At 44.2% G+C, this 72,089-nt stretch overlaps 1 protein-coding gene across 1 annotated transcript; it reads right to left on the reverse strand.

The window, feature by feature from the left end:
* Positions 1-9,783: 9,783 nt before the first annotated feature.
* On the reverse strand, positions 9,784-38,847 carry PTCHD3 (patched domain containing 3). Its single transcript, XM_077271826.1, has 4 exons — positions 38,074-38,847; positions 36,105-36,226; positions 35,327-35,472; positions 9,784-12,886 (listed from the first exon to the last, which is right to left on the reverse strand). The coding sequence occupies exons 1-4, from the start codon at positions 38,815-38,817 to the stop codon at positions 11,250-11,252; spliced, it is 2,649 nt and encodes an 882-aa protein (XP_077127941.1). The 5' UTR covers positions 38,818-38,847; the 3' UTR covers positions 9,784-11,249.
* Positions 38,848-72,089: the final 33,242 nt, after the last annotated feature.

Here is a 72,089-nt window from a genome sequence, read left to right on the forward strand (position 1 = left end):
ATTGACTGCTCTGAGGTCCTGTACAAGTCTGTACTTCGGAGGGTCTCCAGGGGCTGTCTTTTTCTTTACCGGAAACAGGGGTGTGTTACAGGGTGAAACACATCTGATTAATACTCCAGAACGTAGGAGGGAGGTAATCTGAACTCCAAGGCTCTGCTCTTGGGCAGCCTTAAGTGGATACTGAGGTAGTTTGGGGTACGGATGCCCAGGTTTGAGGTGGACTTTTACTGGAGGCACTTTGAGCAGACCCACATCTTCAGGTCCAGTTGACCACAGAGCGGTAGGTAAATTGGGCAAATCCGGGGAAGGTGTTGTTTGCAGAGTCATCATCATCAGAGGGAAGGCTTTAAGAACACAACGATCTTCAGTGCCTTGTTGTGAGACAGGATCTTGTAATTGCAATTCCATCCCTTGATCACCGAAGGTGATGGTAGCGCGAAATCTTTGAAGGAGGTCAGCTCCTAGAAGGTTGACGGGGCAGGTTTCAGACACCAGAAATTTGGCAAAGACACCAGAGAAAGGGCCAGCTGAGACAGGAACAGTGAGTGGTGATGAGGTTTGTTGACCTTCAACTCCAATACACGTGAGGAAATCTGAAGACAGGGAAATTGTAGGAGGCAGCTGAGATGAAGAGATAACAGAGGTGGCCGCCCCAGTGTCCACTAAGAACTTGAGAGGTTGGCTGTCCACTTCCAGAGTCACCGTACCGCAAGATGAAGAAGTACAAGTGGTAGGGAAGGTGGGGACCGGTTGGCCTGAACTTCATGAGTGTGGAGGAGGGGGTCGCCAAGGGTGCTCCTTGTGGGGGCAATCTCTTCTCATGTGGGCAGGGTTGCCACACTCCCAACACAGAGGTCTCCCTTGGTCATCACGAAATGGTCTATCCCTGTAGTTTCGGCCTTGGGGCCCCCTCGGCCTTAAAGATGGTGGTCCATACCGATCCTGAGCCTGGTACACCATAACAAGTACTTCTGAGGCTTCTGCCATATACATGGCTGGTTTCTTCTTGTCTTTGTCCTTCTGTGCTTCTTTTTCTGCTTCTTTTTCTGCTTCTTTTTCTTCCCTTTGAAGCATTTTCTGATAACTCTTCACAACAGTAAGGGCCTGTTTTAGGGGACCATCGGGTAATTCGGGATGAAGCTTCATGACCTTATCCTTCAGTGGATCTTCCAGACCATCAATAAAAGCACGGACCAACAAGGCTGCCTGCGTCTTCACATGAGTTGAATAACCCAAATCTTCAAACTGCATAGTTAGTCTGGCAGCATATTTCTCCACAGCTTCTCCAGATTCTTGTCGTATATCCTGTATTGATCCTGCTTCGTCACAGAGACGATCCTGGGCCCACTTTGTGAGTTGAGCAATAAACTCCTTTCCAGACTTGAACTTGTTGAGAGGTCCTGCTTTAGTGGGGTCCAGTTCCTTCATGATGGTGGGGAGGAAGTATTCGGAGGCTCTGATTGAGGTAATACCTGATAGATCAGACCATGTAGCCCCATAGATGCTCCTAATCTGTTCCAGTCTCCTCACATACTGCATGGGAAATTTGTCTGGGTCACATAACTTGCTGACAATAGCATCAATCTGTACCGGAGTGAAGGGTTTGTACTTCAGCTTCAGTTCTTCTTCTTCCCCGTCATGTGTCACTACCTCGCCCTCCGGGGCAGTTGGGGGTGCTGTGGGTATTGTCCCATCCAGGGGCTTTATACCCGTGTGCATCAATGGCACCATGTATTCAGCTACCAAGGGCATGATGCCCTCCAATCCGGATTCATGGTAACAGACGATCCTAACTTCTTGTAAATCTAGATTTGGGGTTGATTGGAGGCAATTCTTGATGACTTCAACGTGTTCCTTCATACAGGGGCCCAGTGGGTATCCAAAGAGTCCTGAAGATATCAATGGTACAGCCAAAGTTCTACGAGGAAGTGTATCTCTCCCTAGCCGTCCTGCAAGGATGACCATTGTCTGTAAGGCGGTCTGCAACATTGTACGGCAATGCTCGGGTGTCCTGTAGTCATATATAGGGCCTGCAGTGTGTAGCACTATATCACAAGGCAAATTCCCTCCCTGCGTGGACATAGCATCTCCTGGTTGTAAGGGGCCATAATTGGCAAGGTAGGCCTGACACTCTTGGGCTATGACTAAGCCCCCCTTTTTAACTATCTGTTGGGCCAAACCACCTCTATGTGACAGGGTATAATTAGCTGGGTTCACTATAGCTCCTACCTGGTGGGTAACTATGTCCCCATACCCCACTGAGAAAAGAACCTGGGAGCCCTGAGGTGTGATGTAATAGCGTGAATGACAGGGGAACCAGATTTCAGGGTCATGGGGTAGGTTAGAGGGTTTGTCGAGAGGGGTAGGTAGTGGGCTCCTTCCGGGCCGGGGGGATTCAAACGGACCTAATAGCAATGGCGGGGCAGGGGGAATTGTAACAGCCTGATTGTCTGAATCTTCTGATCCCTCATCATCTCCGATAGCTTGGCGCCTCATACACATTACAGACCGGAAGGCAGTACTGCCGGTCAGGGTGTCAAGGGTGAAGGGACCTTGACCAGGCGTATTTACAAATATCACAGTGGGTTGCACCGGGAGACTAGGCCCAGAGGCCGAAACGGAAACGGGAACATTAGAGGTGGGAACAGCATCGGTCGGTGCCGGAGGTTTCTCAGGAAGTGGTGGTCCCTGATAGTACTCGCCGGAAAGTGTTACCAGCGGACATAGTGGCTGGGGAGGAATTCCGGGTGCACAAGATGGCTGCCGGTGGAGGCGTGGCATGCCCCACTTCCGGGGGGAGTTCCGGGTGCACCAAGATGGCCGCCGGAGGAAGTGTGGCGTGCCCCACTTCCGTCCATGGTCTGGGCGGAACCCCGAGGACGGCCCGCCCCACACACACGGCAGGTTTCCACCCAGGTTGGATTCTGCATGCCACAAACAGGACACACCCACGCTTCTGGAGAGCTCATCCCGTCGCCATTATAGGGCGGTGGCTGGGACTGCGTTTTCATCATCAGTGGCACAGCGGCCATTTTACAATCTGTAAGATCACAGTTCAAAGGCATTTTATAACCAAACACGGGTTCTGCATTCTCTGATCCTCCCTCTCCATCGACCTCTTTCCATCCTTCATTCTTCAAGCCTCGCGCAACTCGCAGATGAGCTTGTGCTTGTTCTAACAATCCTTTATCTTTCAACATGCCTCGTTTGTTTTCTATGAAATTGTGCCACATAGACGGCTGCAATCTCCCTGACGAGGGCAATCCTACATGCTTATACAATCTCTCAACATTCTTGACTGCCTTCTTTCCCTCCCGTGACTCTACTATTGCCTTGACTTCCACAGCATCCTCATCTAACTTGTGGGGCACTGACTTCTTCTGCTTTAAGAGACGCAACATGACTCTTACAGAATACTATGGTTTTCTGCACTAAACCACTGGCAGCAATGTCAACACTTTGTTCTAATAAACACGGAGCCTCTCACTCAACGTATAAGGAAAAGAGCCTAGCGCTCAATATCTCCTGTCCCTAAACTGAACAATAGTGATTAACAGACTATCCTGCCACGATATTCCAAACCGTTGGGAGGCGGTCTCCTAGTGAGAGCCCTCCACAAAAATTCTGGTGGTCCCGTACGGAGCGTCTTAATTACCTGTTTCTGGTGGTCCCGTTCCGGGACGTCTTAATTACCTATTTCTGGTGGTCCCGTACGGGGCGTCTTAATTACCTATTTGTACTCAAAATTCTGGTGGTCCCCCACTTGGGACGTCTTAATTACCGGTTAGTACAATATCACAGAGGCTGCGTCTCCTATCCCTTTCTCTAAGCTGCCCCACAATCTACAACTAGCTCAATCTTTCACTCCACTTCACTACTAGACAATAGTCACGGGTAGGGTGGTTGAATGGAGTACAATGACCAGTGGAGGAGGTGTGGTGTACACGAGGATGCGCAAGATGCGACGTCTCTCAGTTGCTTGTTCAGAGCGTGGCACAGGATCGCATTCGATCTCACCACTCGACCGGTCACTCCCCAGACCCAAGGAGACCACAGACAAACCAATAACAGCTGAGACACTAGCAAGTGTGACACATACAGTGTATATGATCGCCACTTACCGTGTTCGGAGGGTGATCAGTCCTCGAGGTCAGCCACTACGGGTATCATCCACAGACATCCAGGCATGGGTCCAGAGGGTCTCGGATCGCTGTTTACGCCCCACGTAGGGCGCCAAATTGTCGGGGTCGTTACGACAATAAATCCTCATTCACCAGTCATTCCAAATTAAAGTGTGTGTGTGCAGAGCATCCGGTACTGAGTAAAAATGATTCAGACACGCAGCTGATTCAGTCTTAGCTGATGTCTCTGCAGTACAGCAACTACTTTATTTTCTAAATACACGGTACTATTGTTTAGGAAAGAGGAATGCATTAGGCGGGGTTTAAGCAGTATACATCTAGTGTCCAGTCTCTCTCTCTGATTCGTCAGAACGTCTCCTGGTGGTTACTTCTTTCTTCACATTCCTGAGTTATCTTTTCAGGAGAAATGATACTTAACTCTTTAGACACTGAACTAAAGTGAAAGTGAACACTGGCAGCCATCTTTAGATACAATTACATTTGCATTAGCTAGCAGATAGGAAAAACTTATTGTTTCACAGTATAAGAGTATAAAAGTACAAAAGGTATATAAGAAAATATATTTTCACCTTGACACAATCATTCAAGTGCAAGTGCAAGTGGTGACTGAAAATGATTAAATCAAATATTAGCGATAAATCACATTAAATAAACAAACTAAATCAAGCAAGGCAGAAGTGCAAATGTGGAACGGAGGGGGAAAGGATAAGGCTGGGCGCTAGAGTGAAATGGTCCTAATAATTGCAATAAATGATATCAGAAAATGAACAGGCTACATGTAGCCAGATACAATAGATATCACAATTAAATAAAGGAGTCAATAGCTATAGTTAGGAAATGTCACGTCAATTATCTGCCAGAGGTGAAAGATTAGGCCTATTAATATGGGCAGAGAAGAGGGCAGATGAGTAATAAATACCTGGTTGTATGGAGAACGCCATGCAGGGCACACCCCGACATGCGTTTCGGAACTTGTTCTTCGTCAGGGGGTGTTAGCTGTTAGCGATCGGTGGCTTATAAAGGGTGAGTACAGGCTGCCGATAGAAGAGGATCCGGTGGTAAGTGGAACATACGCGTCTGAAAAGGCTGGAAGTCACTGGCACCTGTGCCATGTGACCGATTACGCCGAGTCACATCATCAGAGCCATAGAGACACAGGAAGCAGGGAACAGCCGATGTACAGACTGCGCATGCGCACAGCTCGGATCCAGTTCTATGGGTCTACATCATGATGTGACAGGACGAACATGGTAAAGGAAAATGTGAGGGGTAAGCGATGCACTAAATGAAACAAGTAAGGACTAATAATGAAGATGGAATCTATTAAATGTGACCAAATTATGCAATAATAAACATATGCTGGATAATGAATTAAAAAAGAAAAATTATATAGTCAGGGGGAAAAAAAAGCTTGCGAAGGGCCAGAATGGAAGGGAACTGCTCAGATCACGTTGAATGGGTTTAAATAAATATAACAGAAGAAAACATGTAAGAAGTGAGCAAAATTAATTATAAATAATGTGCTAAATAGGATAAGGGTGGAGGAAAATGGGGGGGGAGTGGGAAAGGAAAATGGGAGGGGTGGAACAAGGAAAAGGAAGAAAAGGAAAGGGAAAAGAAAAAAATAAGTTTTAAGTTTTCCTTAAAAGAACATGCAGTAAGAAAAAAAATCATAAAAAGATTATTTTTTAATAATACATCGTTATGTTTATTAGATTAGTTAAAATAAAAATAAAAATCACATTTTATTGAGTACTAATTTTCTTAGGTGTTCAAATAAAATCCCCACAAATTCTTGTTTTAAATATTGAGTTGTTTGTTAAAATCAGTTATGATAAGTAAAATTTTTGCATAACATGAGATGAACATTCAAAAACAATACCTGAGGTACAGTAAACAAGACAACAAACCTATAAAACCTACAAGAGAAAAAATGAGCATAAACCATGCAAAGACAACAAACCTGTAAAGTAACATTTTTACCATGGTCATTGGTTACTAACACCACATATCTCACACTTGCTTTCTACTCTCAGAAAATGCTCAAAAATTGGACAGAGAAAAAAAGTAAAATATAAATAATAATATTTATTTGGGGTTGTAGGTACATACAATAAAACATATTAACCAGATATTTTCTACACATTTCACTCAAAATCATCTCATATATTAATTACAGAATATATCGAAAAGGTTTGCCTTACAGGTCCCAAGAGTCATAAGTGTTTAGAAGGATCTTATATATAGTTGACCCCATTGTTCTTGATTTTATCTGATTATATCACATATTTACTTAGGTCAAATCTATCACCTACCTTTGGTATCAGATTTAACTTGTTGTCAAATTAAGAGTATACCTTTATATTTTTAGCATTTTGTCAACATAAGTTAAACAGCCACTCATGTGTTTTTTATTGCAGTGCTGGAGTAGTGCTACTAGTTTATATTCCCTGCCCCTATTCTTATACTTACCAGCCAAAGTCTTCAGCTCTTTCAGACTCCATTCCTGCTGGTCTTCACCAGTTTGTGACCTGCCGGATCATTGCAGCGAGCCAAAAGTCGCAACTCAATGTAAGTCTATAAGAGCCTTGTTCTGAAAGCCTTGATCTGGCTTTCATAGACTTGCATTCAGATCATGCATCTGTTAAGTTTGACTTCCGGTCAGTTAGAAGTTGAGGTCGCAAGAGAGCGTCGCGAGACTGGAACGGAGCTGGGAAGAGCTGAAGACGGCAGCTGGTAAGTACAAGATTAGTTTCAGGGAATGTAGATTACTAGCATTACTAGCACCACTCCAGTGCTAAAATAAAAAAAGCTGGAGTGGTGCTTTATTGTTTTTTTTAACAGGGGGACATATGTTTTTGTAAAAAAGGTCACTAACTTGTTAAATCAAATAATATTCAATAAACTGACCTATCTTCAAAAGAGAACATACTGTTAGGTTTCCAGATTCCAAATGACTATTTTGATTTTTAAAATTACATTCAAGATTTTTACATATTTTAGCAACTCACCCCCAGTAAAGTGAATGATTAGATGAAGTGGAGTATTTATTCATATACAAATATAGACCACTTAATTAGTTACAATTAATTTTATGTATTTTTGCAAAATATAAATAAAATACCGCATTTTCCGGCGTATAAGATGACTTTTTAACCCCTGAAAATGTTATCAAAAGTCGGGGGTCGTCTTATACGCCGGGTGTAGACTTATATGGTGGGTTTGGAGCTCTGCGGTGGCCGCATATGGTGCGGGGAGGGGTCCCGATGACGACATGCCTCTCCGGGAAGGTGCAAGTGAATGAAGCCCGCCGTCGTATCCCATTACCTCCTTCTTTCACCCATCTGGCCCACCCTTTTCTGCCACTCAAATCCCATGGGGATGGAAGTGAAGCTGCTCCTTCTCTTTTACCCGTCTGGCCCACCCTTCTCTGCTTTTCAAATCTCGCGGCAATGGAAGTGAAGCCGTGCAGGCGCGCATGCGCCACTGGACTTCAATCCTCGTGAGATTTGAGAGTCAGAGACGGGTGGTCCAGATGGGTAAAAGAGAAGGAGCGGCTTCATTTCCACCCTCCGGAGACTTGAGAGACAGAGAATGGTGGGCCCGATGGGTGAAAAGAAAAGGAGGTAATAGAGTACGAGGGCGGGCTTGATTCACTTACACCTTCCCGGTGAGGCACCTCCTCATCGGGACCGCTCCCCGCACCATATGCGGCGACCGCAGAGCTTCCCACACGCCGTATAAGACAACACACGAAATGTAAGATGACCCCCGACTTATACAGCGAGTATATCCCATACTCAATATTTTAAATGGAAAAGTTGGGGGTCGTCTTATACGCCCAGTCGTCTTATACGCTGAAAAATATGGTAATATAATAAAGTTACATTACAGGATATTATTAGAAATATATTTTGTGCCATGCAACACATGAATATTAGATTGGTCAAGAATGTCGAACATAACTTGTGTATTTGTCCTCTGATTATTTCTAGAAATACATATTTTCTTTCTCAGTGCTTGAGGTGTCACAAGGGTCTTATTGGTGTGATGTACAAGACAGCATTATGTGCTCTGATCCAAACATATCTCCCTACTCCGCCTATTTTTTACAGCATGAAGTCCCACAAATATACATTGAGGTCGAAATAATGCAGTTCCTCCTCCCTCATACCCACTGTATTGTATTTACTGTTTTACATTAGACTATAGGCAGGAAAATAAAGGACTCCATGCTGTTAGTAGGTGGAAAGATGCCTCTTGTTCATATTAGGATTAAATCTATATGTTGCTTTTACATGTGCTTCTAATTTACTAAAAATAAGAGGAAAGATACTTTACATTACATAGATCTTTAGAAAATATACAAATCATTTAGGTATTCCAAGCTTTATACAATTTTCTATATTGCCATTTTTTGAAAATGCAAATATACATATTTAGTATATATATATAACAGAGCATGGCGGTTTTAAGCAGAAACCTCCAATCAATGTACTTTTTGTGTTGAGTAAATTGAATTCCTACTTTTGAACATGACTAGTGTACCATACTTGGGAAGGACAGGGTTAAATCCAGCTCTGCAGTGTCATGATTAGATACACCTGTAGAGTTTTGCTAAGAAGCAGGAAGTAGCTTCATGGAGTGGCAGTCTCCTGAGGGAGTGTCAGTCTGCTGAATGATGCAGAGTTGAGTGAGCTGTAGCAGCTGTAGCTGAGAGAGACATGATGGAGACTGCACTAAGCGCTCTGTGAGAGCTGCAGAGAACCATGTGGAAGCTGCAGCCTGTCCAGTGTGAACTGTGCAGGGAGGTGAACACTTCTGTTTGGTGCTGGAAGCTGCTGGAACTCAGGCTGAAGGGGATATCACAAGAGTTGGATCAGGACTCTTCTGTGTATGAAGCCGACTGCGGTAGAAAGCAATGTAATCTGTTTGTTTGAGGCTGCACTGACATATGTGATCACGATTAAATGCACAGGCCGAGGGCAGAGAACCCTAATTATCAGTGGTTGCTTTGGACAATAGCTGCTTTGTTTGACCGAACTGGGGCTAGCTCAGCCGTGTATGAGTAGCCATAGCTTGTTCTGTTTAGTCAGCACTTAAACAAGGCTAGGGATTTATGCTTATGAGTTTGTTTTAGAAGCTGTGCAACCTGTGGAAAGCAATAAAAACTCCACCTGTTTGGACCAAAACTATATTGTCTGTGTGAATGCTACCTAAGGCTATGTGCACACTTTGTGGTGTGCTCTGCAGGTTCTCCCGCAGCGGATTTGATAAATCTGCAGGGCAAAACCACTGCGGGTATCCCTGCAGATTTATCGCGGTTTGTTTTGCGGTTTCCGCTGCGGGATTACTCCTATACTATTGATGCTGCATATGCAGCAATATGCAGCATCAATAGTAATGTTAAAAATAATAAAAACTGGTTATATACTCACCCTCTGACGTCCCAATCTCCTCAGCGCTGCACGCGGCGCTCCGGTTCCAAAGATGTTGTGCGAGAAGGACCTTCGTGACGTCACGGTCATGTGACCGCGACGTCATCTCAGGCCCTGCTCGCACAGCAACTGAGACCGGACGGCCGCGTGCAGCGCTGAGAGGTGAGTATATCATTATTTTTTATTTTAATTCTTTTTTTTTTACCCCAAATATGGTTCCCAGGGCCTGGAGGAGAGTCTCCTCTCCTCCACCCCGGGTAGCATCCGCACATTATTCGCTTACTTCCCGCATCGTGGGCACAGCCCCATGCGGGAAGTTAGCGGATCAATGCATTCCTATGGGTGCAGAATCGTGGCGATTATGCACAAAGAAGTGACATGCTGCGGGTTGTAAACCGCTGCGTTTTTGAGCGTTTTTTTCCGCAGCATGTGCACAGCGGTTTGCGGTTTCCATAGGGTTTACATGTAAATGTAAATGCTATGGAAACTGCTGCGGACCCGCAGCATCAAAATCGCAGCGGATCCGCGGGAAAACCCGCAAAGTGTGAACATAGCCTAAGACTTAATGCCTAGCAGAGAGAGTGAACCTCTACACTGAGTAGACTCAATAGATGGTTAATTTCTGTATATCTGCCATTTTTCTCTGACCACTACAGTTATGTCGCTGCCTAGAGAGAATTTGAGACTGTACATTTTTTAAATTTATGTGAATCTGGGAACAGACAGTCGGTATTAAAGGGATTTTCCAATTTCAATTAATAAATGGATAAAGAAAATGTAACGAAACCTTAATTGACCTGTTAAGTTCCCCTATTATTTCAGTGTTTTTACTCTAATGCTTCCCACAGTTCTTTGGTTTCTTCACCGCAGTTTTTATCTGCATTCTGCACACATGACTAATGCTGTCAATCACTGGTCTCAAGCTGTCCACCTCTGAGGCAAGAGATAGGCTGTAGTTAGGAATTTAACAGAAGTACTGTATCGTTTTATCACAATTCCCTCCCTTGCTCATTTTTTTTTATCGAAACCCCTTTCGCTAATCTGGTGCTGCTTTTTTTATTTAATAAAAGAGTTGGCAACCCCAGATCGGTGATATTTCTAAATATCGTTTAGTAAAAACAACATCATAGAAGGTTCCTTAATGCGTCCGGAAATGACCCAGCTTTGTAACAGAATTCATGCTCAAACTTTTGAGTTGTAAGACCTTGGAATGCAGAGCGGATCTCACAACCCTCCACAGCCGGTCTCGCAGTGAAAGAGTAAGACCTTGGTCTTTGCATTAACCAACCTCTGCCGTGTAATCTACTAAGCTGTTAATGAATAGTCGCCGCATATGTTCTAATGATGCTACCATGCACTAATAGCTTAGTAGAGTATGCGGTATTGCTCGGTTAGTGCAAAGAGCAAGATCTGTCTCTTTTATTGCAAGAGTGGCAGCAGAATATGCCCTCGGCATACCAGGGAGTTTAGGACCATATTCTTCTACAAAGTTGGGCCTTTTCAATGGACATTAGGGACCCTTCTATTATGTTATATTTTACTAGATTCTATTCAGGATAATCCCAAGTCTGGGACTGCCCACTGATTTATCAAACACAAAGGGGAGCCCAGATGGGTTATAGGTTCTCTAAGTAAGTTTGTCTGTATGTAAATACATTAAAGTAAAAAGCTAGGGGCAATCAGGATCTATGTTGTCATCATAACCAAATTTTGTTTCTGTTTGACCGTTGTTTAACCTTTGCTCATCTATACGAGCTTTAATCTTTGTAGCATCATCATTTCTCATACAATTCCCAAACAATGTTAAAAACACTGGAAGAAAAACCAGTCCATGTATCAAACCAAATGAAATGACCAAAAATATGATCTTAAAAAATGTTCTAAAGATGTAACACTGAGCTGCAGATAGGGCTACCACCCCCAGGATGGTGGACACAGCACCCTGTACTATAGGATAACCAAGAGAATGTAAGGCATCAGTCATCTTGTCATTTACATTGGATTTCTGATTTGAGACATAAGCATATGTAATGTGAGCAGAGAAGTCTACAGAGAAACCAATGCAGATGACGAGGTTGATCATCGAAATGGAATCTAAGTTAACATCCCAGTACGCCATGAAACCCGTAACACCTACTATAATAGACGCTATGGTGAATGTCACCCACAACGAGCACAGAGGATTTGGAATTAGCAGAAGTGAGATCACAAACATGGTGGCAGCAGCAACAGCGACATTTTGGATGGTGTTATCTATAATTACGGCATATTGGTCAAAATATATAAATGCGGGATGATAGACAAGTACCGGAATCTCACAACTCTTCGCTGTATCTCGAACTTGGTTTAGCATGTCTCTCTCATCCACTGCTGAAGTAACATTTACAGTCTGGATAAAGAAACGAGAAGCTGTTATAGCTCCCGACTGAAGGTCCACATCTTGTTCAAAGTCTGGAACTACATTGAATAATATTGATAAATTACTGATAAAGTTGTTTTTATCACTGATGTTCAGGTTCATCCTTTTAGCCACATCAATGTATACGCTCATCCAAGACTCGGAGAGAGACCCACCACTAACATAGGAATTATTTATAAATGAATCCAGACACCTGTCAATCTTACTCTGGACATCTGAATCCCAGTATGAAACCTTCTTAGTCACCACAACCATAACTCTGGGACCAAACTCTGAAAAATATAAATCCTCATCATCATAGAATGAACGAATGTAAGAACCATCAGTAGCTAAATTTCGTAAGTCAATTCCTTCCTGAACCTGAAAGCACCCATATATACTGCTGGCCAGATATCCTCCATAGAGAATAAGAACAAAGATCTTAGTCCAGATGTTTGTGAGGAATGGACCATATTGCTTGCGAAAAAAACTAGTCATTGGATGGTCAGTCTCTTTATCAGTGATATGGCTGTATCCTCCTCCAACACAACACATGTTATATGCAGGTGAACGATGGTCATCTTTTTTTTCTGCTACCTTCTTACAAGTGAACCAGTGCCTGTTACTCTCCTCTCTTCTGCCATTGAGAGCTAAGAAAGCCCCAAAGCAAGTGACATTGTACAAGAAACAGAACAAGATGGCGGTCCCAGTGTAGATACAAAATGATTGCACTGACTTAAAAGAAGTCAAAATACCAATGTAGAAAGCGAGAACATCGGTGAGTGTCGTGATTGTTATAGAGACAGCAGCTTCCGCGTATGTCTCAGCCATTCTTTCTTCAACTTTATCCTTTACTTTAGTTTGTTGCCAGCTGGAAATCATGATGAACATGTCATCTACCCCAACACCTAGAAGTAACAGTAATAACATTCCAAAGTTTAAATGTAAGGAAACTTTTGATCAGATAATTAAAAAATAAAACAGACCAAGCTGACATTTTCTCAAGTACACGCATTTAGCATTGGTTGAAAGATCTAAAATTCCAATCAAATGAGACAGATCAAATGGTCATGGTTAAAACATTCTTAGAAGAAATTGTCTTTTTCAAACCTCATAAATTATATTTGGTTTACTGTTTATTGCTTAATTCTACAGTATTCCCATGATTGGATCCAAAAAGCTTTTAGAAAGGGGTTATCTGGTTTAATAAAACTATGAGTAGAAAAAATGTAGGAATCCAGTTCCAGGATGTAAAATATCAAAAAGATTCTTTATTCAAACATTAAAAATTGGAACAAGGGCATACAAATGACCAGCAAAAATAGTTAGGGAGCAGCCATGAGCGACTGAATGCATTTCAAACAACTGCTGTGTTCTTAGGCTAGGTTCACATTGCGTCAAGTACATGGCGTTAAACGGATCCGTTAAACGCATGTACAGAAAAGGTTAAATTTTGTTGAAAAATCGGCATCACGTTAACGCTTGCGTTAACGATTGTGACCGCGTTTTCCTCATTTGGATGTCCGTTCGCGATGTAACAGTTTGTCTGCGTTTGTCACAGTCAATAAAGTTGTTTTTTTTCTCCTTTTGTCATCATCGGGGTGTGGGTGCAAACTCATTCTCCATTTTGAAAGCATTGAGTGAACTTCTGCTAGCAAGATGTTTGTGTCTGAGCTCGTTCGATTTCGCTTGATGCTGTTGCGACTTCGCCAGAGAAAGCGTAGTTCGCAAAGGAGATATTGGATCCACGAAGTGAATTTCTTGCGGAGTACATATGGTGCCTTTCACACCCTGTATCTTCAGCTTCGGGATCACCCCTCCAAATTCCAACGCTATCTACGGATGTCCATTGAGACCTTTGATGTTCTGCTCTCACACGTGAAGGATGAGATACATCATCATCGCAGCACTTTCCGTGAAAGCATCTGTGCGGAGGAACGTTTAGTAGTGACTGTGAGGTAATTATAAATTTTTTTTCTCATTCTAATGACAAAGACTAGATGTAGGTATCGTGGGGCATAATGTTCATTTGAATATTCTATTGTATGTAGCCTTTTAGTTGTCCTTTAAAATCCTAAACAATTTCCTTTTTTTTTTTTTCTTTTTCAATGCCGACAGATATCTGGCTACCGGAGAATCGTTTGCGTCACTGCATTACCAATTTAGACTGGGGAAGTCAACAATTTGCCAACTGGTTCGGGAAACTTGTGATGCCATTTGGAACAACTTGCAACCACTTGTGCTACCAACCCCCGACATCAGAAATGTGGCTAGCGATTTCCCAACAGTTCGAGGATGTGGCTAATTTCCCCAATTGTATTGGTGCCGTTGACGGCAAGCACATACGGATTCAGAAGCCAGCGCATAGTGGGTCCCTCTACTACAATTATAAGAAATACTTTTCTATTATATTGATGGCTATTGCGGATGCAAGATACCGTTTTGTAGCTGTGGATATTGGTGCGTATGGCCGGACAAACGATTCCAGAGTCTTCAGAGACTCCAACATGGGGAGATGTTTGTACAGCAACAATTTTAACATACCCTCATCACAACCTCTACCGGGGACCAAAGACCCAAGTTTGCCCTTTGTTTTAGTTGGTGATGAGGCGTTCCAACTTGGACAAAATCTCCTCAAGCCGTACTCAAGCCGCAGTCTGAACTCCACCAGGCGCATTTTTAATTATCGCTTGAGCCAGGCAAGACGTTATGTGGAGTGTGCATTTGGTATTTTGACATTAAAATGGCGAATTCTACTAACTTGCATGCAACTGCAACCAGAAAATGTGGACCGTGTTGTGAAGGCATGCATCTGTCTGCATAATTTTGTTGCCAGACATGAACCCCAGGTGGTTGACCCCGATGAATGTGAGTCGAACCTCATTAGCATTGAATCTACTGCTGTTCGGTCTACAGCTCAAATAATGAGGATTTGTGACCAATTTGCACACTACTTCACACATGAAGGGCATGTTCCATGGCAAGATAGACACGTGTGAAATTTATTTAAAGTCTGAAGCTGTGTCCTGATGTTTTGTTTAAAGTGTTTGGGTTTTTTTTGGTTTGTTTTATTTCCCACAACCTTATGTCTTGTAAAAAGTTATTACATTCATGTTATTATGTTGTGCTCAAAGTTAAAGTAATACAAGAATCATATATTTTAAACATTTTACTAAAGTTTCAGAATGTGTATGAAAGAACTGTTGCTACACATGTTTTACATATGATATCCCATAGGGATGTAAAAAAACACAGATAACATTGGGTGGCAAAAAATTATTCACCAACATAACGTGAAACACAGTAGGATGCACCTGGCTGTGAACAGTGAGCAGTACTATAGACTCTGTATTGTGTGGGCGTATTGTCTGCCCAACTGTATGATGGACTGCTACTTTGTCTCTGATGTTCCATGCTCGTTTCACCCCGGCCTCTATATTGAGGGTTGTAGGCCGGCATGTCTAAGCTTCTTGTTCTCGATGGAGCGGGTTCCTGGGGGCCCACAAATTCCTCAAGAAGGTCATTCAGTCTTTGCCTAAACAAAAGGTTTCTGTGTGCCGGGATATTTTGTGCAACAGGCACATAGGACAAAAAAAGTAGCTTCCACTCATTTGCAGAATAAACAGACTCGCGTGATTGCAAGTCGGTAATTTCCCGCCTCAGGTCTTTGAGTTCACTACGACACATGACCTCAACCCGTTGGAGTCCATCGACAATAATGGCATCAGCTTCATGTTTTTGTGATGCTCGTTTGCGTCCATGCTGCGATTGCAACCGGGCACTCACACCTGAAGCTACAGTGCTTCTCTCCACAGATTGTGGCTCGCTGATGCCAGACACATCTTCAGCGCCCGTCTGCTGGCTTGGTTCCAGTGGAGATGGCTCCAGTTCCTCTGCCTGTCTAGGCGCGGCGGTACTGCATATCGTGCTGTAACACACAAAAAAAATAAAATTATTTTGCTTGAATTTAAAAATTTTGTCTTGCACACAGACCTATTTGTACTTACAAGCGCTGAGACACTGTTTTTTGCAGAAAGCAATTGCTCGTAATGCACATACGGGGTCACCCGTTTGGCACCTGATCCGCTTGGTGGATTTTGACTGTTCCGGTAGTCACGGACAAAGCGGTCCCTTATTGATTTCCAACGGGTATGGACCACATCCGCTTTAAATTTGAAAAAAAGAATACAAAAAAAATTTCTAAATAGTTGATAGATACTTCTTATATTGATAGTTTAAAAATTGTGTATAGTTAGTTAAGATAGTTAATATATAGATAGTAGATAGATATAGATAGTAGATAGATAGTTGATAGATAGTAGTTATTAGATAGATGATAGAGAAATGGTTTAAGAAATTGTGTATAGATAGTTGAGAGTTGACACATAGATAGTAGACAATTTAACATCACCAATATTTACCAATTTTTTTCTTTGAGGTTGACGACTTCTCCATGTATCGGGGATCGAAGTGAGAGATAATTTGATCCCACAACTTGCGGTTTTTCACGATGTCATGGTGGGAGCTGTCGCTTTGGTCCCATATTGAGGGGTTGGCTTCAACAAGGTTGATCAGTGTCTCATTGTGAATGGTCAACGGCTCTTCGTCAACCACAATCCTTTTCTTTTTTTGGCTTGCTGACTTGGACTATGTAAACACAAAACGTTATGTCGAAAGGTTCAATATCAGTTTTTGGGTACACTGATAGATAGCTAGATACATAGATAGATAGATAGATACATAGATAGATAGATAGATAGATAGATACATAGATACATAGATACATAGATAGATAGATAGATAGATAGATAGATAGATAGATAGATAGATACATGGGCGGACACACCGCATGTTCAGCCTGTGCAGCTGCACAGGGGCCCAGGAGGACAGGGGGCCCGATCAGCTGCTCAAATATCTTATTCTCTCATAGAGCCAGCGGCTGCATCTACACTAAGAGGAGAGGAAGGGGTCGTACTCGAGTCTTTTGCTGTCAGAGAGGGGCCTCTTCCTCTCCTCTGAGTTGATGCTGCCGCTGGCTCTTTGATATGATGAAGGAGCCCGGGATCACTGGACACGCCCCCCCAGAATCCTTGGACACGCCCCCAGCTTCTCTTCCTGGTTCGTGCAGGGCAGGCAGGAACAGGCCTGGTAAGTATGGCTGATCTCAGCCAGTCCTGCCTCCTCCTCACTGCCTCTGACTGCTGCTGGGAGCAGCCTCTGAGCAGTCAGTACATCTGACACCTCTGCTGCCTCCTGAGCAGTTCTGACAACTGAACTGCCTGATCAATGTTCACATGAGAGATCACATCAATCCCCCTGTAGCTACCTCCACCTCCTGTACCGAGGAGGCTTTATTGGAAAACTGCGGCACTGGCCCATTCAGATTCAGGAGCTGCAGTGTGAATGCTGAAGAGTGGCCAGTGCAGCCCAGTAAAGACCCCTCAGTACAGGGTTGGTAAGTGGCTACGGGGGGAGGGGAGGTTGATGTGATGGCCGATGTTCACATGGGTCAGGCACCTGACAGAACTTCTCAGGAGGAAGAAGTCTCAGATCCACTGACTACGGGGAGAACACTCTGCAGCTATCAGAGGTAGTGAAGAGGCAGGAGGACTGGCGAGAGCTGGAGATCTGGCCAGTAAGTGCTGATGGAGGACTGAAGACCTCCAGGATGGAGCTGCTGGAGATGGAAGAATGCACCTGCCAGAGGGACGGCACGTGTAAGTAACAAAATGTGTACAGACTTACTATCACCTTTGTGTATTACCATACTTCTGTGCACCTGTTTGTAAAAGTCTATATATAAGTATCTATATATATGTATATATAATTGTCTAAGGGTCACTTCCGTCTGTCTGTCCTTCTGTCATGGTTATTCATTCACTGATTGGTCTCGCCAGCTGCCTGTCATGGCTGCCGCGACCAATCAGCTACAGGCACAGTCTGGAAGAAAATGGCTGCTCCTTACTCCCCGCAGTGTCCCCCGGCGATCCGCTCCATTATCTCCGCTCCCCGCAGTCAGTGTCCCCGGCGTTCCGCTCCATATTCCCCGCAGTGTCCCCGGCGCTCCGGTCCATACTCCCCGCAGTGTCCCCGGCGCTCCGGTCCATGCTCCCCGCAGTCACTGTCCCCGGCGCTCCGCTCCATGCTTCCCGCAGTCACTGTCCCCGGCGCCCGCTCCATACTCCCCTCCGTCACCGCTAACACAGGGTTAATGCCGGCGGTAACGGACCGCGTTATGCAGCGGGTAACGCACTCTGTTACCGCCGCTATTAACCATGTGTGTCCCCAACCTTTTACTATTGATGCTGCCTATGCAGCATCAATAGTAAAAAAAAGTAATGTTAAAAAAAACCAAAAATCTGCTATACTCACCCTCCGTTGTCCGCTCGTGCCTGCCGCCATCTTCCTTTCCCAGCGATGCTTTGCGAAATTACCCAGAAGACCTAGTGGTCTCGCTAGGAACAGAAGATTTTGCGCCCATCGGCACAGCGCCGTTGGATCCCAGGAGGCGGAGAGACGGGACGCTGAGGAGCAGCGACGAGACTGGTGAGTATGTTAGAACTACAAGGGGCCCTCGGATCCGAAGGTGAGTATGTTTATTTTTTATTTTTTAACCCCTTCATGACCCAGCCTATTTTGGCCTTAAAGACCTTGCCGTTTTTTGCAATTCGATTTTCGTGACATATTGGGCTTCATGTTAGTGGTAAATTTAGGTCGATAATTTCTGAGTTTATTTGTGAAAAAAACGGAAATTTGGCGAAAATTTTGAAAAATTCGCAATTTTCACATTTTGAATTTTTATTCTGTTAAACCAGAGAGTTATGTGACACAAAATAGTTAATAAATAACATTTCCCACATGTCTCCTTTACATCAGCACAATTTTGGAAACAAATTTTTTTTTTGCTAGGAAGTTATAAGGGTTAAAATTTGACCAGTGATTTCTCATTTTTACAACAAAATTTACAAAACCATTTTTTTTAGGGACCACCTCACATTTGAAGTCATTTTGAGGGTTCTATATGGCTGAAAATACCCAAAAGTGACACCATTCTAAAAACTGCACCCCTCAAGGTGCTCAAAACCACATTCAAGAAGTTTTTTAACCATTCAGGTGTTTCACAGCAGCAGAAGCAACATGGAAGTAAAAAATGAACATTTAACTTTTTAGTCACAAAAATGATCTTTTAGCAACAATTTTTTTATTTTCCCAAGGGTAAAAGGAGAAACTGGACAACGTACGTTGTTGTCCAATTTGTCCTGAGTACGCTGATACCTCATATGTGGGGGTAAACCACTGTTTGGGCGCACGACAGGGCTCGGAAGGAAAGGAGCGCCATTTAACTTTTTGAATGAAAAATTGGCTCCAATCTTTAGCGGACACCATGTCGCGTTTGGAGAGCCCCCGTGTGCCTAAACATTGGAGCTCCCCCACAAGTGACCCCATTTTGGAAACTAGACCCCCCAAGGAACTTATCTAGAAGCATAGTGAGCACTTTAAACCCCCAGGTGCTTCACAAATTGATCCGTAAAAACGAAAAATTACTTTTTTTTCACAAAAAAATTATTTTAGCCTCAATTTTTTCATTTTCACATGGGCAACAGTATAAAATGGAGCCTAAAATTTGTTGGGCAATTTCTCCTGAGTACGCCGATGCCTCATATGTGGGGGTAAACCACTGTTTGGATGCACGGCAAGGCTCGGAAGGGAAGGAGCGCCATTTGACTTTTTGAATGGAAAATTAGCTCCAATCGTTAGCGGACACCATGTCGCGTTTGGAGAGCCCCTGTGTGCCTAAACATTGGAGCTCCCCCACTAGTGACCCCATTTTGGAAACTAGACCTCCCAAGGAACTAATCTAGATGTGTGGTGAGCACTTTGAACCCCCTAGTGCTTCACAGAAGTTTATACCGCAGAGCCGTGAAAATAAAAAATAATTTTTCCTTCCTCAAAAATGATTTTTAGCCCAGAATTTTTTATTTTCCCAAGGGTAACAGGAGAAATTGGACCCCAAATGTTGTTGTCCAGTTTGTCCTGAGTACTATGATACCCCATATGTGGGGGTAAACCACTGTTTGGGTGCACGACAGGGCTCGGAAGGGAAGGCACGCCATTTGGCTTTTTGAATGGAAAATTAGCTCCAATCATTAGCGGACACCATGTCGCGTTTGGAGAGCCCCTGTGTGCCTAAACATTGGAGCTCCCACACAAGTGACCCCATTTTGGAAACTAGACCTCCCAAGGAACTAATCTAGATGTGTGGTGAGCACTTTGAACCCCCAAGTGCTTCGCAGAAGTTTATAACGCAGAGCCGTGAAAATAAAAAATAATTTTTCTTTTCTCAAAAATGATTTTTTAGCCCACAATTTTTTATTTTCCCAAGGGTAACAGGAGAAATTGGACCCCAAAAGTTGTTGTCCAGTTTCTTCTGAGTACGCTGATACCCCATATGTGGGGGTAAACCACTGTTTGGGCACATGCCGGGGCTCGGAAGGGAAGTAATGACGTTTTGGAATGCAGACTTTGATGGAATGGTCTGCGGGCATCATGTTACGTTTGCAGAGCCGCTGATATGCCTAAACAATAGAAACCCCCCACAAGTGACCCCATTTTGGAAACTAGACCCCCAAGGAACTTATCTAGATGTGTGGTGAGCTCGTTCAACCCCCAAGTGCTTCACAGAAGTTTACAACGCAGAGCCGTGAAAATAAAAAATCATTTTTCTTTCCTCAAAAAAGATGTTTTAGCAAGCAATTTTTTATTTTCTCAAGGGTAACAGGAGAAATTGGACCCCTATATTTGTTGCCCAGTTTGTTGTGAGTATGCTGATACCCCATATGTGGGGGTAAACCACTGTTTGGGCACACGTCAGGGCTCGGAAGGGAAGTAGTGACATTTGAAATGCAGACTTTGATGGAATGGTCTGCGGGCGTCACATTGCATTTGCAGAGCCCCTGATGTGCCTAAACAGTAGAAACACCCCACAAGTGACTCCATTTTGGAAACTAGACCCCCCAAGGAACTTATCTAGATGTGTGATGAGCATGTTCAACTCCCAAGTGCTTCACAGAAGTATACAACGCAGAGCCATGAAAATAAAAAATCATTTTTCTTTCCTCAAAAAAGATGTTTTAGCAAGCAATTTTTTATTTTCACAAGGGTAACAGGAGAAATTGGGCCCCAATGTTTGTTGCCCAGTTTGTTGTGAGTACAGTGATACCCCATATGTGGGGGTAAACCACTGTTTGGGCGCACGTCAGGGCTCGGAAGGGAAGTAGTGACATTTGAAATGCAGACTTTGATGGAATGGTCTGCGGGCGTCGCATTGCATTTGCAGAGCCCCTGATGTGCCTAAACAGTAGAAACACCCCACAAATGACCCCATTTTGGAAACTAGACCCCCGAAGGAACTTATCTAGATGTGTGGTGAGCACTTTCAATCTCCAAGTGCTTCACAGAAGTTTATAACGCAGAGCCGTGAAAATAAAAAATAATTGTTCTTTCCTCAAAAATTATGTCTTAGCAAGTAATTTTTTATTTTTGCAAGGGTAACAGGAGAAATTGGACCACAACAGTTGTTGCCTAGTTTGTCCTGAGTACGCTGGTACCCCAAATGTGGGGGTAAACCACTGTTTGGGCGCACGTCGGGGCTTGGAAGGGAGGGAGCACCATTTGACTTTTTGAATGCAAGATTGGCTGGAATCAATGGTGGCGCCATGTTGCGTTTGGAGACCCCTGATGTGCCTAAACAGTGGAAACCCCTCAATTCTAACTTCAACACTAACCCCAACACACCCCTAACCCTAATCCCAACTGTAGCCATAACCCTAATCCCAACCCTAACCCCAACACACCCCTAACCACAACCCTAACCCCAACACACCCGTAACCCTAATTCCAACCCTAACCCTAATCCTAACCCTAATCCCAACCCTAACCCTAATCCCAACCCTAACCACAACTGTAACCCCAACACACCCCTAACCCTATCCGTAACCCTAACCACAAGCCTAATCTTAACCCTATTTCCAACCCTAGCCCTAATTCCAACCCTAACTAATTCCAACCCTAACCCTAAGGGTATGTGCCCACGTTGCGGATTCGTGTGAGATTTTTCCGCACGATTTTTGAAAAATCTGCAGGTAAAAGGCACTGCGTTTTACCTGCGGATTTACAGCAGATTTCCAGTGTTTTTTTGTGCGGATTTCACCTGCGGATTCCTATTGAGCAACAGGTGTAAAACGCTGCGGAATCCGCACAAAGAATTGACATGCTGCGGAAAATACAACGCAGCGTTTCTGCACGGAATTTTCCGCACCATGGGCACAGCGGATTTGGTTTTCCATAGGTGTACATGGTACTGTAAACCTGATGGAAAACTGCTACGAATTCGCAGCGGATTGGCAGCCAAATCCGCACATGCCATAACCCTAACCCTAACCCTAACCCTACCTGTAACCCTACCCCTAACCCTAACCCTACCCGTAACCCTAACCCTACCCCTAGTTCTAACCCTAGTTCTAACCCTAACCCAAGTGAAAAAAGAAAAAAAAATATTTTCTTTATTTTATTATTGTCCCTACCTATGGGGGTGATAAATGGGGGGATTATTTATTATTTTTTTATTTTGATCGCTGTGATAGAACCTACCACAGCGATCAAAATGTATTTGTAATGAATCTGCCGGCCGGCAGATTCGGCGGGCACACTGAGCATGCGCCCGCCATTTTGGAAGATGGCGGCGCCCATGGAGAAGACGGACCGACACCGGGAGCCTCGGTAAGTATAAGGGGGGAGATCGGGGCACGGGGGGGGGGGCATCGGAGCACGGGGGGTGACATAGGAGCAGGGGGGAGCAGGCAGGAGGACGGGGGAGTGGAGCACAGGACGGAGGGGACCGGACCCCATAACGGAGGACTGGGGGGGCGATCGGTGGGGTGGGGGGGGTCACTTCAGGTTTTCCAGCCATGGCTGATGATATTGCAGCATCGGCCATGGCTGGATTGTAATATTTCACAAGTTTTTTAGGTGAAATATTACAAATCGCTCTGATTGGCAGTTTCACTTTCAACAGCGCCAATCAGAGCGATCGTAGCCACGGGGGGGTGAAGCCCCCCCCCCTGGGCTGAAGTACCACTCCCCCTGTCTCTGCAGATTGGGTAAAATAGGAGTTACCCCTTTCACCCGATCTGCAGGGACGCGATCAATCCATGACGCCACATAGGCGTCATGGGTCGGATTGGCACGGGTTTTCATGACGCCTACGTGGCGTCATGGGTCGGGAAGGGGTTAACCTGTGACATACGTGACTGGGCAATATACTACGTAGCTGGGCAATATACTACGTGGCTCCGTGCTTTATACTACGTCGCTGTGCAATATACTACGTGGCTCTGTGCTGTATACTACGTGGCTGGGCAATATACTACGTCACTGGGCAATATACTACATGGCTGGGCAATATACTACGCGGCTCTGTGCTGTATACTACGTGGCTGGGCAATATACTACGTGGCTGGGCAATATACTACGTGACTGGGCAATATACTACGTGACTGGGCAATATACTATGTGGCTGGGCAATATACTACGTGACTGGGCAATATACTACGTGGCCTGTGTTATATACTACGTCGCACTACATGCATATTCTAGAATATCCGATGCGTTAGAATCGGGCCATCATCTAGTGTATGTATATGTACCTATGAACAGTGCTCATATGTATCTGTGGGACACAAAGATAATCACAGTACACTATATATATATGTATGTGTGTGTATTAGAACCTGAGTGTACAGAAGTTATCTGTGTGTCTATAATTATATATATACAGTATACTGTATATGCTACATATAATGCTCACATACACACAGTCATGGCCAAAAGTGTTTTCATGTATCGATGTGTACTTTGGTTATCTATGCATGTATGTACAATATATATATATATATATATATATATATATATATATATATTAGTATCTGAGACACAGTGGGTAGTAAGTGTAAAGGTAAATATCACTTAAAGGGAACATGTCAGCAGTTTTGGCCACTATAAGATACGGCCACCACCTTTCAGGGCTTATCTACAGAATTCTGTAATTATGTAGATAAGCCCCCGATCCAATCTGAAAGATAAGAAAAATAAGTTTTATTATACTCCCCTGGGGGGCAGTCAGGTCCGATGGGTGTCGCAGCTCAGGGTCCGGGGCCTCCCATCTTCTTGCGATGCCTTCCTCCTGTTGCTTCATGGCTCCCCGGAATCGCGCTCCTGCACAGGCGTACTTATCTGTCCTGTTGAGGGCAGAGCAAAGTCATGCAGTGCACAGGCGCTGTGCCTCTCTGACCTTTCCTGGCATCTGCGCACTGCAGTACTATGCACAGATAAGTACGACTGTGCAGGAGTGCAATGCCGGGGAGCCATGATGCAAGCAGCACGGCGGCGATCATAAGAAGATGGGAGGCGCCGGACCCGGAGCTGTGACACTCATCAGACCGGACCGCTCCCGGGTGAGTATAATAAAACTTATTTTTCTTCTCTTACAGGTCGGATCGGAGGCTTATATACAGCATTATAGAATGCTGTAGATGAGCACTGAAAGGTGGTGGCTGTATCTTATATCTGCCAAACCTGGTGACAGGTTCCCTTTAGCGGGGCATTCCTGGGGCCAGACAAGTCGCAGCTGCATTGGGCCCAGAAGTGGAGTGCGGCCACTAACACCAGCGAATATTTCAGCTCGATCTGCATCCTTGGACGCACATTCAGCTGAAATATATTGCAGCACCGGTGATCCGCCAGTTCCGCTGCAGTACACGCCGCTGACCAATTTGCATCCAGCAGCTGACATCGGTGTGTCCATGACTGGGGGGCATATGGCAGTGACGACAAGTCAGCTGGCGGCTCTTGCGCCGGTTGCAGAAGAGGACGCCGTGTGGCATGGGAGCGGAGAAAGGTGAGTAGAATCGAGTTTTTTTCCATGTGTTGCAGAAGAACAAGACAAATTCAGAAAGGAGCATGTAGCGCTATGCCTGACATGGTGTCCGCTCCTCCCTCTATGCAGGGACACCAGCTTACTCACCGGCCCATGGCACTGTCTCCAGCATGCTCCTGCCTTCTACCTCCACTATGCATGCTGCACTGTGTCCCGATGGGGTGCCTAGGGTGCATCTGTGCGCACTCCCCTGTTCTAAAAGGGGCAGCACATACACATGGTAAATGCTCAGCTGGGAGGCATTTAGTTAAATGTGTGTTCACTTGCAACGTGTCTCCCAGCCAAAAGCGTGGAGACATCTTGTATAAAAAGCACCCTCCTCAGTAGGGAGGCGCCTGAGCAATCCCTATAGTTACAGTATGTTAGGTAGTTGGTGTGTATGCAACTGTATGTTGCCAGGTCCCCCATCCCTAGTCTGATATAGTATCCCATATCCCATACCCTGTTTACTGCTATTAGTGCTCGCTTCCTGTGACTGCTTCGGCGGTGACCGTATCCTGAAATCGCATCTGCGGTATCGGTACCCTCCTGTCCCTTATTACGTAACATCCTATTTATGTATGGTGCCGTCCTTTATTATATAGCATCTAGTGATGAGCGAATATACTCGTTACTCGAGATTTCTCGAGCATGCTCGGGGGTCCTCCGAGTATTTTTTAGTGCTCGGAGATTTAGTTTTCTTCGCCGCAGCTGAATGTTTTACATCTGTTAGCCAGGCTAAGTACATGTGGGGGTTGCCTGGTTGCTAGGGAATCCCCACATGTACTTATGCTGGCTAACAGATGTAAATCATTCAGCTGCGGCAAGAAAAAGTAAATCTCCGAGCATTAAAAAATACTCGGAGGACCCCCAAGCATGCTTGAGAAATCTCGAGTAACGAGTATATTCGCTCATCACTAACAGCGTCCTGTTATGTGGAGCGCCGTCCATTATTACCCAGTATCATCTCTTGCCATCTACAGCACCGTCCCTTACATTGAGTATTCTCATTATTTTTGTTATTCACAGCGTCTTCTCTTTATTGCATGGTGTCCTCTCCTGTAAAATGTAAAATGACTGCTGAGGGAGCAGCATCTGACCAGAAGACCAGTCCATCAGCCGCATCCATCACAAAAGAAGCTTTCCCATGCTCCATCAGCCATCATTTCAGTTTATATCTAACAGGAGTGGATGATATGTAATAAAGAACAGGGAGGTATAAATAACAAAAATAATGAGAATCTGATATGTAAGGGACGGTGCTGTACATAACAAGAGGGAACTATATGATACAGGACGGTGTTATACATAAAGAGAGAGCACTGTGTAATAAGGGTTGCAATATATATGAGAGGAGACTGTAAAAAAAATATGTATATCTGTAGCTTGGTCACGATGAAAGGAGGGGGCCCAGATACATTTCTTGCACAGGGGCCCTAAGCTGTCTGTGTCCGCCCCTGGATAGACAGATAGATAGATAGATAGATAGATAGATAGATAGATAGATATGTGATAGATAGATAGATAGATAGATAGATAGATAGATAGATAGATAGATAGATAGATAGATAGATAGATAGAGTGGGGCAAAAAAGTATTTAGTCAGTCAGCAATAGTGCAAGTTCCACCACTTAAAAAGATGAGAGGCGTCTGTAATTTACATCATAGATAGACCTCAACTATTGGAGACAAACGGAGTAAAAAAAATCCAGAAAATCACATTGTCTGTTTTTTTAACATTTAATTTGCATATTATGGTGGAAAATAAGTATTTGGTCAGAAACAAAATTTAATCTCAATACTTTGTAAAATATCCTTTGTTGGCAATGACAGAGGTCAAACGTTTTCTGTAAGTCTTCACAAGGTTGCCACACACTGTTGTTGGTATGTTGGCCCATTCCTCCATGCAGATCTCCTCTAGAGCAGTGATGTTTTTGGCTTTTCACTTGGTAACACGGACTTTCAACTCCCTCCAAAGGTTTTCTATAAGGTTGAGATCTGGAGACTGGCTAGGCCACTCCAGGACCTTGAAATGCTTCTTACGAAGCCACTCCTTCGTTGCCCTGGCGGTGTGCTTTGGATCATTGTCATGTTGAAAGACCCAGCCACGTTTCATCTTCAATGCCCTTGCTGATGGAAGGAGGTTTGCACTCAAAATCTCACGATACATGGCCCCATTCATTCTTTCATGTACCCGGATCAGTCGTCCTGGCCCCTTTGCAGAGAAACAGCCCCAAAGCATGATGTTTCCACCACCATGCTTTACAGTAGGTATGGTGTTTGATGGATGCAACTCAGTATTCTTTTTCCTCCAAACACGACAAGTTGTGTTTCTACCAAACAGTTCCAGTTTGGTTTCATCAGACCATAGGACATTCTCCCAAAACTCCTCTGGATCATCCAAATGCTCTCTAGCAAACTTCAGACGGGCCCGGACATGTACTGGCTTAAGCAGTGGGACACGTCTGGCACTACAGGATCTGAGTCCATGGTGGCGTAGTGTGTTACTTATGGTAGGCCTTGTTACATTGGTCCCAGCTCTCTACAGTTCATTCACTAGGTCCCCCCGCATGGTTCTGGGATTTTTGCTCACTGTTCTTGTGATCATTCTGACCCCACGGGGTGGGATTTTGCGTGGAGCCCCAGATCGAGGGAGATTATCAGTGGTCTTGTATGTCTTCCATTTTCTTATTATTGCTCCCACTGTTGATTTCTTCACTCCAAGCTGGTTGGCTATTGCAGATTCAGTCTTCCCAGCCTGGTGCAGGGCTACAATTTTGTTTCTGGTGTCCTTTGACAGCTCTTTGGTCTTCACCATAGTGGAGTTTGGAGTCAGACTGTTTGAGGGTGTGCACAGGTGTCTTTTTATACTGATAACAAGTTTAAACAGGTGCCATTACTACAGGTAATGAGTGGAGGAAAGAGGAGACTCTTAAAGAAGAAGTTACAGGTCTGTGAGAGCCAGAAATCTTGATTGTTTGTTTCTGACCAAATACTTATTTTCCACCATAATATGCAAATTAAATGTTAAAAAAACAGACAATGTGATTTTCTGGATTTTTTTTACTCAGTTTGGCTCCCATAGTTGAGGTCTACCTATGATGTAAATTACAGACGCCTCTCATCTTTTTAAGTGGTGGAACTTGCACTATTGCTGACTGACTAAATACTTTTTTGCCCCACTGTAGATACATAGATAGATAGATATGGTTCAAAATCGGAACAGCAGTAGTGCAGCGTCTTCCCAACCACTGTTGAAATGGTCTTTGGTAATAGATGAAAAAAAGAAAGACAGCAAAAAAAATAGAAAAAAGAGGGCTTTCATGCCTGAACGGCGTGGCGATGTTTCAGATATCTTTATCCTTTTTCAAGCAGTGTTTGTACAGACAAGGTGGGTATATATAGAAAACATTCATTGTATACAATTAAACATATTAAGTTATTTTGGACATCAGATCAGCAATAGTCATCTGACCAAAAAGGTGCAACAGTGCCACTGTGATAAATCTGTACCATATACATTATATAATAAAGTGCCATATAGTGCACAGTGGTGAATTTTAAAATATATTAATAAGCAATTTAATATCCTCAGGTGTCCCATGTTTGTGAAAATAGAAAAAACGCGCACTTACAGAGATAATACAACAGGTGCTGGAGACTCCGGCGTCCTCCTGTTGTAACTGCACATGTCTATGGCAGCTGCAGTCCGGACCTAGAGCATTATGGTCCGCACCTGTGCACTAGTACCTTGAAGTCACAAGTGCCATCTTGGAAAAGGTATATGGCCATACAGACTTCAGACAGGCAGAGAAAAAAATAATAATTTTTGACAGCTTGTATCTGCGCAGCATTATAATATAGGCAATAGCAATATGTAGGAGAGAGTGCATAGTATAACAAACTAAAAGAATGGTTGAGTTTTTTTGTCACTTATTAAAGGACAAATATCGCTATAAAGCCATGAATGGAGGGTAACACTCATTTTTTTCATAGTATTGAAAACCCCCCTGTGATAGACGCATTCATATCTGCTGTTAATGATGATATAAAAATGTTTAAAGGTAAATGTACAAAAAACTTTATGCACCCCAACATGTCTAAAAATGAAATGGAGGCTCTACATGAACTGGCACATGATGAAAATATAATCATCAAGAGTGCCGATAAAGGTGGTGCAGTAGTTATAATGAATAAGGGGGCCTATCTTCAGGAAATCCGGGGGCAGTTGGCTGACCCGGAGGTGTACGAGAGACTTTCTCATGATCCAAAATTTGATATTGCAAGGGACATTAAGATTATTCTAGATAATGCCCTTGAACTATGTATTATTGACCTGGATTTACATGAATATTTGACCGTTGGGTGTCCAATCACCCCAGTTATATATACTTTGCCAAAGATACATAAGTCTCTCGTGCATCCTCCGGGTCGGCTCATTGTCTCTGGATGTGACTCCATTTTATCACATATTGGAGTTTTTCTTGATAGGATCCTGAACCCCATTGCCAGTCATGCGGAGTCCTTCGTTAAAGACACCACCGATTTTCTTGAAAAAATAGGTGGAATAGAAATAGTTGGAGATGTTATTTTAGCATCATTTGATGTAACATCACTATACACATCTATTCAACATAACAAAGGATTGAATGCTGTCAATAAAAAATTGCGGGCCACAGAATACTCTGAGGAAGCGAGAAACTTTATAGTACAACTGTTAGAACTGGTATTAACCAGAAATTATTTTTTGTTTGGTGACACTTTTTATTTACAGTTGAGAGGAGTGGCCATGGGTGCCAACATGGCACCCGCGTACGCAAATATTGTTATGAGTGTTTTGGAGGAGGATGTCATCTATGTGTCCCACCACTACTGCTATGTAGCGGCGTGGTGGAGATACATAGATGACATCTTCCTAATCTGGACTGGTTCAGAGGATTCATTGGTGGAATTCCATGACTATTTAAACACAATAGACGACACTATTAAATTTACCCTGGTGCATTCGAACAATGAAATCCAACTTTTGGATGTCAATGTCAAAATTAAAAACAATCGACTTATCACCCAGTTATATACAAAGGTGACTGATAAAAATGACCTATTGCTCTTCAGTAGCCAACACCCAAGAAAAACTAAAGAATCCATCCCTTTTAGCCAACTAATTAGAACCAAGAGAATTGAGAGTGAAAAAGACTCGTTGGAAAAATCTATGGAGGGGACTCTTAGAAAATTTGTAGATAGGGGGTACCCAAAAAATTTATTGGAAGCACAAAAAAATAAAGCTGACTCTATTAAAAGGGAAGACCTTTTTCAGAAAAAATTTAAAAAGAAGGTTTCTGACCGTATACCATTGGTGACAGCCTTTTGTGAGGAAAGTAGTGGGATTTCAAATATCATACTGAAACACTGGAGTATGTTACATAAATGTTTACCACATGTACCAGAATTTTCAAAACCACCCTTGTTCTCGTACAGGCGAAACCGTACGATTGCCTCTAATTTAATAAAATCAGACATTGGCTCTTGTAAAAAAATCCAATCAAACCACACTTACTGGACAAAATAGAAGAGGTTGTTTCCCATGTCTTTCATGTGTTAATTGTACATTAATGTTAAAAGGATCCAGTTTTGTTCATCCTGTGACTCAGAAAAAATATGAGATACAACATTTTTTGACATGTGATTCAGAATTTGTAGTTTACCTGTTGCAATGTCCTTGTTCCTTATGGTATGTCGGTGAGACAACATGTGATTTTAAAACACGGATCAATCAACACCGACATACCATAAGGAAAAAATGTATGGATCTACCAGTATCCAAACATTTTGTTGAAAAATCGCATACAGAAAAACAACTGCGTTTTCACATCATAGATATAATTCCTGTACAGAGGAGAGGGGGTGATCGTGTTCGATTACTCAAAAAAAGAGAATTGGAGTGGATCATGAAATTAAATGGTCTTAATGTAGACTTCAAGATTAATCAGATTTTATAAAAGAATAGTGATAAATTCAGCTATATCCTCATTGCTATGACAATCTTCCTGTAAAATTTTACATGGATTTTAACTTCTTTTTCTTTTTTTCTTCTCTTTTCAGATGTCCCAGTTTGTGAAATTAATATTTTTTTGCAATTTATGATGTTGATTAATAGTACTTGATACACTGTGTGAAGAGATGCATTAAATAATATTTGAGATTACACTCATCGTTCGTTGTCTATTATATTTAAAAAACCGTGGCTGTATACAATTGGTTATTTGGTGTGTATGCAGGATGTGATTGACATATGGGGGGATTTCCGCCTCCTATGTGTCCCTCTTTCCCTGTTTTGGTTTCTGACCCCTCATTTACCTATGGGGAGTTTTTGGGACTCTAACACACCATACATAGAGCTTATGCCTGAACCAATTATGCCCAGTATAAATACTATGAAATAAATGAGTGTTACCCTCCATTCATGGCTTTATAGCGATATTTGTCCTTTAATAAGTGACAAAAAAAACTCAACCATTCTTTTAGTTTGTTATACTACACTGTGTTCCAAATTATTATGCAAATTGGATTTAAGTGTTGTAAAGATTTAATTGTTTTGTTTTTCAAGTAAACTCATGGATGGTATTGTGTCTCAGGGCTCAATGGATCACTGAAATCAATCTGAAACACATGTAATAATTAGTTTTCCAGGTGATTCTAATTAAAGGAAAAATACTTAAAAATGATGTTCCACATTATTAAGCATGTCACAGGTTTCAAGCAATATGGGAAATAAAAAGGATCTCTCTGCTGCTGAAAAGCGTTAAATAGTGCAATGCCTTGGTCAAGGGATGAAAACAATCAATATTTCCCAAAAACGTAAGCGTGATCATCATACTGTGAAGAGATTTGTGGCTGAATCTGAGCACAGACGTGTTCGTGCTGATAAATGCAGAATGAGGAAGGTTTCTGCCAGGCAAGTTCATCGGATTAAGAGAGCAGCTGTTAAAAAGCCATTGCAAACCAGCAAACAGATATTTGAAGCTGCTGGTGCCTCTGGAGTCCCTGGAACATCTAGGTGTAGGATCCTTCAAAGGCTTGCTGTGGTGCATAAACCTACTATTCGGCCACCCCTAAACAGTGTTCACAAGCAGAAACAGTTGCAGTGGGCCCAGACATACATGAAGACTAATTTTCAAACAGTCTTGCTTACTGATGAGTGTCGAGCAACTGTGGATGGTCCAGATGGATGGAGTAGTGGATGGTTGGTGGATGGCCACCATGTCCCAACAAGGCTGCGACGTCAGCAAGGAGGTGGAGGAGTCATGTTTTGGGCTGGAATCATGAGGATACAGCTGGTAGGGCCCTTTAAGGTTCCTGAAGGTATGAAAATGACCTCTGCAAAGTATATAGAGTTTCTGACTGACAACTTTCTTCCATGGTATAAAAAGGAGAAACGTGCCTTCAGGAGCAAAATCATCTTCATGCATGACAACGCAGCATCTGATGCTGCAAAGAAAACCTCTGAGTCATTGGATGCTATGGACATAAAAGGAGATAAACTCATGGTGTGGCCACCATCTTCCCCTGACCTCAACCCTATAGAGAACCTTTGGAGTATCATCAAGCAAAAGATCTATGAGGGTGGGAGGCAGTTCACACCAAAACAGCAGCTCTGGGAGGCAATTCTGACTTCACGCAAAGAAATACAAGCAGAAACTCTCCAAAAACTTACAAGTTCAATGGATGCAAGAATTGTGAAGGTGATATCAAAGAAGGGGTCCTATGTTAACATGTAACTTGGCCTGTTAGGATATTTTGGAGTTAAATAGCTTTTTAGTTCTGTGAATGTGACCTCCTAATGCCACAAATTCCACAAATGAGCATTTTCAGTTCTTTAAAACATATCAAATGTTTAGAAATTATACTGTGCATAATAATTTGGAACAGTGCATTTTTAGTTTTTATTCATTTTGGAGATTATACTGTTATCATTGGGAGGTTTCTCCAATAAAATTCGATGTATATTCTAACGGGTAATGACTTTTATTAGACTGACTGTCATTTGCCCCGACCTTTTAGGAAAATCGGAGAAAAATGTAATTTGCATAATAATTTGGAACATAGTGTATGCACTCTCTCCTACATATTGCTATTGCCTATATTATAATGCTGCGCAGATACAAGCTGTCAACATTTTTTTTTTTTTCTCTGCCTGTCTGAAGTCTGTATGGCCATATACCTTTTCCAAGATGGCGCTTATGACTTCAAAGTACTAGTGCACAGGTGCGGACCATAATGCTCTAGGTCCGGACTGCAGCTGCCATAGACATGTGCAGTTACAACAGGAGGACGCCGGAGTCTCCAACACCTGTTGTATTATCTCTGTAAGTGCGCGTTTTTTCTATTTTCACAAACATGGGACACCTGAGGATATTAAATTGCTTATTAATATATTTTTAAAGTTCACCACTGTGCACTATATGGCACTTTATTATATATAATGTATATGGTATAGATTTATCACAGTGGCACTGTTGCACCTTTTTGGTCAGATGACTATTGCTGATCTGATGTCCAAAATAACTTAATATGTTTAATTGTATACAATGAATGTTTTCTATATATACCCACCTTGTCTGTACAAACACTGCTTGAAAAAGGATAAAGATATCCGAAACGTCGCCACGCCGTACAGGCATTAAAGCCCTCTTTTTTCTATTTTTTTGTGCTGTCTTTCTTTTTTTCATATAGATAGATAGATAGATAGATAGATAGATAGATAGATAGATAGATAGATAGATAGATAGATAGAAAAAGCGAGAGAGCAAGATAGATAGTGGATAGATAGTTTATAGATATACAGATAGAAAGTGAATAGATATATTGTAGATAAATATTGGTTGGATATTTTCTTGTTTTATATTTACCACTGGCACTTGTGGCGACGACAGACGGCGAGGAACCTTCTTCCTCTTGTGTCCTCCGTGAGCCACAACCTATTGTGTATGTACATGAAGAAAAAAAATTACATTTCTTGGATCAATAAATTTATGCTTGCTAAACTAAAAATGTCTTCCATGTACCTTTGTGGGTTTTGCCTGTTTTTTTGGGGGAGGCCTAGCAGCCTCGGGCTCCGAAGACTCCTATTTGCAATAAAAACATGATTAGACGCGCTCAAAACACTGGATTTTCACACAAATTTTAGTGTTTTTTTAAAGTGCAAGCCTACCGACTGAGAAGAAAAAACCGCAGACACGCTGCTGCTGCTGCTGCTTCCCTCACTATCCGACATCTGCAACAAAGCAATACATTTGTAGTACACACACATACGTTGGACAATACAGACTCCCATGATGTATACAGAGAGATATATATATCTATATATATATAGATATATATATAGATATAGATATATACAAATGTACTTACATTTCCTGTGATCTCTTGCAAGACACTTTCTCACATGCAGCAGGCCTCAGGATGTGTGCTTGGGACATTAAAATGGTCGAAATCCTGTTTCCTGTCACATGACCACATGGACCTCCCTCAAACGCTATTAAAACGTATGGTTCTATTTGGAAATTTTTCAAGATTTGAGTCTGGCTGCGTTTGCCATAGCCATCAATGGCAGAATTAACGCTTCCGTTAGTATTGCGTTAGCTTGGCCGCACCCGAAAATGCTGCAAGCCGCGTTCCAAGGTCCGTCAGAAAAAAACGTTATGTGACTAACGCATGCCAATTTTGGCATGCGTCACGATGCGTCAGACAATGCAAGTCTATGGGCGCGTTAGTATGTGCGTTATATTGCGTTTTGAGTACTTAAAAACGTGTCCGTTAGACGGACTCACCTAGCGCAATGTGAACCTAGCCTTAGTCTTCAGTGAAGACTAAGTGACATCCTGGAACTGGATTCCTACATATTTTCTACTCATATCTTCTACGTTTTGGCAGAGATGTCTTTCCCGTGCTCGGATGATACCACCACAGCGATCTAACTTCTAATGGGTGAGCTGAAATAACTTTTTTCGTATTTAATAAAACTACTATTCTCTTTCTGCAGTTTGCTTGAAAACAACAAACTTTTCTTTATTCACCCTCCCTGCATCCAGCACTGAGTTTCCACCGCTGGTCCTTATGTCTGTCATTGGGGCAGAGCTGCTGAGCTCAGTTATTGGCTGCCATGCTATTGATGTGATGTGTCAGCACAATAGGCAATAACAGACACAGGGAGCAGCGATGGAGCCTTAAAACTAGACAGGGAAGGATCATTAAAGTGCAGGTTTCTTTTTGTATTTTTTTTAGAAAAAAACAAACTCAAGCTCAAAGGGAGTGGGATTATTCAAAACCAGAAACCCCTTTCAACAGTACTCTGTGTAGATATCTAGAAACTTACCAAGAATAAGGAATGGAGCATTCGCAACAGTAGCAACGAAGGGCACCCCACATAGTAACAAAAGGCCAAAACTAGATAGAACGGCCAATCCAGAAGAAATTACTCCAAATCCAGCCACCCAGAACTTGTTCCTCACACAATCAAATCTAGAGGGTAGTAAAAACAAAAAAAATAGTTACTTCTATAGTGAAAATAATGTCTATGGGGGTGTCTTAGTAGAAGAGGATGATATCATGTTGAATGGGACACTTTTTGAGTTTTAAAATGTTTCTAAATTTTTCCAACGCATTTCGGTGCTAGGCTTGTGCTTTTCTCAAGGTAAAATAAATAAATTATGGAGGTGTCTTGTCTCTTCCGTAGTGGCATATATTTGAGGAATGTATTGTCGGACGTGTTAAAAATGTCAACATGCCCTATCATTAGTTTTTTAGGAAGATAAGCTACATCCGAGGTGTTTGGCAGAATTTTTTTTTTATTCCTCAATTGAAAACACAAGCATGCTATACTCAGATGACCATGACTGCGTTCTCTATAGTCAGAGAGTAATAACCTGCTGCGAATGATGGTGCTCCGGAGCAATAGCTGTCTGTCACTGACAACTGACAGGAGAAATTGTGTGAGCATTGTCGAGAAATGGTTGGACCCAGTTTTCGATTTATGCGTACATTTTCAAGGAAGAGTAACAAGAGCATCACAATTTCTTCTATAAGATGCTTCAGTAATGCTATTTTATGAGATGTGAGTTAAAACATAAACACATTCCACTACATTATCTTACCTAATACAGGACACAACTGCAAAAAATATGGTGACAAAATACGTAATAGAAAACAATGGGATCACAGTTTTTGTTGTGCCGTCAAATTCTTGCTGACGTGATATTGCCGTGAAAAAAGATACCTGGAATATAAATAGTAGAAGTTATAACAATTTATATTTTAATGAGCAAAAAGACCAAAAATAAAAACCACCAACTAGTGTTGTGAAGGAGCAAGGCTTTATTCACATTGGCTTCAATCTATAGGGAGTTTTGGTTCCATTATTCTTTTTACAGAAAATTACATAATCAAGGAAAAAGTATAATAAACTGAATAAATTGCAGATCAAATGAGGCGAGAGTTTGGAAATAGTCAGTCGCAGGACGGATCTTCAATAATTATAAGTTCACATGTTCTATGTAATTTGATACAATTTTTTTGTGCTGCCTTTTTTTGCAATGGGAAAACCTGAGGGAGCAGAAAAAATAGACAAGTGACTAAACATGTGAATGAGATCTGTAAAAATTTAACTTATAGATATTAATTAGTAAATTTGAATGCAATTTAATTCTACTTGAATTTTGCAAAAAATCCACATTCGGCAAAATGTATTTACTCATAAAAGGCCATTAAAAGGGAAGAAAATACTGTGCTCACATTAAATTAACAGAGAATAATTTTTCAAATTTAATTTTCCAGGAAATAGTGAGAAAATAGGCGAATTTGAATTTTGCCTGCTCTGCTAATCTCTAGTACGGTAAATTACACATTTTCATTTAGAAATCTTACAAATTTATATTTTTTTTCCCTAAATCACATTGTGTCTCATTTGTCACTTTTTTGTTACTAATTTTGTCTTAAAGGGAAAAATTAATGCAGAATATTTTTTGGTTTTCCATCTAAAAGTATGACAAAAATGTAATAAAACTTTTTGTTTTCACCACAATTTATGGTGCAGCTTTATGTCATACCACAGCTAAAAAAAACTTTTACCATTAAAAGTTAATAACAAAAAAATGTGGATGATAACAATACAGCACAAATGAAATGATTAATGATTAAAAAACACGTTATAGATTCTAATAGCATATTTTACCATATGTGTTAAAACATTAAGAGCTCATGCTGCTTGTATTGGATTTATGATTTATGAATCGATATCATGGCATCTATGGAGATCTATGGGTTTATATTGGATCTTTGTTTCTGATTTCACAATGAACGCTTTTGAAACAAACGTAAAATGTTATATATTTTTACATCTAAATCATTATAAACTGAAAATCATAATATTTGTAAATGATTACCATAACCTGTAAATTACTTAACTCCCCGTAACCCTATTCTCCCCTTCCAGTCTATAATATATGGCCGTGATATTTCATGTTTTTAGATAAAAGAGTATAGTTTTGAGTAATTATTTATTATCAGCTGTCGGTGTGTGAATATATGGCTAGTGACTGAGATCTAATGTTTTTTTTTTTGGTATGAGAAGATGCCACTTTTCTCTTTCTCCAGAAATTCAGACCCCAAATTCAGACATAATACGTGCAGCCTATATCCAATTTTTTTTCCCAATTTTTTTTTAATTGCTATGTTAGGAAAATTATTTTTCGGAGGGTTACGGTTTACTAAGTTATAAAGAAATTGTGATTTTTGTGATATTTCCTCTATAAACATTGCTTCAAGAGGAAAATATGTAATAATATATAGTGTCACATAATATGCCTATGGGTCCATCAAACAAATTGGGTCTTTTTGCCACCATTTAGGGTGCAAGCAGCTGTTCTAAAATTGATATTAAAGCTACATATGCGTCATAGTGTTCACTACTAAATACCCATGGTTAAGGTTATATTACAGTTATATAGTAATTACTTATATTTCTGTATCATGAAATTACAATTGAAGAAAAAACTATGCTTATTAATGAATATTAAAGGGATTTTATACTTAGGAACATTTCAGAAATCATGATAAATTCCTTACCTTTATTTCAGTGAGTTGAAGACTATTCTTTGTGAAGAATTTGATAAATTCATTGATCCACTGCAGGCTTCTTTCTCTGTCGCTCTCGCTGTCTTCTCTCAGATAATATACCAATTTGATTGCTTTGGCTTTTTGCACAACATCATCTGAATTTAGCGTCACTCCGCCCAGGAATGTTCCCAGGAATATTTTACCTTGAAACATGGGGTAACTTATTGGTATTGTCTCTATCAGACTCACATTACCTTGTACTGCAGAGAGGAGAGGATTAATCGTCATACATGTTTTTCCCTGGATCTCTGCACATAGTTGCTGAAATGTGAGGTTTTCGTTAGCAGCGGGATCCAGCACTGCGAAGTTGTGCACCATCGCATCCAGCTTCATAAGCTCTTCAAAGGTCTGAACGTTTATGACATTATCAGATGTACTTACGGCTATGAACGAAACAAACAAACCTTCTGTATATAGTCGCTGCGGAGAAAACTGCCCGGAGTCATTGGTGGGAAAATGTGTCCTTACAAATTCTCTCTCACTCTTAGCCGGGCCACCGATTGGGGTGAACTGTTCTTCTATGTCATTCGCTTGTCTTTGGGGTAAAAAGTAAAAGCCTGCTCCCAAGCCAGCAGATAAAGCAAAAGGAATTAGTAGGAACCACCAGGGGTACCTTCCCACCAGCTTACCAAGCCAACTGAAGGCACGAGAGAGCGGCTTCTGAATACAGTCTGTGTGACACCTGGCCATCATCAATCCTCTAATATCTATAAAGAACGAAGAACGAATATGTTTCTACTGTTAATAGTGATTATATAGCACACCTCAGCGATGCCAGCAGCAGCAAATAATTGGATGGCAAATGCTTTCTATTGCCAATAACGAAGTTCCAACAAAAAAGGAAGTTTTCCATATCTGGTTTACACGGTAACTAATGCACAATTAACCTTTGCACGAGGAGATGTTTTCTTCGCAGTATGACAGCTTAAAGTCCAGTCATTAGTATTAATATTAATAAAACAGAAGTGAATTCACTGGGAAAGACTTGTCCAGGCCTCCTGCCAAATGAAATACATGACATGATAAGAACAATGAACTAGGGGCTGTATAGAGCTCATATTCTCACAGGGCACGTTGTGCCTTCTCCACCCTCTTTCCATGCTGGGGACAGCGACTGAGTGAAAAAGACCCGGGACAGGTCAACATTTCTCCCCAAATAGTTTCCTTTGTTTCCATATAATAGTATATTGACTCTGTACACCAATAAGATATATTCTTGTGAAGCATTTGAAAATCAGAGGGTGTGGTTGATTTTACTTTCCACTGACTGTTGGGATCAATCCCAGTCCACCTGGCACCCGTAACAAATGCTGAGTGCACACCAACACGCTACTGTTTACAGAGCTCTACATGTTGCAACTAAAATCTTTTCAGCTAGGCACTAAAACTTACCACACCAAGAGAAATAATATGGAGGTATTGTCATACCCGGCAGGCAGCGTTTTTTCAGAACTTGTCTTCAGAGCTGCTGGTGGTGTCCTGATGGATAAGTGCATCCGGCTGTCCGTGCATCCGGCTGCCCCCAGAAAGTGTAGACCGCCTAACTTTCATCAAAATGAACAAGTCATGGATCTCCAATGACTTTTGCACCCCAGTCACAGATTGAGCAGACTAGACAATGGTGTAGTTTTTAGTGTCATGTATTGATCTCGCGTTATTGCAGTCTGTGCCATCTTTGTGGTGTCTTTTGTGCCTGCTGTTGCTACTGCTGCTGATGTTACAAACACTTTTTTTTTTAAATATGGAGACTCCAATTTGGGTCTCCACCTGATGGGTTGCCTGTAGTAGAAGGTGTATCAGAGGCTTATTATACTGTTTCTACTCTATGGAAATTGATGTCACTTTAGTGGTGTGTGACAATTAGTTTTTGAAGTGTGGAGACTCCAAGTTGGGTCTCCTCCTGGTGGCTTGCTGTAGGGTGAATATAAAAATGGCTATTTTGAGCCCATATTGAAATATATAGAATGCATTTAGACCATTACAGAGCAGCATTTCTTGTCATACATTAACAGACAGACAATGCTCATTGTGACATAATCTTGAGAGCTGTTTATTGTCTGAAGACCTTTCAGTTCACAAACAGTTTTAAGTTTCTGTTTATTATTGTAAAACATTAAAGGTACCGTCACACTAAGCAACGTCGCCAGCGATCTGTGACGTTGCAGCGTCCTAGGGAGCGATATCGCTGTATTTGACACGCAGCAGCGATCAGAATCCCGCTGTGAAATTGCTGGTCGCTGCTAGAAGGTCTGCACATTATTTGGTCGCTAGGTCGCCGTGTATCGCCGTGTTTGACAGCAAAAGCAACCATACCAGCGATATTTTACACTGGTAACCAGGGTAAACATCGGGTTACTAAGCGCAGGGCCGCGCTTAGTAACCCGATGTTTACCCTGGTTACCAGCGTAAAATGTAAAAAAAAACAAACAGTACATACTCACATGCTTCCCCCGGCGTCTGCTTCCCACACTGACTGAGCGCCGCAAATTGAAAGTGAAAGCACAGCACAGCGGTGACGTCACCGCTGTGCCCTGCTACTGCCGGCGCTCAGTCATTACAGGAAGCGGACGCCGGGGGACGCATGTAAGTATGTACTTACATTTTACGCTGGTAACCAGGGTAAACATCGGGTTACTAAGCGCGGCCCTGCGCTTAGCAACCCGATGTTTACCCTGGTTACCCGGGGACCTCGGCATCGTTGGTCGCTGGAGAGCGGTCTGTGTGACAGCTCTCCAGCGACCACACAGCGACGCTGCAGCGATCGGCATCGCTGTCGCTATCGCTGCAGCGTCGCTTAGTGTGACGGTACCTTAAGGTTTATTTAACCTCTGTCTGTGGTGGTTTTATCTAACCCTTGTGGGCTTTTTATGTATCTATGGTTTATGGCCCATTGTCTGATGTATGACTGATATCTTTGTTTCATCTTATCTTGAAAGTTCGCCACTTGAAGAGCAGGGTGAAACCAAATGAAACATAGTGCAAATCACTATATAAGACCAGAGAAACATGACTTAAGGTACCTTCACACGAAGCGACGCTGCAGCGATAGCGACAACGATGCCGATCGCTGCAGCGTCGCTGTTTGATCGCTGGAGAGCTGTCACACAGACCGCTCTCCAGTGACCAACGATGCCGAGGTCCCCGGGTAACGAGGGTAAACATCGGGTTGCTAAGCGCAGGGCCGCGCTTAGTAACCCGATGTTTACCCTGGTTACCAGCGTAAAAGTTAAAAAAAACAAACAGTACATACTCACCTGCGCGTCCCCCAGCGTCTGCTTCCTGACACTGACTGAGCTCCGGCCCTAACAGCACAGCGGTGACGTCACCGCTGTGCTTTCACTTTCACTTTAGGGCCGGCGCTCAGAGTGTCAGGAAGCAGACGCTGGGGGACGCGCTGGTGAGTATGTACTGTTTGTTTTTTTTACTTTTACGCTGGTAACCAGGGTAAACATCGGGTTACTAAGCGCGGCCCTGCGCTTAGTAACCCGATGTTTATGGAGCGCCCCCGCACCGTCGCAGGGCCGAGGGGTACCCGGTACCAGGCCTCAGAGTCTCTGTTCTAGGGTTGTAACGGTGGCTAGACCCGGCCCGTAGCCCTGTCAGACAGTGGGGGACGTCCGGTTCAAATGAGTGGTGATGAATGGTGTAGTTGTGGGGTGCAGGTCGCGGTAAATAACGAGGACACCAGGTTGCAGTCTCTTTACCTCTTTACTGAAGATCTCTGGGTCCTCAGTCTGGAATCTGGATAACCAGGCTGCGCAAGTCCGACCGGTCCAATGGCACCTCCAGAGCTCTCTTTGCAGGTGGAAATCTGTGCCTTCCTTCTTAGCGCTAGGTGTTGTAGTCCTTCCCTGCTGTGCTTACGGAAAGTACCCCACAACTGTTGTGTCTGTTTCTCGTGTTCCCTCACAACTCGATTAGATGATGTTCTGCTAATCCTCCGTCCCTCCCTGATGTTCTGGTTAGGACGGCACCCGTATGACGGGTAGGCTCGGAGCTCTTCCGGGACCCTAGAGTCGCCCCTCTCCATAAGTTGCCCCCCAAGACTGCATAGGTGATTTAAGTGAGACAGCCCGCCTGAGACTGACTGTCCTGCCGCTGTTTGAAGCTGGATGTATAAATACTTCCTCGGCGTTCCGGCCACTGGCTACACGCCTCAGTAGGATGTTGCCTCGGTCTTACAGCATGACTCCTACTGGTATTCTCCTTGTTGCTTTGATATCGTTTCTCACTCAGCACAATCTATTTCGCTTCTGAATCCCTTCTCGGGCACCGCCGCTATGCTGAGCAGGCACGGTCCCTTTACATTCTGTCTTGTAGCCAAGCCTCCATCAGGGTCCCAAACCTGACAGAGACCCTACCGAATCTTCTCCTCCAACACCCTCTGCCACAAGGTGTTGTCTGGTTCCAACCCAGTCAGCTTTCTCACTAACTTCCTGCCTGACCCCCAGTTTTACCAGTATGTGAGGAGTGGCCTAGTAAATAGAACCCTTAGCTCCCCCTGGTGGCCCGGCTGTGAAATGTATTGGTGTCTGTGATACCTGGTCAGATGAACTCCTTCAGTGCCATCGGACGTACCATAGCTCCCCATAGCGGCGAAGCCACAGTACTGCAACGACCAGGACTCTGGGGCGCTGCATTTACCCTGGTTACCAGTGTAAAATATCGCTGGTATTGTTGCTTTTGCTTTCAAACACAACGATACACAGCGATCGGACGACCAAATAAAGTTCTGAACTTTATTCAGCGACCAGCGACATCACAGCAGGATCCTGATCGCTGCTGTGTGTCAAACTAAATGATATCGCTAGCCAGGACGCTGCAACGTCACGGATCGCTAGCGGTATCGTTTCAAAGTCGTTTCGTGTGAAGGTACCTTAAGACAGAAGCATAAACTGGTGTTCCTGTACTTACATGTGTACAGTGTAGTGATACCTGCATAATTGGGGACGCCCGAGCAGTGTAGTGAATTTTCCAGGGGTTCTCTGTCTTGGTGTTGCTTCTCTGATTTTCCAGATGGATGATGTTTAAAAGCTCCTTGGTGACGGATGATGTGAGTATATGTACTTAATCATTTATATGAATGTAATCCTTATATGCACTTTGTATCTTAAAATATACAAATGTGTATGCAGTCATACTGTTCAATCATATTATTCCTTTAATTTTGTAGTTTGAAATAAAATTGCATTATATTGCAAGTAGTAGCCTTCTTTAAAGCCGTATCCGAACCTTAGTGTTAAAAACTTGGCAATACATAATTTGGCGTAGTCGACAGGATACGCAGAAGGCTCAGAAGTTTATAATATTAACAGGACTCTGTGTGATAGTGTGATATTGTGTAAAACATGCCTCTCTTTAAGAAAAAGGTGTCTGTGAATGAGTCTATTGAGATTCCAGGTTGGGAAGAGGCTCCTTATCATATTTTGGCAACCAAGTGGTCGCACAGTGCTGGTTTGGGTGAAGCATGGGACAAATGTTTGAAGGATGCTGAACCTGCTGATGTTGTTGTATGCTTACAGAAAGTGAAAGTGGAGAAAGGTAAAGAGTTGGGCGCTGTTTGTAGGCGCGGATGGATATTGTTGTCTGCATATAGAAAACAGCATGAGGAAAGAAGAGGTATGTTAACAAAAGTCCAGAAATTGGAAAAACAGTTGTGTGAGGCCCAGAATGCATTGGTTAGAGCACAATGTCAGAATAAGTTATTAATGGACAGATGTGATGGATATCAAAATGTTGCAGAAAAGGCTGCCATACATGTAGCAGAGTATAAATACAGAAAGAGGCGAGGGAAGGTGAATAAAAACAAAGTAGCTTTGGCCATAGCCAAAGCAGGGATAGAGTGGAACCCTGATCAGTGGGATGGTGATGTGTGGAATTCAACTGACTCCGAAAACATCACCGATCCCGAGTCTGAGGATGAACATTTCCATGGGAATAGGGAAATTGATCCTCCTCTTAACCCAGTGAAAGCTCATCCTATATATCGCAGACAGATTGTAGAGACAGAGACAGGCAGACGGAATGAGAATGCGGTAGAGGATTACAGTCAGAGGGGTCTTAATGACCTTCATGATCGCTTTTCTCAAAAGTCAAATGAATCCCTGGTAGCTTGGGCAGTCAGGTTATGGGAGATGGGGGCTCATGAAGTACAGGTGGACGCTGTGGATGGCCCCAAATTTGTCCAACTCAGTCATGAGCCTGTAGTGAAGGAGGCATTCCGTACTTTGATAATCCAGCGACCACATGTGGTGTGTAGTATGCTTGATGTTGTGGCTATGGCATTGCAGCATAAATACCCATCTGAGGTGGACTGGACGCCCAATGAAAAACCATGGTATACTTTGAAAGATTGTGCTCAGAGGTTGAAGGAGGAGGTCATGAAAAATACTATTTCAGCAAACACCTATGATGATTAGATGCAAGTTGTTGTAAGGGGATCTGTTAGAAATCGTATCATTAGAAATGCCCCTCCAGCTTATAAACATGTCATGATGACGCTAATGGTAAATCAGACAGGGAAAACAATCGCCAGTACATTGGAGGCAATTCGACCGTTAAGTGATCTGGGAGATTGGGGTCCCAAACAAAAGGGTAATTTTCCCTTTGAAGAGCAGAATGATGTCAAAAGTAATTACAATCCTAGGACACGTATTATCCGAAAATATATGTTTAGGGTTTTAATAAAGGATGGTGTCCACAGGGATAAAATAGGTGGGATTGGTACTGACGCGATGTGGAAATTGTATCAAAAGAGAGGAATTAATAAAAAGTCAACTGTGTCACATAATAAAAAGGTTACAGTAAAAGATTCTAAATCTCCACAGCAGGGGCCAGAGAGGACATGGGGAGAGAGAGAGGGCCCGCTCCCTTTTCGTCTCCGTCAAAGCCCACAGCACCGGGGATTGAGGATCTTTATGCTGAAGTGAAATCCTTGATACAGGAATTCAAAGCCCAACTGAGGGGGCTGTCATTATCTCCTACCAAAATGCCTTCATCTGAAATGGAGGATCAATGGGGAGGGGAAATTAGAGTGATTAACTAGCTGGCCACACGCCCTACAAATGGATAGATACCCTCATGTAGATTTAGTGATTAACGGGAAAAATAAAAACAGGCAACATGTTAAAGCTTTGGTAGATACAAGGGTGGGGGCCAGTTTGATTTATATAAATCCAAAACAGTTCAGTGGGCGCAAGGTTATAATTACAGAATTTATTAGAGAGCCGTGTGCTTGTGCCTACTACTACTGAATTGATCAATCCTGTATTGTGGGGAAAGTTGTGGCAAGATATCTGGGTAATTGTACAAAGAATTAAAGTGACTGTGTTTAATGTTCATGATTATTGTGCTTCAGGTACACTGGAAAGACTTTTCAACTCAGTAGCAGATGAACATTCCAAAATATCAGTCTCTGAATCCAGTTCAAAGACTGACACCACTGAGGGACTGCTCGGATTGACTTGAGTAAAAGCTACTTACCAATGGGCACAGACCAGAGGGGTGCCCATCAGGTTAGATTTGCTAAAGTATTTGGATTCTCACATCCTACCAATGATGGTGTAAAAAATCTGTAGGGAAAAGGTCCGCCAGAACATGCAGAAGTAATTGCTCATAGAGCAAATAATGTGCTGATAGTTATGAAACCCGGGCAAGAGAAGTGGGAACACGTCTCAACAGACAGGTGTTTTCTCAGAGAATAATACATATTTTCCCTTTAGATCAAAACCTGGAAATGGTGCATCATTGCAGCCACCGTGTGCATGGTCCTTTCAAGTTCCGTCACTACCCAAGAGATCTTCAGACCGAACACCAAGAGACCAACCATTGAAAGTGGAGCTTAATGAAGACCAAACAGAATCTATGGATTTACTTGGCTCAGCTGATGAACACTAGCCATTTTTATATGACAAAGACTACTACTGCTACCAATATATTAGAAACGTGTCTGGTGGCAGTACGGACCCCTTTACAGTTATGGACAAAGCTGATAGGGGTATTAACTCAAGATGAAGACATAGAAGAAGATGTGACTTAAAACTTCACATATAATAGTAATCTTGCTATAATTTGTGCATGCATTGCTTTGTGCTGTTGTATACAGTGCACACTTCCATTATTATCCTTATGCCAATCATCCACTAAAACCATCCCCTTAGGATATGGTACCTTGTATAAATAATGTTTGGCTCAAAATAGCCAAGGGTGGATTGTAATGTGAATATTAAAATTGCTATTTTGAGTCCATTTTGAAATATACTGAACCCATACAGACTATTGCAGAGCAGCATTTCTTGTCATACATTTACAGACAGACAATGCTCATTGTGACCCAATCTTGAGAGCTGTTTATTGTCTGAAGACCTTCCAGTTCACAAACAGTTTTAAGTTTCTGTTTATTATTGTAAAACAAGGTTTATTTAACCTCTGTCTGTGGTAGATTTATCTAACCCGTGTGGGCTTTTATGTATCTATGGGTTTATGGCCCATTGTCTGATAATTCCATGGTATCTCAGTTTCACCCCACCTTGAAAGCTGACCACTTGAAGGGCAGGATGAAACCAGAGTTCCACATAGTGCAAATCACTATATAAGGCCAGAGAAACATGACTAAGACAGAAGCATAAACTGGTGTACCTGTACTTACATGTGTACAGTGTTGTGATACCTGCATAAGTGGGGACACCCATGCAGTGTTGTGAATTTTCCAGGGGTTCTCTGTCTTGGTGTTGCTTCTCTGATTTTCCAGACGGATGATGTTTAAAAGCTCCTTGGTGACGGATGATGTGAGTATATGTACTTAATCATTAAATGTATTTAATCCTTATATGTACTTAATCATTATTATTATTATTATTATTATTAGTGGGTGATAATTTTTTGAAATGTGAGGACTACAAGTTGGGTCTCCATCTGTTGGGTTGCCTGTGGTGGAAGGTGTGTCAGACGCTTATTACACTGTTTCTCCTCTGTGTAAATTGATGCCACTTTACTGGTGTTTGACAATTATTTTTTTGAAATGTGGAGACCCCAAGTTGGGTCTCCATTTGCTGGGTTGCCTGTAGAGAAAGGTGTTTCAGAGTCCTATTATACTGTTTTTACTCTGTGGAAATTGATGCCACTTTAGTGGTGTGTGATAATAATACTTTGAAATGTGGAGACTACAAGTTGGGTCTCCATCTGGTAGGTTGCCTGTGCATGTAGGGTTCCCAGAAAGGCAAACCTGCACTCACTTTCAGTCAACTACCTGTGTTACTTTCCTTAAATTTTTGTACCACTGAGGCCGGCGTCACACTGGCGAGTTTTACGGACGTAAGAGCGCAGAAATTACGTCCGTAAAACTCGCAAAATAAACGGCACAATTGTTCTCAATGGGGCTGCTCCTATCAGCCGTATATTACGGATCCGTAATATACGGCTTTCTACGGCCGTACAAAATCGCAGCATGCTGCGTTTGTCAGTGCATTGCGCAAAAAAATCGCCAATGAAAGTCTATGGGGGTGAGAAAAATACGGATTCCACACGGACCAGCAGTGTGACTTGCGAGAAATACGCAGCGGTGTTAGTGAAAAGTCGGTAATTCAATTGCCGGCTTTTCATTTCTCCTGCACAAACCCGACAGGATATGAGACATGGTTTACATACAGTAAACCATCTCATATCCCCTTTTTTTTTGCATATTCCACACTACTAATGTTAGTAGTGTGTATGTGCAAAATTTCAGCGCTGTAGCTGCTAAAATAAATGGTTAAATGGCGGAAAAAATTGGCGTGGGCTCCCGCGCAATTTTCTCCGCCAGAATGGTAAAGCCAGTGACTGAGGGCAGATATTAATAGCCAGGAGAGGGTCCATGGTTATTGGCCCCCCGTGGCTAAAAACATCTGCCCCCAGCCACCCCAGAAAAGGCACATCTGGAAGATGCGCCTATTCTGGCACTTGGCCACTCTCTTCCCACTCCCTGTAGCGGTGGGATATGGGGTAATGAAGGGTTAATGCCACCTTGCTATTGTAAGGTGACATTAAGCCAGATTAATAATGGAGAGGCGTCAATTATGACACCTATCCATTATTAATCCAATTGTCTGAAAGGGTTAAAAAACACACACACACATGATTACAAAGTATTGTAATGAAATAAACACAGCGGTTGTTTTAATAATTTATTGTTCTCTGATTCCATTTCCAGGCCCTGGCTTGGCAAAACAATAAACGCACAAGATACATACCCTCAGCTGAACCGTCACGTCCCACGAAGTAATCCATCTGAAGGGATTAAAATAATTTACAAGCAGGAGCCCTGCAAATGCAGCGGTGCTCGTGCTTGTAATTCCCCGGAGAATGAATGAAATGTAGGTCATTGACCTACATTTCCTTCAGTCGCGGTGATGCGCCCCCTGGTGGATGTCCTCATATGACCTGGAGCGTGGGAAAAAGTTCCCAGGCTGCAGTTCATGAGAACATCCACCAGAGGGCGCCTCACCGCGACTCAATGTAAGTACAGATCCAGCTTTCCTTTCAGCACCCGGGGATTACAGGCACGAGCGAGTGGTTTATCGCAGCTCGTGCCTGTAATATTAGTTAACCCCTTCAGATGGATTACCTCGTTGGACGTGATCGGACATCAGAAGGTATGTATCTTGTGCGTTTATTATTTTGCCAAGCGAGGGCCTGGAAATGGATTGAGAGAGCAATAAATTATTACAACAACCGCTGTGTTTATTTCATTAAAATACTTTTAAATCATGTGTGTGTGTGTTTTTTAACCCTTTCAGACAATTGGATTAATAATGGATAGGTGTCATAATTGACGCCTCTCCATTATTAATCTGGCTTAATGTCACCTTACAATAGCAAGGTGGCATTAACCCTTCATTACCCCATATCCCACTGCTACAGGGAGTGGGAAGAGAGTGGCCAAGTGCCAGAATAGGCGCATCTTCCAGATGTGCCTTTTCTGGGGTGGCTGGGGGCAGATGTTTTTAGCCACGGGGGGGCCAATAACCATGGACCCTCTCCTGGCTATTAATATCTGCCCTCAGTCACTGGCTTTACCATTCTGGCGGAGAAACTTGCGCGGGAGCCCACGCCAATTTTTTCCGTCATTTAACCCTTTATTTTAGCAGCTACAGCGCTGAAATTTTGCACATACACACTACTAACATTAGTAGTGTGGAATATGCAAAAAAAAAGGGGATATGAGATGGTTTACTGTATGAAAACCATGTCTCATATCCTGTCGGGTTTGTGCAGGAGAAATGAAAAGCCGGCAATTGAATTACCGGCTTTTCACATAGATCGCGCTGAATGAAATCTAAATACAGAATATATATATATGTGTCTCAATGACATATATATATGTATATACTGTATATATGTTTTCCAGAACATTTGAGCACATAATCCATTAGATGTCAGTTTTGCAAGCCTGCGCGAAAATCTCGCAGTACGGATGCCATACTGATTACATACGGAGGATGCCATACGCAAAATACGCTGACACACCCTGACTACGGATTAATATTTTGGGAACATTTCTCCGTATTACGGCCGTAGTACGGACGTATAATACGTGGCGTATTGTCTTACGCCAAGTGTGACGCCGGCCTAATACTGTATGAAACTGATGTTTGTGTTATCTCAATGTGGCTTGACAAAAAAAGAAAGAAAAGGTGTTACATGAGGTATCATGGCTCCCAGATAAGAAGGCTGACACTGCTCCCACCATGTCTTAATTGAAACTTCAATTCAAAGCTCTAAATGCTTGCCCAGACCCTGATACCTCATTCATGGCACATAGCTGACTTCTGCTTTGTGATTATCAAATTTCTACTGTAGGTAAATTGATGCCACATTTCCTGTTGTCTGCCCCTAATTTGGGGAAATATTTGTACTCCAAGTTGCGCCTCCTTCATGTGTGGTGCATGTTGCAGTATAACTCACAGATCGGCAGGCCTGCACTTACTTTTAGTCAATACCAGTGTTACTAGCCTTACATTTTTCTAACATTAATGCTCTGCCAACCTGATATTTGTGCCACCTGAGTCTGGCTGGGAAAATAAAAAATTGAGCTGTTGCATCAGGTATCAGAACTCCCAGCAAAGAAGGTTTACACCGCTCCCTTAGCTACCATTTCTTAATTGAAACTTCAGTTCCTCGCACTAAATGCTGGCCCAGATAGTGATACAACATGTATGGCTTATTGTGGACTGCAGAAGGGCCATTACAAAATGTTCTACTGTTGGTCAATTGATCAGTCACCTACATGTGTTACTATCCTTACATTTTTCTACCAGTACTACAGTATGAAATTGATGTTTGTGCCATCTGAGGTATCAGGTCTCCCAGCTAAGAAGGCTTTGACCACTCCCTTAACCACCACATTTTAATTGAAACTTCAATTCAAAGCTGTAAATGCTGTCCCAGACCCTGATATCTCATGCATATCCAATGGCTGACTGCTTCTAAGCCATCATAAAAGGTTCCACTGTGGGTCAATTGATCAGTCAACAACATGTGTTACTTTCCCTACATTTTTCTACCAGTACTACAGTATGAAATTGATGTTTGTGCCATCTGAGGTATCAGGTCTCCCAGCTAAGAAGGCTTAGACCACTCCCTTAACCACCACATTTTAATTGAAACTTCAATTCAAAGCTGTAAATGCTGTCCCAGACCCTGATATCTCATGCATATCAAATGGCTGACTGCTTCTATGCCATCATAAAAGGTTCCACTGTGGGTCAATTGATCAGTCAACAACATGTGTTACTTTCCTTACATTTTTCTACCAGTACCACAGTATGAAATTGATGTTTGTGCCATCTGAGTGTGGCTGGAATAAAAAAAGAAAAACAAAATTAAGAAGGCTTACACTGCTCCTTTAACCAGCAGGTCCTCATTGAAACTTCAATTCCAAGCTGCAAATGCTAGGCCAGGCCCTGATACCTCGTGCATGGCCCATGGCTGACTGCTGGTGTGCCATTTGCAAATTTTTACTGTGAGTCAATTGATTCCACTTTTCATTGTGTCTGCTCCTAATTTTAGCTGTTTAGGAATCTTTTTGTCACCCCGTAAGGTGTTGTGTATACGTTTAGTTTAGCCTCCCATTGTTCGGCAGACATCTAATCGTTCAGCAAATCGAACCAAATCGAACCTTGAAAGGTTCACTCATCTCTACTTACAAGTGTCAGTGAAGACGGGGGTCCATTGCAGAGTTTGTGACAAGTCATCACATCTCGTTCAACCATTGGGCAGTAGAGACAGAACACTTGCCTCAACGGCTGCAAGAGCTGATGGCTAGAACCTGGGTCACGTTCCTCAAAATGGAGGGGCAACATCACTTGTATGCAGTGATTACAGAAGGAAGGAAAAATGATGAACCCTTCTTGAGCAATGAACAGGGCTTGAGAATTCTCCTTGAAGTGGCTTGAGACAGGGCTACTACCACCCCAAGAGATTGCTCTGTTCTTGGGGTTCCCCACCTCTTATATGTGAGCAGTTGATATTGCAGGCGACACGGGGCTGCTGCCCCTTTCTATATGTCCAGGGCTCCGCGCAACTACATTAATTAAGTTCACTTACAGCCCAGGCACCTGCGAATCAGTCACCAGGAAGCAGGTGGAGGCAGTCCCCCCAGTCTCAAGAGGAAGGAGAAGAAGTGGACACCTGAAGATGATTACTGTTTTACCCATCTTTTAATATTTGTCCTGGCTTTGGTCATTGTGCAAAGCATTTATGAGTGTAGGAGTAGAGCAATTACACTTTTAAAATATTTGAATGAGGCATGACAGTTGCTGCTTTTCAGGGGTTTATGAATACCTGTCCCTCTTTATAATATTTTCCTTTATTTGCACTTTTGTGCAAAGATTTTATGAGTGTAGGTGTACAGCAAATACTCTTTAAAAATATTTCAATGAGGCCCACCAGTTGCTTTTCAGTGGTCTATGGATGACCCTCCTTATAATTTTTTACAGGCTTTGCACTTTCTGCAAATTTTTCATGAGTGTATAAGTACATAAAGTACACATTCCAAATAACTTAATGAAATAACAGACCAGATAGGTCTGGTGGTTTTTTTGCCACTGATCCTCCAACCATGCATGGTCGTGTGTTGTGAATTCTGCTCTTGGGCTCCCTCCAGTGGTTATAAGTGGTAGCGCTGCTGTCTTCAATCACAGCATTTCATCAGGTGGGTCCACTTAATTCATTCCACTGGGCTATTGAGTTTTGCTGGACCCTTTAGTCAGTGCCAGTTGTCCATTGTTTTTGGAGGATTCACATCTCAGCCTGCTTTCTTCTGCTATGCTGTTCAAATCTACAAAGATAAGTTCTGGCCTTGTTTTTGCAGTCCACATGCTGTGGGCTTTATAGTTCAGTGCATTTCTATGTTTTGTCTTGTCCAGCTTGGTCTGTATAAGGACTTGTTCAGCCATGCTGGTATCTCTGGAGATGCAGATATACCCTCTATATCTTTAGTTAGATGTGGAGATTTGTATTTTCTGTGGTGGAGATTTTCTAGTGTTTTAATACTGACCGCATAGTACTCTGTCCTATCTTTTCTATCTAGCTAGAATGGCCTCCTTTGCTAAATCCTGATTTCAGTCTGTGTATGTTAATTCCCTCTCCTCTCACCGTCAATATTTGTGGGGGGCTGTCTATCCTTTGGGGATTTTCTCTGAGGCAAGATAGTTTTTCTGTTTCTTTCTCTAGGGGTATTTAGTCCTCCGGCTGTGACGAGGTGTCTAGGGAGTGTCAGGAACATCCCACGGCTACTTCTAGTTGCGGTGTTAAGTTCAGGGTCCGTGGTCAGTATAGGTGCCACCTTCTCCAGAGTACGTCTCATGCTGCTCCTAGGCCACCAGATCATAACAGTACAACTGGCCCACAATGAGTTAATTGCTTCTCAAAAGAAGGAAAGGAAAGTGCTGAGCCATTTTTTTTTCTGTAGTCTGTTGTGTCTTTTTTTCCCTCTTTACCTCTGGGTGGCTCAGGAGTTTGGCGCTGGCATGGATGTTCAGGGATTGGCTTCTCGTGTGAATCAGCTTGCTGCTAGAGTACAGCGTATTTCCGATTATATCATTCAGACTCCGGTTTTAGAGCCTAGAATTCCAACTCCTGATTTGTTTTTTGGGGACAGGTCCAAATTTTTGAGCTTTAAAAATAACTGTAAACTGTTTTTTGCTCTGAAACCACGTTCCTCTGGTGATCCCATACAGCAGGTTAAAATTGTCATTTCTCTGCTGCACGGTGATCCTCAGGATTGGGCATTTTCCCTGGAATCTGGGAATTCGGCTTTGCTTAATGTAGACACCTTTTTTCAGGCGCTAGGGTTATTGTATGATGAACCTAATTCAGTGGATCATGCTGAGAAGACCTTGATGGCCCTGTGTCAGGGTCAAGAAGCGGCAGAATCTTATTGCCAGAAATTTAGAAAATGGTCTGTGCTCACTAAATGGAATGAGGATGCCTTGGCGGCAATTTTCAGAAAGGGTCTTTCTGAGTCCGTTAAAGATGTTATGGTGGGGTTCCCCACGCCTGCTGGTCTGTGATTCTATGTCTCTGGCCATTCAGATTGATCGGCGCTTGCGCGAGCACAGAGTTGTGCACACTATGGCGTTGTCCTCCGAGCGGAGTACTGAGCCTATGCAGTGTGATAGGATTTTGTCTAGAGCTGAACGACAAAGATTCAGATGTCAGAATAGGTTGTGTTTTTACTGTGGTGATTCTGCTCATGTTATTTCTGATTGCCCTAAGCGTACAAAGAGAATCGCTGGTTCCGTTCCCATCAGTACTGTACAACCTAAATTTCTGTTATCTGTGACCCTGATCTGCTCATTATCATCATTTTCTGTCATGGCATTTGTGGATTCAGGCGCCGCTTTGAACTTAATGGACTTCGAATTTGCCAAACGTTGTGGTTTCCCCTTGCAGCCTTTGCAGAACCCTATTCCGTTGAGGTGTATTGATGCTACACCGTTGGCTAAAAATAAACCTCAGTTTTGGACACAGCTGACCATGTGCATGGCGCCAGCCCATCAGGAAGATTGTCGCTTTCTGGTGTTGCAGAATTTGCATGATGCTATTGTGCTGGGTTTCCCATGGTTACAGGTACATAATCCGGTGTTAGATTGGAAATCTATGTCTGTGACTAGTTGGGGTTGTCAGGGGGTTCATGGTGACATTCCTTTGATGTCAATTTCCTCTTCCCCTTCTTCTGAAATTCCTGAGTTTTTGTCAGATTTCCAGGATCTATTTGATGAACCCAAATCCAGTTCCCTTCCACCGCATAGGGACTGTGATTGTGCTATTGACTTGGTTCCAGGCTGTAAGTTCCCTAAAGGCCGACTTTTCAACCTGTCTGTGCCAGAACATGCCGCCATGCGGAGTGTCATGAACAGGTGGTTTAGGAGCAACATGGACGTGCTCTGGAGGAGGTGTGTTGTGAACTATATTTCTGGGCTTCCTCTTGTGGTCACTAGCGGTATGGCATTAGCATTGTTTTTTCCCCAGGCTGGCACTCACCTGTTTCATTAGGCTATGGGTGTTCCTATTTAGTCTTCCTGGAAACTCAGTCTGGTGCCTGGTATCGATGTAATCAGTCCATGTCTGTTTTCTCCTGACTCCTGGCCATCTGATTATTGCAAGATAAGCTAAGTTCTGCTTTCACATTTTTGTTTATTTGAATTGTTCTTATTTTTGTCCAGCTTGTTCAAAATGTGATTCCTGATCTTGCTGGAAGCTCTAGGGGGCTGATATTCTCCCCCCACACCGTTAGACGGTGCGGGGGTTCTTGGATATTCAGCGTGGATGTTTTTGCAGGGTTTTTGCTGACCGCATAAGTCCACTTTCTATTTTCTGCTATTAATATTAGTGGGCCTCTCTTTGCTGAATCTAGTTCATTTATACGTTTGTCTTTTCTTCTTACCTCACCGTTATTATCTGTTGGGGGCTTGTATTTAACTTTGGGGTCTTTTCTCTTGAGGCAAGTGAGGTCTGATTTTCTCTGAAAGGGTTAGTTAGTTCTCCGGCTGGCTCGAGACGTCTAGAATCAATGTAGGTACGTTCACCGGCTACTTCTAGTTGAGTGTTAGGATCAGGTATGCGGTCAGCCAAGTTACCACCTCCCTATGAGCTGGTTTTTGTGTTTGCAGACTTAGCTGGAACTCCTGAGATCCTCTACCACTAGGATCATAACAGTATACCAGGCCCATCGAAAATATTTAATGCATTGCAGAAGCGGGATTAAAAGAAAAGAAGTTCTGAGTTTTTTGTTTTGTTTTTTTTTCTTCTTCCCCTTTTTCTCTGAGTGGCTTGAAGCTCAGCTGCAGACATAAATGTTCAGACTCTGATTACTATTGTGGATCAGCTTGCTGCACGAGTGCAGGGCATTCAGGATTTTGTTACTTGTAGTCCTATGTCAGAGCCTAAGATACCTATCCCTGAGCTGTTCTCTGGAGATCGATCTAAATTTTTCAATTTTAGGAATAATTGTATTGTGTTTCTATCTTTGAGACCTCGTTCCTCTGGAGACTCTGCTCAGCAAGTTAAAATTGTTATCTCCTTCTTGCGCGGCGACCCTCAGGATTGGGCTTTCTCATTGGCACCAGGAGATCCTGCATTGGTAAATATTGATGCGTTTTTTCTGGCGCTCGGATTGCTTTATGAGGAGCCCAATCTTGAAATTCAGGCAGAAAAAGCGTTGCTGGCTATCTCTCAGGGCCAGGATGAAGCTGAAGTGTATTGCCAAAAATTTTGGAAATGGTCCGTGCTTACTCAATGGAATGAGTGTGCTCTGGCCGCAAATTTCAGAAATGGTCTTTCTGAAGCCATTAAGAATGTGATGGTGGGTTTTCCCATTCCTACAAGTCTGAATGATTCTATGGCTCTGGCCATTCAGATTGATCGGCGTTTGCGGGAGCGCAAATCTGCTAATTCTCTGGCGGTGTTGTCTGAACGGACACCTGACTCTATGCAATGTGATAGAATTCAGACTAGAGCCGAACGGCAAAATCATAGACGTCAGAATGGGTTGTGTTTTTACTGTGGTGATTCTACACATGTTATCTCAGCATGCTCTAAACGCCTAAAAAAGGTCGTTAATCCTGTCGCCATTGGTACTTTACAGCCTAAATTTATTTTGTCTGTGACTTTAATTTGCTCATTGTCTTCCTACTCTGTTATGGCATTTGTGGATTCAGGTGCTGCCCTGAGTCTTATGGACTTGTCGTTTGCCAAGCGCTGTGGTTTTGTCCTGGAGCCTTTAGAAAATCCTATTCCTCTTAGAGGGATTGATGCTACGCCATTGGCAGAGAATAAACCGCAGTATTGGATGCAAGTGACCATGTGCATGACTCCTGTACATCAGGAGGTGATTCGTTTTCTTGTTCTGCATAAAATGCATGATGTGGTCGTTTTGGGTCTGCCATGGTTACAGACCCATAATCCAGTTTTGGATTGGAAGGCTATGTCTGTGTCAAGTTGGGGTTGTCAGGGGATTCATTGCGATTCCCCGTTGGTGTCTATTGCTTCTTCTACTCCTTCTGAAGTTCCTGAGTTTTTGTCGGACTATCAGGATGTATTCATTGAGTCCAGGTCCAGTGCCCTTCCTCCTCATAGGGATTGTGATTGTGCTATAGATTTGATTCCTGGTAGTAAATTTCCTAAGGGACGATTATTTAATTTATCTGTACCTGAGCATGCCGCGATGCGTTCTTATATAAAGGAGTCTTTGGAGAAGGGACATATTCGCCCATCCTCTTCCCCTCTTGGTGCGGGATTCTTTTTTGTGGCCAAGAAAGACGGGTCTTTGAGACCTTGTATAGACTATCGTCTTCTGAATAAAATCACGGTCAAATTTCAGTATCCTTTGCCACTATTGTCTGACTTGTTTGCTCGGATTAAGGGTGCCAGTTGGTTCACCAAGATAGATCTTCATGGTGCGTACAACCTTGTGCGCATTAAGCAGGGAGATGAATGGAAAACTGCATTTAATACGCCCGAAGGTCATTTTGAGTACTTGGTGATGCCTTTTGGGCTCTCTAATGCTCCTTCAGTATTTCAGTCCTTTATGCATGACATCTTCCGGAAGTATCTGGATAAATTTATGATTGTTTATCTGGATGATATTCTGTTTTTTTCTGATGATTGGGATTCTCATGTAAAGCAGGTTAGGATGGTGTTTCAGGTTTTGCGTGATAATGCTTTGTTTGTGAAGGGCTCAAAGTGTCTCTTTGGAGTGCAGAAGGTTTTCTTTTTGGGTTTTATTTTTTCCCCTTCTACTGTGGAGATGGACCCAGTCAAGGTCCGAGCTATTCATGATTGGACTCAGCCCACATCTGTTAAGAGTCTTCAGAAGTTCTTGGGTTTTGCAAATTTTTACCGTCGTTTTATTGCTAATTTTTCTAGCATTGTTAAACCTTTGACGGATATGACCAAGAAAGGTTCTGATGTTGCTAATTGGTCTCCTGCAGCCCTGGAGGCTTTTCTGGAGCTGAAGCGCTGGTTTACTTCGGCGCCAGTTTTGTGCCAGCCTGATGTCTCACTTCCCTTTCAGGTTGAAGTAGATACTTCTGAGATTGGTGCAGGGGCTGTTTTGTCGCAGAAAGGCTCTGGTTGCTCTGTGATGAGACCATGTGCTTTTTTTTCTAGGAAATTTTCGCCTGCTGAGCGGAGCTATGATGTTGGAAATCGGGAGTTGTTGGCTATGAAGTGGGCATTTGAGGAGTGGCGTCATTGGCTCGAGGGAGCTAAGCATCGTGTGGTGGTCTTGACTGATCACAAAAATCTGATGTATCTTGAGTCTGCTAAGCGCCTGAATCCTAGACAGGCTCGTTGGTCCTTGTTTTTCTCCCGTTTTGACTTTGTGGTCTCGTACCTGTGGAGCGCCCCCACACCGCCGCTGGGCCGTGGGGTACCCGGTACCGGGCCTCTGGGTCTCTGCTCTGGGGTTGTCATGGTGGCTAGACCCGGTCCGTGGCCCTGCCGGTCAGTGGGGGACGTCCGGTGAAATAAGTCATGGTAGTAGTGCAGTTGTGGGGTGCAAGTCGCGGTAAATAACGAGGACACCAGGTTGCAGTCTCTTTACCTCTTTACTGAAGATCTCCGGGTCCTCAGTCCAGAGTCCAAATCACCAGGCTGCGCAAGTCCGGTCGGTCCAATGGCACCTCCAGAGTTCTCTTTACAGGTGGAAATCTTTGCCTTCCTTCTAGCGCTGTGTGTTGCGGTCCTTCCCTGCTGTGCTTACGGAAAGTCCCCACAACTGTTGTGTCTGTTTCTTAAGTTCCCTCACAACTCGATTAACTGATCTTCTGCTAATCCTCCGTCCCTCCCTGTTGTTACGGTTAGAACGGCACCCGTTTGACGGGTAGGCTCGGAGCTCTTCCGGGACCCTAGAGTCGCCCCTCTCCACAAGTTGCCCCCCAAGACTGCATAGGTGATTTAAGTGAGACAGCCCGCCTTAGACTGACTGTCCTGCCGCTGTTTAGAGTATTGCTTGAAGCTGAATATTGAAATACTCCCTCGGCGTTCCGGCCACCGGTTGTGCGCCTCAGTAGGATGTTGCCTCGGTCTCACAGCATAACCCCTACTGGTATTCTCTTTCTGTGTTGATCTCGTTTCTCACTCAGCACAATCTATCTCGCTTCTAATCCTTCCTTAGGGCACCGCCGCTTCTCTGTGCAGGCACGGTCCCGTTACATTCTTTCCTGTAGCCAGGTCTCCATCAGGGTCCCAAACCTGACAGAGGCCCTACTGAATCCTCTCCCGCAACACCCTCTGCCACAAGGTGTTGCCTGGTTCATATCCAGTCAGCTTTCTCTCTAACTTCCTGCCTGACCCCCAGTTTTACCTGTCTGTGAGGAGTGGCCTAGTAAATAGAACCCTTAGCTCCCCCTGGAGGCCCGGCGGTGAAATGTATTGGTGTCTGTGATACCTGATCAGATGAACTCCTTTAGTGCCATCGGACGTACCATAGCTCCCCATAGCGGCGAAGCCACAGTACTGCAACGACCAGGACTCTGGGGCGCTGCACTCCCCCCCGGTTAAATCCAGTACTCCGGGACTGGGAAGAAAACAACAATACAGTTAGCAAAAAGACATACAATTTTTGTGAGTGCAAATAACAATAAGTATACTTGAACAGGCTTCCCTTTATGGGAGGTGAGGACACTTGAACGTTACAAACATGGTTAAACATATAGCAACATGCTATAAATAACTTTCCTTTACCCAACCGGGTATTCTACTTAGTGCAAATTCTAGAACAATAAATTAACATTGTCTTTGGAGGATGCACACTCTATATCCGCCAAAGACCTTCTTATAATCACATTATAAGGCAACTTAACTTTTACATTCTCCTTCTATAATCTGCAGGACCGCCTGTCCTCACGGCACCAGACCTACTGCCTCTCCTTTCTTACAGGACCGCTCCTTTCAGCCCGAGCCTTCTGTCTTTTCAACTACTATACACAGTATAGAACATAACATTCTTTCAGTTTAAGAGCACTGAGCCATCTCTATATGGCTCCTAAAAGGACTCACTGACTAACCCCTACGGGCTCACTTTCTGTCCTCTGTAACACATCATTAACTCTTTCTCTACAATAAACTAACTTCCTACGGAGGACTCAGGGTTTACCTTCTATCCCCATTTTCTTATCAACATTATCAACTACTTTCCTATAACATCAACCTTCATCATTACTTTCTTACTACTAACTATGCAGGACACTGTGCCTACCCCTACGGGTCTACTGCATCTTTCTCTCTGAAAACATCATCTACATTTCTTTACAATCAACCAAACAATTTCATATAACTTTTACATGTAAGGGCTATCATCACTGTTATCATTCATCAACCTTAAAGCAATACGGTTCTTCAAATGAAAAATGTGGAGGTCCCCTTTAAGAAGGGACCAAGTCTTTAGGAGGTAGTATTTCTTCTCTGGCTACCAGTCCATACCCAGCAAAGGCTCCAGTGCGGTATCTTTGCAAAGAGTCTCTTTCCAAGTAAAACCAGTAGGAAACACCCTTAAGAAGGTGTGAACTATATACAAGAAGTTTGTATCATGCACTGTTCATGATTGCGGCAGTTCTTGATAACAGGAAACAAAGAAGTAGAAAAAGTAAACAAACAAAAACAATAGGGATCCCGGGTCAACAAAGGGATCCCTTTAAGAGTTAACCCTAAACGGGTTTAAAGCAAAAAGCAGGGAAACAAATAGTTAACTATTTACATACTCATGGTATCGAGGTTTATCTTCATAGTAGGTTGCAAGACATCAGCTGAAAGTGGCCACCTTCCGGCTGTGTGGGCTTCAATCCTTGGTCAGCAGCTGATGCTGCACCAATGTCACTTGTGGTTTTCCCCAGTGCAGTCAGGCCACCTGAGGCCTGAACTTGAAGGTGGACTCTATCCGCCAACTCGGTTGCTGCAAGAATGCATATGGTAGCGATATTAGCAAGCCCTGTCAGGTTTGGTTCAATCATAATTGAAGTAGCGGGTGACGCTCCCCCTTGTTCACAGCGGCGAACGTTGCGGGCATACCACCCCTGGGCATTACGATGACGGTAGTAGGTCACTTGATCTCCCTTTTGCAGAGAATCACCACTTCGGCCACAGCAGGGAGTCTTCACGTTGCCACTGGCGACGAAAATGTCAGTTGGTAGCCCCGGTTCCTGTATGGAGCCCCATCCCCTCTTCGGGTGGAAGGTCAATACAGTTCCCCGCCTTATCACATCCCTATCATCACATGCAGGAGGCGATTGTTGTACCCTCGATGGACCAATCAGCTCTGCCTCTTTTTGTCTCTTCCAATGTAAGATCAAGCATTGTTTATATTGTTCCCAAGTAAGCACAGCAAGAGTGAACCCATCCTCCCGAGATCCATCTGGCCCAATCCGGGGGGTGTCCCACCGAAGGATCACCCCATCTGGGCCCACATCTATGGGTTCTCCCATCCTAGTCGGCAGCGGTGGCACTAGCTTTCCCATTGCGTCAGGAGGTAACACCATTAGCCCGGCCGAGGGGAGATGGCTTTTACTGGGGTGAGGGTCGGTCATGGAAGTGGGCTCGAGTGGGGGAGCAGGGGCGCCTTCCATACCTGTGCCCGATGTGACTCCACCGAGGTCGATCTGATCCACTGGCGAGGGTGCTGGAGTCGGCTGTAGCTCGGACCGCGGTTCCTCCAATATGATCCCCAAATACGGCTCCGCCCGCTGCGATTCCCCCTCCGCTGGCTCCGAGGTCAGGATAGGTGGGCCCAGCTCCGCTGTCTGTTCCGAGGGCTTCGGGTCCTTCCGTTGCGGAGAACGCGAGTCCGCTTCCGGTATACGAGGGCAAGCCGGGATTGCTCCTTCCTCGTTCTGGCACTTGCTGTTCATCTTCGCTGTCTGAAGGTCGGTGGCAGTGCATACATCGGACTCCGCCATTTCTCCAGGGCCGAGCTTCTCCATCAAAAAAAAAAACACCAAAAACAGGCAGAGATGCTTACCTGTCTGAATAGGCCTCAATACTAATGCACAAGCAGGGTGCAGCGGACCCAAATGAAATAACAAATGCACAGGTGCAATACCTAATGAGACAGCCAGCCTTCAATAAGGGTTTGGCCGTGTGGTGCACCAGTGCACTAAGATACAGACTGTATGTGGCGTGTTCACACAGGGAATGCAGGCATCTGGCCCCAGCCTATTAATGACGCCCTATGGCGGGCTGCCCAGTGTTCACACGGGATGCATTGTGGCACTGGGCAGCCCGCCATAGGGCGTCATTAATAGGCTGGAGCCAGATGCCTGCATTCCCTGTGTGAACACGCCACATACAGTCTGTATCTTAGTGCACTGGTGCACCACACGGCCAAACCCTTATTGAAGGCTGGCTGTCTCATTAGGTATTGCACCTGTGCATTTGTTATTTCATTTGGGTCCGCTGCACCCTGCTTGTGCATTAGTATTGAGGCCTATTCAGACAGGTAAGCATCTCTGCCTGTTTTTGGTGTTTTTTCTTGGATTGTTCCTTTTTTGGTGTTTTTCATGTTAGTGTAGGACTGGCAAAAAGTAAGGACCCTTGACGTGGGTTGCCAGCTTCCATATTATGGCCAGAATATCAACCAATACCTTACATATATTTATATGTTTTGTTTTTGCACGTATATCTTTTTGCAGGGTGCAGCTGGGCCCATTTGGTTCTGTACACTGTGGCCTCTGTTCACACGGGATGCATTGTGGCACTGGGCAGCCCGCCATAGGGCGTCATTAATAGGCTGGGGCCAGATGCCTGCATTCCCTGTGTGAACACGCCACATACAGTCTGTATCTTAGTGCACTGGTGCACCACACGGCCAAACCCTTATTGAAGGCTGGCTGTCTCATTAGGTATTGCACCTGTGCATTTGTTATTTCATTTGGGTCCGCTGCACCCTGCTTGTGCATTAGTATTGAGGCCTATTCAGACAGGTAAGCATCTCTGCCTGTTTTTGGTGTTTTTTCTTGGATTGTTCCTTTTTTTGTGTTTTTCATGTTAGTGTAGGACTGGCAAAAAGTAAGGACCCTTGACGTGGGTTGCCAGCTTCCATATTATGGCCAGAATATCAACCAATACCTTACATATATTTATATGTTTTGTTTTTGCACGTATATCTTTTTGCAGGGTGCAGCTGGGCCCATTTGGTTCTGTACACTGTGGCCTCTGTTCACACGGGATGCATTGTGGCACTGGGCAGCCCGCCATAGGGCGTCATTAATAGGCTGGGGCCAGATGCCTGCATTCCCTGTGTGAACACGCCACATACAGTCTGTATCTTAGTGCACTGGTGCACCACACGGCCAAACCCTTATTGAAGGCTGGCTGTCTCATTAGGTATTGCACCTGTGCATTTGTTATTTCATTTGGGTCCGCTGCACCCTGCTTGTGCATTAGTATTGAGGCCTATTCAGACAGGTAAGCATCTCCGCCCTTTTTTTGGTGTTTTCCGAGCTTCTCCATCACCTGCTTCCCGCCGTTGCAAATCAGAGGGCGGTCCTCCTCGGTTCCTGGGTAGATCGTCCCCTCGCAGCAGGAGTCGGAGGGGGCGGTAGCCATTTCTCGCGCCGCTCTGGTAGTCTCCTCTCATGGCACGCCCTCCTTTTTCTCTGACGTCGCAATGGCGGCGGTTTTGGCGGTAAATGTCACAGCACACAGTCTCTCAATAAAGTACAGTCCAAGCACAATAAGTCACAGTTCCAAGGCACACATGACCTGATTCTTCAGGCTTAAGTAGATCCTGTTCGTGATGCCAAGTTGGAGCGCCCCCACACCGCCGCTGGGCCGTGGGGTACCCGGTACCGGGCCTCTGGGTCTCTGCTCTGGGGTTGTCACGGTGGCTAGACCCGGTCCGTGGCCCTGCCGGTCAGTGGGGGACGTCCGGTGAAATAAGTCGTGGTAGTGGTGCAGTTGTGGGGTGCAAGTCGCGGTAAATAACGAGGACACCAGGTTGCAGTCTCTTTACCTCTTTACTGAAGATCTCCGGGTCCTCAGTCCAGAGTCCAGATCACCAGGCTGCGCAAGTCCGGTCGGTCCAATGGCACCTCCAGAGTTCTCTTTACAGGTGGAAATCTTTGCCTTCCTTCTAGCGCTGTGTGTTGCGGTCCTTCCCTGCTGTGCTTACGGAAAGTCCCCACAACTGTTGTGTCTGTTTCTTAAGTTCCCTCACAACTCGATTAACTGATCTTCTGCTAATCCTCCGTCCCTCCCTGTTGTTACGGTTAGAACGGCACCCGTTTGACGGGTAGGCTCGGAGCTCTTCCGGGACCCTAGAGTCGCCCCTCTCCACAAGTTGCCCCCCAAGACTGCATAGGTGATTTAGGTGAGACAGCCCGCCTTAGACTGACTGTCCTGCCGCTGTTTAGAGTATTGCTTGAAGCTGAATATTGAAATACTCCCTCGGCGTTCCGGCCACCGGTTGTGCGCCTCAGTAGGATGTTGCCTCGGTCTCACAGCATAACCCCTACTGGTATTCTCCTTCCGCGTTGATCTCGTTTCTCACTCAGCACAATCTATCTCGCTTCTAATCCTTCCTTAGGGCACCGCTGCTTCTCTGTGCAGGCACGGTCCCGTTACATTCTTTCCTGTAGCCAGGTCTCCATCAGGGTCCCAAACCTGACAGAGGCCCTACTGAATCCTCTCCCGCAACACCCTCTGCCACAAGGTGTTGCCTGGTTCATATCCAGTCAGCTTTCTCTCTAACTTCCTGCCTGACCCCCAGTTTTACCTGTCTGTGAGGAGTGGCCTAGTAAATAGAACCCTTAGCTCCCCCTGGAGGCCCGGCGGTGAAATGTATTGGTGTCTGTGATACCTGATCAGATGAACTCCTTTAGTGCCATCGGACGTACCATAGCTCCCCATAGCGGCGAAGCCACAGTACTGCAACGACCAGGACTCTGGGGCGCTGCACCTGCCTGGTTCAAAGAACGTGAAGGCTGATGCTCTTTCTAGGAGCTTTGTGCCTGACTCTCCTGGAGTCTCAGAGCCGGCTGGTATTCTTAAAGAGGGAGTAATTTTGTCGGCCATTTCTCCGGATCTGCGACGAGTGCTGCAGAAATTTCAGGCTGATAGACCTGATCATTGCCCACCTGATAGACTGTTTGTTCCTGATAAATGGACCAGCAGAGTTATTTCCGAGGTTCATTCCTCGGTGTTGGCAGGGCATCCTGGGATTTTTGGTACCAGAGATTTGGTGGCTAGGTCCTTTTGGTGGCCTTCCTTGTCGCGGGATGTGCGTTCTTTTGTGCAGTCCTGTGGAATTTGTGCTCGGGCTAAGCCTTGCTGTTCTCGTGCCAGCGGGTTGCTTTTGCCCTTGCCCGTCCCGAAGAGGCCTTGGACGCACATTTCCATGGATTTCATTTCAGATCTTCCTGTGTCTCAAGGAATGTCTGTTATCTGGGTGGTTTGTGATCGTTTTTCCAAGATGGTCCATTTGGTGCCCTTGCCTAAGTTACTTTCCTCTTCCGATTTGGTTCCTTTGTTCTTCCAGAATGTGGTTCGTTTGCACGGCATTCCTGAGAATATCGTGTCTGACAGAGGATCCCAGTTTGTGTCCAGATTCTGGCGATCCTTTTGTGCTAAGATGGGCATTGATTTGTCTTTTTCGTCGGCCTTTCATCCTCAGACTAATGGCCAAACGGAACGAACTAATCAAACGCTGGAGGCTTATTTGAGATGTTTTGTTTCTGCCGATCAGGATGATTGGGTGACCTTCTTGCCATTGGCTGAGTTTGCCCTTAATAATCGGGCTAGTTCTGCTACTTTGGTTTCGCCCTTTTTCTGCAACTCTGGTTTTCATCCTCGTTTTTCCTCGGGTCATGTTGAGCCTTCTGACTGTCCCGGGGTGGATTACGTGGTGGATAGGTTGCAGCGGATTTGGAACCATGTGGTGGACAACTTGAAGTTGTCACAGGAGAAGGCTCAGCATTTTGCCAACCGCCGCCGCGGTGTGGGTCCCCGACTTCGTGTTGGGGATTTGGTTTGGTTGTCTTCTCGGTATGTCCCTCTGAAGGTTTCCTCTCCTAAGTTTAAGCCTCGCTTTATTGGTCCTTATAAAATTTTGGAAGTCCTTAACCGGGTGTCTTTTCGTTTGGATCTTCCGGTGTCGTTTGCCATTCATAATGTGTTCCATAGGTCTTTGTTACGGCGGTACGTTGTGCCTGTGGTTCCTGCTGTTGAGCCTCCTGCTCCGGTGTTGGTTGAGGGCAAGTTGGAGTACGTGGTGGAGAAGATCTTGGATTCTCGTCTCTCTAGACGGAGGCTTCAGTATCTGGTCAAATGGAAGGGCTATGGTCAGGAGGATAATTCCTGGGTTGTCGCCTCTGATGTTCATGCGGCCGATTTGGTTCGTGCCTTTCACGCTGCTCATCCTGATCGCCCTGGTGGTCTCGGTGAGGGTTCGGTGACCCCTCCTTAAGGGGGGGGTACTGTTGTGAACTATATTTCTGGGCTCCCTCTTGTGGTCACTAGCGGTATGGCATTAGCATTGTTTTTTCCCCAGGCTGGCACTCACCTGTTTCGTTAGGCTATGGGTGTTCCTATTTAGTCTTCCTGGAAACTCAGTCTGGTGCCTGGTATCGATGTAATCAGTCCATGTCTGTTTTCTCCTGACTCCTGGCCATCTGATTATTGCAAGATAAGCTAAGTTCTGCTTTCACATTTTTGTTTATTTGAATTGTTCTTATTTTTGTCCAGCTTGTTCAAAATGTGATTCCTGATTTTGCTGGAAGCTCTAGGGGGCTGATATTCTCCCCCCACACCGTTAGACGGTGCGGGGGTTCTTGGATATTCAGCGTGGATGTTTTTGCAGGGTTTTTGCTGACCGCATAAGTCCACTTTCTATTTTCTGCTATTAATATTAGTGGGCCTCTCTTTGCTGAATCTAGTTCATTTCTACGTTTGTCTTTTCTTCTTACCTCACCGTTATTATCTGTTCGGGGCTTGTATTTAACTTTGGGGTCTTTTCTCTTGAGGCAAGTGAGGTCTGATTTTCCCTGAAAGGGTTAGTTAGTTCTCCGGCTGGCTCGAGACGTCTAGAATCAACGTAGGTACGTTCACCGGCTACTTCTAGTTGTGTGTTAGGATCAGGTATGCGGTCAGCCAAGTTACCACCTCCCTATGAGCTGGTTTTTGTGTTTGCAGACTTAGCTGGAACTCCTGAGATCCTCTACCACTAGGATCATAACAGAGGTGGTACCTGTACTGACCGCAGTTCCTGAGCTTAAAACAACACTAGAAGTAGTAGTGGGATGTTCCTGTCACTCCCTAGACACCTCGTCACAGCCGGAGGACTAACTACCCCTAAAGATAGAAACAGGAAAGCTATCTTGCCTCAGAGAAAATTCCCAAAGGACAGACAGCCCCCCACAAATATTGACTGTGAGTGGAGAGGGAAATGACATATACAGAATGAAACTAGGATGAAGCAAAGGAGGCCAATCTAGCTAGATAGATAGAACAGGACAGAATGCTGTGCGGTCAGTATTAAAAACTAGAAAAATCCACCGCAGAGTTTACAAAATCTGCACACCTGACTAAAGGTGCGGAGGGTAAATCTGCTTCCCAGAGCTTCCTGCTTAACTGAATAAATCCATACTGACAAGCTGGACTAGAAAAAACATAGAAAGTGCAGAAAGATTAAGTCCACAACAAGTGGACTGCAAAAGAACAAAGCAAGGACTTATCTTTGCTGAACTGGTCAGAATATCAGGGAAATCCAAGAGAGATGTGAATCCAAGCAGGAACCATTGATAACTGGCACTGGCTGAAGGATGGAGCCAGGATAAATAGCCAAGCCAGAATAGACGATCAGTGGAAGCAGCTGCTGACTGCTAAATCCAAGGAGCAGCAGTTCCACTTAAATCCACCAGAGGGAGCCCAAGAGCAGAACTCACAAAAGTGCCACTTACAACCACCGGAGGGAGCCCAAGAGCGGAATTCACAACAGTACCCCCCCTTGAGGAGGGGTCACCGAACCCACACAAGAGCCCCCAGGCCGATCAGGACGAGCCAAGTGAAAGGCACGAACCAAATCGGCGGCATGGACATCGGAGGCAACAACCCAAGAATTATCCTCCTGGCCATAACCCTTCCACTTGACAAGATACTGAAGCCTCCGCCTCGAAAAAGCGGCCCTGCGCTTAGTAACCCGATGTTTACCCTGGTTACCAGCGAACCTCGGCATCGTTGGTCGCTGGAGAGCGGTCTGTGTGACAGCTCTCCAGCGACCACACAATGACTTACCAATGATCACGGCCAGGTCGTATCGCTGGTCGTGATCGTTGGTAAATCGTTATGTGAGACGGTACCCTTAGGTGCACATAAATTCAAAGCCATGAGTCTGACCAGACGTGTCTGACCATCTTAGAAATTGCATCTTTTAAACTGCAGATTTTTAACTGCTATGAATTAGACTAGAATTGGACTGGAATTGACTGGAAGGTAAAGGAATAGAAAACTACTATAATGTTCCGGTTTCTTTTAACATTCACCCCCATACTACTCTCTTTCTTCCTATCTCCTGTAATCCCTCCACCCAGTAAGGAACTAGTCATTTCTTCCTCCATCCTCTCCAGCCACCTCACCTCCTCCACAGAACTGTTCCTCCACATACAATCCTTTCTTTCCAGGCACACACGGCCACATCATGACCTATCCAGCTCACACCTTCTAACGCTCTGTCTGCTGCTCCTCATTGCTGGTGACATATCTCCAAATCCTGGCCCTCCTCATCACATCCCCACACTCATTTCTAATCCCCTGCCACGATCCTCTACACGTCTTCGCAACCACAGTAACCTCATACCCATTCATCCAGCCCCCACTCCCCCAATATCCCTATCTGGAGCACTATGGAACGCACGCTCTGTCTGCAATAAACTGTCATTTATCCACGACCTCTTTATCAATAACAAACTCTCCTTCCTCGGCATCACTGAAACCTGGCTCACCCCCTCTGACTCAGCCTCTCCAGCCGCGCTCTCCTATGGTGGATTCCACCTCTCCCACACCCCTCGCCCCAACAGCAAGCACGACGGAGGAGTTGGTTTTCTCCTGTCAGATAACTGCTCCTTTGCCCCAATCCCACTGCCACCCTCTGTTACCCTCCCTTCCTTTGAGGTGCACTCCGTGCGCATTTACTCTCCCCTCCAACCTCCAACTGGCTGTCATCTACCATCTCCCAGGGCCAGCCACCACCTTCTTTGACCACTTCACCACCTGGCTACTCCATTTCCTCGCCGCTGACATCCCCACTATCATCATGGGCGACTTCAACATCCCCATTGACACTCCCCTCTCAGCTGCCACTAAACTTCTATCTCTCACTTCCTCCTTTGGCCTTGCTCAATGGTCTTCTACAGCCACTCAGAAAGATGGTCACACACTGGATCTCATCTTCACCCGCCTCTGCTCCCTATCTAAGCTCTCTAACTCACCTCTTCCTCTTTCTGACAACAACCTGCTCACATTCTCTTCCCTCTCCACTCCTTGTCTACAATCCCCACCCCACAAACTTGCACACCCTCGCAGAAATCTTAAACACCTTGATCTGCACTCACTTTCTGAATCCCTCCTCCCTCTCACAGACATAAGCTCCCTACACAATGTGGATGACGCCACCGCTCTATACAACACCACAATAGTTGTAGCCTTGGAATCGGTTGCCCCTCTCACACATACCAATGCTCATAAAATCAACAGACAGCCCTGGCACACCCACCTGACCAAAGAACTGAGGCGAGCTTCCAGGGCTGCAGAGCGGAGATAGAAAAGATCCCACTCCAACGAGCACTTCATCGCATTCAAACAGTCCCTCACTACTTTCAAGACCACACTCGCCACAGCAAAACAAACCTACTTCTCATCTCTTATTTCCTCCCTGTCCCACAACCCCAAACAGTTATTCAACACCTTCAATTCTCTCCTCCGCCCACCAGCGCCTCCTCCCACCCCACTCATCTCTGCTGAAGACTTTGCCTCATTTTTCAAGCAGAAGATTGAGAACATCAGAGACAGTTTCAGTCGACAACCCCCAGAACCCTTCCTCCCAACTACCCAGCCCTCCACCTCCAAAACCAACTTCTCCACCATTACAGAAGACAGACTCTCCACTCTACTCTCAAGATCACATCTCACCACCTGTGCACTTGACCCGCTCCCATCCCACCTCATCCCAAACCTCACCACAATCTTCATCCCAACCCTAACCCATCTCTTCAACCTATCACTAACAACTGGTGTTTTCCCCTCAAGCTTTAAACATGCCTCAATCACACCTATCCTCAAAAAGCCCTCTCTTGACCCATCCTCTGTATCTAGCTATCGCCCTATATCACTTCTCCCCTATGCCTCAAAACTACTGGAACAACACGTCCATCTTGAACTGTCCTCCCATCTATCTTCCTGCTCCCTCTTCGACCGCTTTCAATCTGGCTTCCGGTCACACCACTCCACTGAAACTGCCCTAACTAAGGTCACCAATGACCTATTAACCACCAAGAGCAAGCGGCACTACACTATCCTCCTCCTCCTGGACCTGTCCTCTGCCTTTGACACAGTGGACCATTCCCTGTTGCTGCAGACCCTCTCATCCCTTGGCATCACAGGCTTGGCCCTATCCTGGATCTTGTCATACCTAACTGACTGGACATTCAGCGTCTCCCACTCACACACCACCTCCTCACCTCGCCCCCTATCTGTCGGAGTCCCGCAAGGTTCAGTTCTAGGGCCCCTGCTCTTCTCCATTTACACCTTTGACCTGGGACCGCTCATAGAATCTCACGGCTTTCAGTATCACCTCTATGCTGATGACACAGATCTACATCTCTGGACCAGATATCACCACCCTTCTAGCCAGAATCCCTCAATGTCTATCCGCTATTTCATCCTTCTTCTCCGCTAGATTTCTAAAACTTAACATGGACAAAACAGAATTCATCGTCTTTCCCCCATCTCACACGACCTCCCCAACGAACCTATCCATTTGTTATGACCCCAATGGCGAGGGTCTCAGAGGAACGTGGAAGTCTGCAGAATACAAAAATCCAGCTCATAGGGCAGTGGTAACTGGGTTGACCATATATCTACTCCTAACGCCAACACTAGAAGTAGCCGGGGATCATTCCTACGTTGATTCTAGATGACACGCGCCAGCCGGAGAATCTAGCTACCCCTAGTAGAGGAAAACAAAGACCTTTCTTGCCTCCAGAGAAGGGGATCCCAAAGCTGGATAGAAGCCCCCCACAAATAATGACGGTGAGGTAAGAGGAAATGACAAACACAGAAATGAACCAGGTTTAGCACAGAGAGGCCCGCTTACTGATAGCAGAATAAAGAAAGGTAACTTATATGGTCAACAAAAACCCTATCAAAATCCACACTGGAAATTCAAGAACCCCCGAACCGTCTAACGGTCCGGGGGGAGAACACCAGCCCCCTAGAGCTTCCAGCAAAGGTCAGGATATAGATTTGGAACAAGCTGGACAAAAATACAAAACCAAAACAAATAGCAAAAAGCAAAAGGCAGACTTAGCTGATATAACTGGAACCAGGATCAGTAGACAAGAGCACAGCAGACTAGCTCTGATAACTACGTTGCCAGGCATTGAACTGAAGGTCTAGGGAGCTTATATAGCAACACCCCTAACTAACGACCCAGGTGCGGATAAAAGGAATGACAGAAAAACCAGAGTCAAAAAACTAGTAACCACTAGAGGGAGCAAAAAGCAAATTCACAACAGTACCCCCCCCTTAGTGAGGGGTCACCGAACCCTCACAACGACCACCAGGGCGATCAGGATGAGCGGCATGAAAGGCACGAACTAAATCGGCCGCATGAACATCAGAGGCGACCACCCAGGAATTATCCTCCTGACCATAGCCCTTCCACTTGACCAGGTACTGAAGCCTCCGCCTGGAGAGGCGAGAATCCAAGATCTTCTCCACCACGTACTCCAACTCGCCCTCAACCAACACCGGAGCAGGAGGCTCAGCAGAAGGAACTACAGGCACAATGTACCGCCGCAACAAGGACCTATGAAATACATTGTGAATAGCAAACGACACAGGAAGATCCAGACGAAAAGATACAGGATTAAGGATTTCCAATATCTTGTAAGGCCCAATAAAACGAGGTTTAAATTTGGGAGAGGAGACCTTCATAGCAACAAAGCGGGAAGAAAGCCATACCAAATCCCCAACGCGTAGTCGGGGACCCACACCGCGGCGGCGGTTGGCAAAGCGCTGAGCCCTCTCCTGTGACAACTTCAAGTTGTCCACCACATGATTCCAGATCCGCTGCAACCTATCTACCACAGAATCCACCCCAGGACAGTCAGAAGGCTCCACATGACCCGAAGAAAAGCGAGGATGGAAACCAGAGTTGCAGAAAAAAGGCGAAACCAAGGTGGCGGAACTAGCCCGATTATTAAGGGCAAACTCAGCCA

Source organism: Ranitomeya variabilis, chromosome 6 (genome assembly GCF_051348905.1).
Source record: "Ranitomeya variabilis isolate aRanVar5 chromosome 6, aRanVar5.hap1, whole genome shotgun sequence".
Taxonomy (NCBI): Eukaryota; Metazoa; Chordata; class Amphibia; order Anura; family Dendrobatidae; genus Ranitomeya; species Ranitomeya variabilis.

Bases quoted from the DNA above. Each gene is read 5' to 3' on its own strand.
- PTCHD3 (XM_077271826.1), bottom strand. From the start codon at position 38,817: ATGATGGCCAGGTGTCACACAGACTGTATTCAGAAGCCGCTCTCTCGT. The intron at 36,227-38,073 runs GTAAGGAATTTA...TTTATATTCCAG, and splicing joins TTCAACTCACTGAAATAAAG to GTATCTTTTTTCACGGCAAT. The intron at 12,887-35,326 runs GTAAGTTTCTAG...TGTTACTTCTAG, and splicing joins TGCTCCATTCCTTATTCTTG to GTGTTGGGGTAGATGACATG.